Genomic DNA, 60,948 nt, shown 5'->3' with positions numbered 1-60,948 from the left:
GTTATGAGATAGTTCTTCTATTGTAGTTTTGGGCTATTGGAGAAGGGAGACATCTGCACAATGTGTTATCCCGTTTGATCCACGTATTATGCCTTACATATAACAGGCTGGTTTTTTTGGAGTTTCACAAATTGGATCTATAGAGAACTATGTCGGGTTAATAATGCACAAGCTTTGAAAATAACAGGGCCACTAATATTGCTACAAGTGTGGGCTTATGAAAGATTTGACATTGTAGCACCACATATCCAGTTATAAGCCTCAAATCATCATCCACTCATTGTCAGGTATTATTGTATTTATATATTTGTTATGTTGCCATTTTATGTAATATAATATATTTTATGAAATTACCTTTTATCTTGGGACAATAAATCAAGTAAGGAAGAAAATTTTTAATTAAAAATTAAAATAAATCTAAATCGGGAAGGAAAAATACAACAAAATAATGTGAAATTGTGGACGGGGTCCGCGAGTTTGATCTTCCATTGACCAAGTCCATAAGCTGACATGGCAACCATCTAATGTCCACGGGGTGATGAGTTGGATTAGAGAAAATCGTGTACCTGGTACACGATTTTGCCCCCACCAAAGCTACCTTATTTTTGTCAATATTTTTCTTTTTAACTTTCTTTTGAAGTTTTTTTTTCCTATGTACCCTTATTTTTGTCATTACTTTCAAAAGTTACATTATTCTTGAACTTAACCCCAAAATTTGACTTGGTTTTTTAAACCATTAATAAAAAATAGATGATAAAGAAAGAAATTTGGAGGTGGAAGTAGTGTATAGGCTTAATTTTTTTTTTAAAAAAAAAATAATAAATGGTTACCAAACGAGACCTTGGTTTTATATTTTTCGTTTTTGTAAATTAAGTTTACAAACACCTCTTCCACCTTTAAATTTATTGTTGTGTTATCTACTTGACTTAAAAAATCAAGTTAAAATTTGAAAACTAAATAAAGTAGTTTTTAGAAAACTTGTTTTTGTTTTTTAAATTCGGCTAAAAATTCAACTGTTGTACTTGAGAAAGATGCAAACCATTGTAAGAAAATAAAAGAAATAGGCTTAGTTTTCAAAAACCAAAAACAAAAAATAAAATAATTGCCAAATAAGGTCTAAGTTTCTAGGTTTTAAAATTTACAACAATTTAATTTCCATCTTACAAAAAAAATCATTGGAAATTAATTTTGTCATTTCTTTTTTATTTTAATTGATAAAAGATTTAATCTCTTTATTAGTTTAATTAAATGGTTACAAAAGTGAAACTATAAAGACTTATAGATTGTTATATATAAAGTTTAGTAACTAAAATTATTTCAAAATTGAAAATACAAAACAAAGACTAAAAATTAAATTTATTAGTGGTGTACTAAAATGTCAGTTGTGATTTATCTATGTGAAATTTGTGCGGAGGGAAGAGGGGAAAAAACTTAAGTCCCGTTTAGTAACCATTTTATTTTTTAAAATTAAGTTTATATACATTATTTTTACTTCCAAATTTCTTACTTTGTTATCTAATTTTCACCAATGGTTTAAAACAAGCCAAATTTTGAGAATTAGAAAACGTAGCTTTCAAAAGGTTGTTTTTATTTTTGAAATTTGACTAAAAATTCAATCATTATACTTAACAAAGATACAAATCATTGTAAAAAATGTGGATGAAATAAGCCTAATATTCAAAAACAAAAACCAAAATCAAATTGTCATCAAACGAGGTCTTAGTTATACCTACTGATTGGCTAATTAAAATTTTTCATGTGGCAAAAATATATATTTTTTAAAGAAAAAATTTGAATTGTTATTTTTTCATTATGTAAAGAAAGAGGCTGCATAGGGATCTAATCATTCCCTAAAAGGAAATGGTATAAACTTAAAATTTTCAGCTCATTCGAACAAATTAAAAGATTGGTAGAATATTAGCTCTTTTTGGTCCACTTTAAATGGAATCCTTATATAAAATGAATCAAGTTTTTTTTTTCAAATAAAAATTATCAAAATGAATAATTCAATAAAATAATTAATATAATTAACCTTGCGTATTAAGTTTCTACATATCAAATTACACAATAAAACCATGGAAAGCATATGGACCTAATATTCTTGGTATATTAGGTATTTAAGCAAATTGTTCAAATATATATATTTATATATATATACACACCCACACACTAACTTTAAAACTTATTTTTGTTTTTCTTAAAAAGAAAAAAAATTATTTTATCTGAGTTTCAAAAATAAAATAAATGTGAGAACAAAATTGTTATTAAAAGTTATATGTCTATTGTTTTGTTATCCTAGGATTTTAAAAATAGTGTTTCAATTTTATCAGATTATTACGAAACAGCGAAATTTTGTAATTAATTGTTAAAATTCTCCGATTTTAAGAACATTTTCAAAATAATTCCTTCGAAGTCATCTGATAAAATTGAAACGATATAGAGAAGAACATTTTCAAAATATATTACTATAATAAATAAATAATTAAAATAAAATAAATTAAAAACACTTCTAAACAAAGAAATATACTAGTTTGATTCGAGTTATTCTTATATTGCAATTTCTCTAATATTTCTTGCTTTTTTTAAAAAATAAACATTTTACAATAAAGTTTTTTCCTTTCTCAATAGTAAAGTTGTTACACATTTGGGGTTACAAATATTCATTTATGTCTCAAACCGACCAACTTTCTCAACCATGGCTTTGCTTTAACCAATACCTTGACATGCCCATGTGATAGCCATCTTCCCTCACCCAATAAACCCTCAATTTTTTTTTTTTTCTTTTTTAATGTAAAACTAAAGTTGACTCTTAAATTTTTCAAAAATATCTAATAAATTCTTCAACTTTTTATTTTGGGTGGAAAAGATCTCTAAATTTTCAATTAGTTTCTATTAGATTCTTAACGACCTATTTGAAATGTTTTAAAATCCACAAATCCAATAGATACAAAATTAAAAGTTAAAAGTTAAAATCCCGTTTGATAACTAGTTGACTTTTGGTTTTTTTTTTTAATTTTTGGAAATTAAACAACCTATAAACTCTACTTTTGTATATAAATTCCTATGTTATATTTGTAGTTCCAAAATGATCGTTATTGTGTCTTGAAAGAACTATTGCCTTGAAAACAAAAATTGATACGATCTCGTTGCTAATCGTGATTGTCAATTGCTTCCCAAATGTTTACACAACCTCCAATCTCAGACGTGCACTCGTCGGAGAAAGGAATGGAATCAAAAGAAAATATAGCTCAAAACTGTGAAAGGAAAAAAAATAGTGGGAATAACGATTTGTTTTAGATCTGGAATACCTTCTGTATAAGAGGAAGAAGAAGATAAAAGACGTTATTCATAAAACGGTAAAAATTTAAATCAAAAGTTAGTAAAAAATTAGTTATTTTTTGACACGAGCATATGGTTACCCAAGCCCACCTAACCGACCAAACAGAAGGGCAGCGCATGCGTACGGGGTAAATTCCTATTTCTACAACAACCACAATATGGAAGCTCTGTTGCATGCCTTTATATATATATATACCTATTGACAATGTTAAATCTTCCAATTTGGGACAAAACCCCCTTTCTTTCCCTCAAGTTAACTTTTTTATTTTTTGCTATGGGCCTTGCCAAAGTCATTCCCAAGAATACTATCTACTTCTACTCATGTTTTCAAAAACTACACCAAGTTTTGAAAACAATTAAATTGCAAATTTGGTTCTTACGATTTGAAGAAAGTAAGAATTTAATGTCCATAGTCTATAATTAGAATTTAGTTTCTAAGGTTTGATAAAACCCTCATAAATATTTACTTCGGTTTAGAGATCATTTATGAGAATTTTACCAAAACAGAAGGACTATTTATGATGTTTCATTAAATCATAAGGACTAAATTCTAACTTTTAAATTTATTGGGATTAATTTCTAACTTTTACCAAATTATATGGACTAAATTTATGATTTAATATTTTAAAAAACTTAAAGAACTAATTTTTGTTGAACATGTATTGCAACCTAGAGGGATGAATAGGGTTTAATTAAATTTCTTAAAAAATATGTTCAGTTTAAAACTAATAAGATGTTTTAAAAATTAAATCAATAAAAATCCTATTTGAGAGTGAAAAACTAAAATTAAATGCAAAAATAATTAGGATAGAGTTAGAAAAGAAGGTACCGTAATTTTTATAGTGATTCATTCAAACTCAACCTATATCTACTTTCCCAATTACCTCGATTATAATTAAAAATATTCTTTAACTCTTTTCATGGATTAGAGTTGAACTTCTACCTAGCTTCTTTTATGGGTTCAAGAGAAAATTCGACCCTTTCCACAAGTTAGATCCAATTGTTTCAATATTTTTGAAGCTTTAGAACACACAAGAAACTCTCCAAATAGAGTAAATGTACAAAATTGAGCTCATAATAATTAATCCTCACAATACAATAAAAATATCTTTCTGTAATAAGATAAAAAAGAATGAAATTTGAAAGTTTGGGGAGAGTGCAATAATAGTGGTCTTTTGCAATTTTTTAGGATTGTTAAATGTGAAAAAGTTGGAGAAATTTTAAGAAAAATGAAGTATAAAAAGAGAAGAAAGTAGGTGAAAACCACATTCAAATTGGATCATTAGATGTTTGTAAAATTCAAATCAATGTTGGAGGTTTAAAAGTAGTAGTAATAATAATAATAATAATAATAATTTTTCTTTTAACAAAAAGTATAGCCAATAGAAATTGAAGCATGTGAGAAATTTATTATTATTATTATTATTTATTAACCTCAATTAACTGTTAGATACAAATATAAAATAATATAATAATATATATATTTTTAAATCATTTTCTTTTAAAATCCAACAAAAAGTAAAAGCTCACATGACCATGTGTCACTCCTCTATTGCCCCACATGTCACCTTTTAATTGAGTCCATTTTGATGATTTGACCACCACATTATCACTTTGGGTATTTTTTTTGTTAAGCTTATTTCGACTATATCTTCTTCGTTTAAACTCTGATTTAGGTGATTCAAAAGGCATTGTAATCGTTATTTCGAGTTCAACGCTATGAACTTTTCAAAATATTAAAACTATTAATAAAAAAATCAAGTTTGTTATCATCAAAATATTTATTAATTAATTAACTAAAATTAATTAATATGAGATTAAGAGTCAAAAAGCCAATAATTTTTAAAAATAGGCATTAAGTTCAAAACGTGAAAACTAAAAACAAAATCGCTACAAAAAAAAAAAAGTGGAGCCTTTTAAATTTACATCTAGTAGATCAATTGACTTTTGAAAATTTTGAATATATTGCAAACTTATTAATCACAAAATTAAAATTTTAGGGACCAAAATAAACCAAGACTAAACTTATAATTTAACCATTATATTATAACGCACATATATTTCCTTGTATGATCACCATACATCCACATTTTTCTTGCATTTTGGTTTTAATTTCAACATCCTCATTCTTTTTTCATTTTTTTTTTCAAAAAGGAAGTATGAAATGTCGAAATCATTAAAGAATGACTTTTTTTTTTTTAAAAAAAAAAACTCTCTTTTAAATGACGCCACAAACTTTTTATTTATTTACATAATGGGACTTAAGTCATCAAGGGGAATAGAAGCGTAACTTATAAAAAAAAAAAACTATACTTTTAAAATAAAAACAAATATAAATCTTTGAATATATTCTATTGTTTTGTGTTCATGTAAAGATTCCTCACGTAACTATGTACATCAATAATAAAAACTCAGTGAAGAACTTGATGTAATTTTTGGAAATGATGTGTTTGATCCAATAATATATCAAAGTTATTTAAAATATTGATGTGGATGAAAATGTTGAGGTTTCACTTTTATCGAAATATCGCTAAGAAGTCAATGTTAATATTCAACTTTGTAAATAAATATTTTACACACTTTTAAAATGAGTTAAAATATTTGTTATTAATGTTATATCCACATGTATTTGTGATATTTTGTTACCTATTTTATATTCTCTATTGATTTTTATGATATATAGTGAAAATGTCGATTTATCTCTTACATCAATATTGAAATTATAAAAATATGATATATCTACTATGATTACAGTTTACACCAAGGTCCAAGCATCTTATAAAATGGGACAATATATTGAAAGGAGTTTATAAAGTAATAATTTACCGAGAATTATTGTCTTAAAAAAATTTATGTCGAATTATTGTTTATTTTACAAAACTATAAATGAAACAAATCTGCTTTCTTCTAATTTATGCCTCATTTTCCCTTCTTCCATAAAATTTTCACTTTCAAAATTATCTGGCATTTTGCAACCTTGTCATTAAAAAAAAAAAAAATTGCTCTTTCAAAAATTACATTATTATCTTTAATTTTTCATAAACATTTCAAAATTACTTTCTGATCAACAAAACTTATAAAAATATTCTTGAAAATTGAAACCTAAAATGATGCAACTATAATGACTTGAAACGGAAATTGGGTACATGAATATCACCACACTAGTTCCATGTTTTAATAAATTTATACTCTTAAGGTAGTTTTAAAACGTTTTATGATAGGTGATCAAAGGTAATATTTAAACTTTTGAAAAAACAAGGGTATTTTTTTTTCAAACAAATGACAATGTTTGTTGCTATATTTTGTAATTTAGCCAATATGATTTAGTTTAGGACATTAATGTACAAATATTATTTGTTGGCTTCAAATTATAATGATCTCATTTTAAGAGTTTTGAAGAATATTTATATATCAACTAGGGTAGTAATTTTTTTTAAGAGGCACCCATTTTTATGCATACCCCTCTCATCACTTAGTAAAAAAAGAATTAAAATATTTTGAAAAAGAAATAAGAATAATTTGCTACATGAAAAATTGTAATTTGATAATTTTGTGTAATGTACAAAGACAGTTACTGCTCTAAAGAATATACTAAAAACATAAATTTTAAGCCCGTTTGATAACCATTTGGTTTTTTGTTTTTGTTTTTTAAAATTAAGTAGGCACTACTTCTGCCTCCAAGTCTTCTCTTTTGTTATATGTTTTTTACCAATTATTTTAAAAACAAGCCAAAATTTGAAAACTAAAAAAATAGCTTTTAGTTTTTTATTTATTTTTTATTTTTAGAATTTGATTAAAAATTCAATCATTATACTCAAGAAAGATATCAATCATGGTAAGAAATTAAAAAAATAAATAATTTTTAAAAATTAAAAATAAAAAATAAAATGATTATCAAACGAGATCTATAAAATATTTATGATCCAACAATTGTTGGGGTAAAAAGAAAAAAGAAAAGTTTGAAAAGTGAGGGGATGTATAAGCACAGTGAAAAGGAGAGCCAAATCACATGTAACTCTTTCCAAAACAACAATATGAAAGAATCTTTCTTTTCTTTACTTATTATTAATAACAATATATATATAAGTGGGTTCCTAAAACAACACATTATATATTCTCTCAGTTTTAGGTTTTTGGCATCTTTCTAGGTTAAAAACCATTGTGTTTCTGTACTTTCATTAAACTAACCATTTTAATCCTACATTTTAGTTGATAACGATTTATATTTTCAAATTTATAACGATTTAGTCTTAAATTTTAAGAAATAATAATTTAGTTCTTATACTTTACAATTTATAACGATTTAGTCTATATCGTGAAAATTATTAATATGATTTAGTGAAACCTCTTGCATGCATAGGTTGATAAACTAGTTGGAAATTAAATTTATTTATAAACTATAAAAACTAAATCGCTACGTAATAAAATTAATATTGAATTTTGATGAAAAATTTCACAATAGGGACTAAATTATTACAAAAGTATAGAGACTATAATATTATAAATTTGGAAATACTTGGCTAGATCGTTGTCAATTAAAATTCACCGACTAAATTGTTACTTTAAAAATTTAGGGACTAAAACTGTATTTTAAACCATCTTTCTTTCTCAAACAATTAATGAGAAATTGTTTGCAAAACTTTATGTTTTTTCATTTTTGTTAATATGGGTTTTGTGAAGTGGTTGCCTAATTTGAAGGGAATATTGTGGAAAGTTTTCTTATTGATATAAATATGAAAGGAATCATATAAAAATCAAATCCAAAGAGATGGCTGATTTTGCTGGTTTGCCTAAATTTTTGTTTGGGTTAAAAACAGATGTATCAAATCCAACGAAGTCTATGAGAATAAAGTCTATTTAAAAGCATCTTAGCTAGGATTTCATTAAGGGAGCGCTCGGTGGGTAATAAAAGCAGAGAATTGAGTTAAGTTGGTAATTATTATCTGAAGAGTTAAATTGTTTAGGTTTGTTATGCAGAGTTGAATTAAGTTGGTAATTATTGTCTGTGTTTGGTCTGCAGACTTGAGGTATCTCTGATGCAGTTTTTGTAATTGAGATTGATTTTTTTTTTTTGCTTTGCTGTTAGGGCCCTACACGGAAGAAAAAGAAGTATAGTTCGATCATAAGGTATATCAATACGATTGAAGTAGAAATAAAATATAGTAGATCATACCTTTGATTATGTTCGGAGTGAATGAAGGTTGAGACAGTCCACAACTACGGGGCGGAAAAATAAGTTTAGAGCCTAATAGAAACATAAAAATGTTAGCAACAAATCTTACTTTGATTATAAGAAAAGAAGGAAGCATACCTTATAGGGATGAAATAAGTTGAAATTAGACGTGGAAGAAGGAAACGAAATATATTGCAACAGCCAAATAACACATGGGAATGTAAAACGGTTTAAGGAAAAGTTGAAGTAAAAAGGTTAGAGTAGGGACGTACCAACACAGTTTACTGGAAGAGGCTGTGGAGAAATCTAAAAAAATATGAAACGGGATTCAGGTATAAGTAGAGAATACAATAAGGATGGTTAGTGAGAAAAGTTAGGTACACTTAAGTGCACTTAACCTCAATAAATTCAAATAGTAAGTACAGTACAACCATAATAAAGAGAGTCAACTCATAAATTAATTAAGTAATGGTTAGGTCAATATTAATTCGGTAGTTGAGCTGAAAATGGACATAAATACAACCTAATATCTCACATATGAATGGACATAATAATAATACAGATTAGAATGTCTCAAGATTTGATATAGCTATTTCATTAGAACAAATCTAACTCCAAGCAAAGAAAATAAACAGTTTCAACATTTGTAAAATTGAAGCTAAATTTAAATCTACGAAAATTGAATTTAGTTGAATATTGAAAACAATTTCAATGGAACAAAGAAAAAAAAATTCATTCATCAGATGTAGAACACAAAACATATTGATTATATATGGAGGAAGAAATTACAAAACAGTCCACAAAACATAAGGAAAAACAAAGATACATTCCTTTTTTAATCTAAATATTGAAATGAAATAAAATCAAATAAAAAATCGTACTCAAATATGAGACTGTAGATTTTTTTGAACAAATCATCATCGACCTTCGGGGGAAAAAAAGATTAAAAAAAACATACATGTTGTTGAGAACTTGGAACAGATTGACCCCCACCAAGCTCCAATAACATGGTCAGTATCCCCTACCAAGAATTCACTTTGACCAATTTTGATAGAAAAGCATAAGAAAAAGGGGAAGGGAAGGACACATGATTTATTATTGTAGCAGCAAGAGGAGATCTGGAAGAAAAAAGTATGGAAGACAGTCAGGAAACAGAACAAATATCAACAGAGGAAGGAAGAAGTAAATACAATATAAATGGATAAAAAAATATAACTCATTCGAGCTAGTGGAAACAAAAGTGGAAACGTGTGTAAGAGACCAAGAACAATTTATAAGAGTGAACCCTAGTTAGTCATAAACATGCAAGCCAAAAAGATATCCAAAATGGAAAGGAAGCTAAAACAGAACAGTCTGGAATCAGACGAAGTATAGAGCCAACAACAATAAGAAAATCAAACATGCAAGGACGAATAAAACATGAGAAAATCAAGGCAACAACGTACAAATCTTCAGCGAGAAACCAAATATTCGAAATTTTTTTAGATCTAAACAGAAAAAAAAACTAGATCTACTATAAAATCATTCATATATACTAAAAAAAAAATAGTTAGATCTATAAAAAAAAATAGTTAGATCTATAAAAAAAAAATAGATCTACTAGAAAATTATTCGTATATCTACCCGATCTAAAAAAAATAGGCATACAAAGAAACCAAAGAAGAGAAACGTATTATTGAGTAAGAAAATTCAAATATGGAATGAAGTCCGAGAGGAATACAACCCATTCGAGTCGAAGGGAGAACGAAGAGACAAGATGAAGAAGACAAACCGAACGATGAAAGAAGAGAGAAGATGAGAAGAGAGAGAGAAATGAGTAATGAAAACGCGTGACAGAAAGAGAGAGAGAGAAAGAGAGAGTTTAATTAAAACGTCTGAAAATGGAGTGTGAAACGAGGAGAGAAAATGGTAAGTAAAGTGGGTTTAAAATCCACCATTTTCTTTTAAGCAGCCATCAAATAAGTCCACCCAATCTAACTCCATGGAAGCTATCAAACAACCCCTAAGGATATATTCCATTGTTATATAAAAATTATAAATGTCTAACTCTCCATTGTTCTTCCAAATTTCATTAATAGATTTCTTTAGGGAAAAAAATCCATATGTTTCAATTCGAGTATGTTTGATAACCAATTTGTTCATCGTTTTCTACTTTTTTAAGAGTATACCATCAACTAGTTTTTCTATATAATCTATAGTATATGTGAAAGCTATGGAGATCACCTTTAAAAAAATTATCATAATTATATGAAGAATTGAAAACATTAGCGCAAATAAAATATTGGTTAAATTATATACAATACCTATAAACTTTGTAGTTTTGATTTAATTAGTTATGTGTTAATTATATTGTAAGACTATAAACATAATCATTTTAGGAATATTATTTTCAAACATAACATTGTTTTTTTAGAGTTCTCTCGACTTTGAGATTAATTTTACTAGATCATAGGAGTTGAGATGGATTTTACTAGTTTGATCATAGATTTGGTCCAACCACAAACTTGCTACTTCATGAATTTTCATGTATGTTTGTTTGGATTAATTTTGTAAGTACTAAAACCTGTTTAAAAATAATCCTTGAGGTAACAAATAAAATCATTTTTCAAATAATTTATATTTAAAAGGTAATCACAGATATTAAAAAAAAACATTTAACAGGCAATCTAAGAATGACTCTATATATTTAAGTTATTCTCAAAGCTAGAAATGGCTACTTTCATTTTCTAATGATCATATGTGACGTTGGATAACCTAATCTATGCCCTATAGTAATCTCTTGTTTTTCTTTTTCTTTTAGGTTCAACGAATGCAAAGTGACTCCCCCATTTCATCAGTCATAATTTAGTTTGCTTTTATGAAAGACCATAGTATTATGGATAATATTCTTCTTTATCGAGACCAGGTGGGATATTATCATAGGAATGCCGGTAAGGCTTATACTCTGTTCATTGGGATTTCCTTTTCGGCACCCTTCTTGCTATTGGTACCCCTTGTAAATTTGTCAGTTGGATTCAGGCATGCATTATATCTCCCATGTATTTTGTTTCTATTAATGGGTCACTTAAAGGATATTTTTCTAGTTTGAGAAGTCTTCGACAAGGGGACCCTCTTTCGCTTTATCTCTTTGTGATTGTCATGGAAGTGTTGTCTCGTTTATTGAACTCTCATCCCCCTTCTTTTCAATTCCATCATCGATGTTATCAAATTCAGCTCACTCATTTAAGTTTTCTTTATGATTTGATGATCTTTAATGTTGGGGACTGCAATTCTTTGGCTTTTGTGCAATCTGTTTGAAAAGGTTTTAGGGGATATCTGGTCTTGCTACCAATGATGGTAAAAGTTCTATGTTTTACGATGGCATGTTTATTGGTGAGGCTGTGAGGTTTTTAGAGTTCAAGGGATTCCCGTTGGCTTCTTTCCCCATTTGTTATCTTGGATTACCTCTTATTTTTTAAGGCTTTCAATTGCAGATTGTTTTCTTCTGTTGGAGAGAGTTACTACTTGTGTTAGGAGCAGGTCTCTTTGTGATAACTTTCTAGTTGTCTTGGATTCAGAGTTCATGGGATTCAAAGTTCATATTTAGATTGTTCGCTTCTGTTGGAGAGAGTTACTACATGTGTTAGGAGTTGGTCTGCTAGGGCTCTATCTTATGTTGGTCGATTATAATTTATTTGATTTGTTTTGCAAAGCATTCAAGTCTATTAGGCCAGTATGTCTGTTTTTCCTGCTAAAGTTATTCAGGATTTTGATTGGTTGCTTTACGCCTTCCTTTTGAAAGGGAAAGTAGATAGAGTTGAGGGTGTAAAGGTTGCTTAGGCAGATGTTTTCATTTCGTCTTGCTATGGTGGTTTGGGTATTGGCTACATTCCTTCTTGGAATGATGATGCCATCGTGAAGGTATTGTGGCTTATCCTGGTTCAATTTGGATTCCTATAGGTTGCTTAGGTGGAGGCATATAGTTTGTGGGGTTGGAGTTTTTGGGCGGTTAGGGCATTTTCGTCTTCATCTTGGTGTTAAAGGACTATTCTTCAAGTTTGAGATAGTTTGAGGTTATTGGTATGATTTTCTATTGGAAATGGGTGTCGTTGTCGATTTGGTATGACCCATGGTTAGTGGGAGCACCATTCTTCAACAGTTTAGTATTGAGGTTGTCTTGGATGTTGATAGTTCTCTTCATGTTAAGGTGGGTGATTTCCTATGTTCTGACGAGACTTGGAATTGGCCTTCTATCTTTAGGGATTAGGTTGGCCTTTCCATGCAAGTGCATTTGATTAATGTGGAGGTTGGGTGAGAGAATTATATTATCTGGCTTCCATGTCGGTCTAGAGTATTTTTTATTGCTAATGCTTGAGAGTCATTATCTCCTAAGCATCCTATCGTGTCATGGGCTAACCTCCTTTAGTTTGAGAGAAATATTCCTAGGCATATTTTCATTTCTTGGCTTGCTATTCGAAATGGCTTGCAGACTCGTGTTGGTGTTAGGCGGTAGTGTTTTGATATCCCTAGTGATTGTGTTTTGTGTACTATTAGAGTGGAGTCTAGGGATCATTTATTTTTTTAATGTTCTTTTAATAAAGCTATCTGGGAGGACACGTTTCTTTTAAAAAAGCAAAGAAACAATCAAACCGATTGACTTAGGTGTGTTATCCACTCAACTTTTGTAATCTTATTAATTTTGGAAAGAAATGTAGTATTAGAAGCCCATATCAAAATACCTTTTGACATGAATAGGTAAATGAGCCCAAGAGCCCATTTTGAACCAAAAATGACCTGAGAAAACATATTTTAGCCTGGAATTTTCCACATTACACAAGTCACTCTCTTTCAATATCCGTGTTTCATCTCTTTTGTCCATTCTCAGTAATGGAGAAGGAGATGGCACAATCCATATGTAAAAACAGCTCCTTCCTCTAATCTAACCCCTTCCAGATGAAACTACTCGACTAAACCATATTATGCGACAGAGATAGAAGGTCTTAAAGGATTTCTTGTGATTATTTCTAGTATAGAATGAGTCAATCATCCACTTTGGTATCCATCCCTCGGTAAAAAAGTTTGTCATATTTTAATTATATGGCCTCCATTAAGTTGCAAAGATTCAGAGCAAAATACACTTCTAATCCCAAAGTTTAAATTCGTCACTTGACATTTCTCCACTCAAATATAGTCACTAGCCATCGTTGTCACCACAATTGGAATACTGATGATGTGGATTAAGAGTTAAGAAACTTCAATAACCTTGATTCCTCGTGTTCAATTTTTGGTGAACTCGAGAAGAGACTTGAAGATAGAGGTGCATTAAATGCACTCAACATCATATATGATTAACTTAAGCGCATCTCAAGCTTCATTTAAAGCAATTGTTTGAACTACTTTAATGGAGCTTCATTCATTTTTGAGAAGTTACAAATACCAAGAAGCTAGCAATTTTCAAAATTGGACTTGAGACTCTCGATGTAATTTTCAATTTTCTAGTCATTTCAACGTTATCTAGGTTCCTTTTGTTAGTGGGTCATTAAGACATTAAAGTGTGGAAAGTTGCACTCTTGAAGACACTTTAGTGGCCAATTTAGGTTATAGTTTGAAGGCTACAAACAGCCAACTTTGCTGTATCACAAAGGTCATCTAGTTTTTGAATGAAAGTGAGACTCAACTTCTAGCATAATTCAAGTAGCCTTGATCAAACTATCTTGTGGAGTGGTTCGAATCTTGAATATTAATTACCATAGAAAATTTTTGGTTGATACAATCAGAATTCGGGATTTTAGTGTATAATATATATAAAGGTTCAAATTCTATGATGGGTTCTTATATTACTAGCATGGGAGGTTCAAATTCTATGTTGAAGTCGAGTTCGCAGATCTGTAAAATGAAGGAGAACGAACACCTTTGTTCCAGTTCAAGGTAGATCTAGATCCTCCATCATTCCGAACAAATCTAGAACAAACAAGAACTACTGTTCTAGTTCAAGACAAATGAACATAGGAGGCACCTTCCTTCGTTGAAAATTAGCATCGATGTCTTTCAAAGAAGGCATGCGACAAGGTTTGTTGAAGTTGGGAAGAAAGGGAGAAGGAGAGAAAGGTCTGATCACTCAAAAATATAATTAAATCAATACATTTTGACAAATTAACAGTTCAATCAACACCAAATCGTCTAAATGTCAGTTAACTAATGGTCAAAGGAGCCAATGACCATTTAAACCAATTTTTCAAACTGTTGGGACCAAAAGTTATTGGAACTTCAGAGATTAAATAGACTAATTCCAAGTAGTTTTTGCCCTAATAAAAACTTTTGTTAAAATAGATGCTTTTGTATTAACACACAAGAAAAAAAAATATACATGAATCTATTCACAAAATTGAGTGAGTGAAAAGCCTTCAATCTTAAATATCCAAATCTAGCTGGGGAAAAAGAACACACAACCACAACCTAACTAACTAACATTGTAAGAAGAACCAAACCTACAAAAAAAATAACCTCATCTAACCACAACATTGCTCATAAGTCATAACTTGCCACCAATCAGAAACTCCGCCCTCTATTCAAGTGTAAAGACTAATCATACGGATGACAAAATTTGGATCATTGAGTGCTTAGAAAAGCAGTGTGTATAAATTACAAAGTTGCATATTTATCCATGTATTGCATATTTATCCATGTAGATTGTAGTCCATACTTAAGTATAGCTTGGAATACACAGGTAAGAAGAATTATGTAGTAGTTACTAATAAATTTATACAACCTGCACTTACCTCAGCCAGACTTCCACGGTGTGAACAGTTTCTCTTTAACACATAAAAAACAGAGCAGGAATGTATCTAGTTCTTCTTAAAAACTTAAACCATAGACAAGAGAGAGAGATCCAATCATCTAAAACATTACACAAATCCTTAGAAACCATCATCACAGAAATGAAACTAGCTTAAAGCCTAACAAAGAAAACTCATTTCTAGTGAAGATCATTGTTGCTCAATTCACCGCGTGTATTGATGATCAAACAAATGTATGTATTGGCCTTACGTGCAAATAGAAATAATTGATACAAAAACGAGAAGCTGGTATCTTGCTACAAAAACAAGCACAGAATTAAACCACATGGCCAGTGCTTGTGAAAGTAGATTAACAACAGCCCATCAAAGAAAATCTTCATTACAACCATAAAAAGAAGAAATTATTAGTTTGAAGCAAAGCAATAAGCATTATCGGATCTCTATGATATTGATAACCCGCATTTGGCCAATAGTTTCATCATTCACATAAATTTAACACTCAATTAAGAGACAAAACTCAACACCATGGTGTTCAAAAGTTACTAAATTGACTTGATGCCTAAGGTAGTATATCAAATTGGGCTCAAAATCCTATTGACCAACAAACTTTACAAGAACAACTCGAGTATACCTGGAACAGGAAGCCAATACCCAATAAACTCAACTCATCTTCATACTTGATTCTTTAAAGCTCATCCTCCATCCTCAAATACTCTCCAATATCAGACTGGTGAAGAACCACAATCCCATTCGGGTCCAACTTCCTACAGTCCTGCGTGGACTTCGCCGCAACCCCAAATCCCAGAGGCACATCCGACATAGAATACACAACCACCCCATCACCGGGAGAAATATTTTCAGTAATCCGCCCTAATCCGCCTTTCAAAACATGATTTCCATACAGAAAAGACATCTCAGAGGTTGGTTTAAGCCAAACCTTGTGCTTGGCATTCGGGGACAATAACCCTAGCGAGTGAACAGTGAGATGAAAACTGCCGCCATGAGTGAACTTTCCGATGCAGGTGCCGAGAGCGACGAGGTTGGAGCGGGCTACGTTGGTGGCTCGCTTGACGAGGGAGTCACTGACGTAATAGACCTTGTTCTTGTGGAGGCGGAAGCAGTAGCGGCCTGGATTTGGTTCGGGACCTTCGTGAGAGGGATTCTCGACGATGTTCTTGAGGTTGTTTCCGGTAAATTTGTGAAGCTTTTCGAACACGACGGTGGTCTCCTGCTCGTCTAAGGGCCTCATCGTCGTCGATCGGAGCTGGAGGAATGAGCCGTGGCGCCGTGGATTAAGGTTTCTAGGGTTTATGACTTTATATTCAGATGGCTTCCACTTGGAACTTCTAAAGTTTGGACTATTTAGTATTTATCATATTTTATCGAAGTATTGGTATTTATGAATTTTTTTTCTCAAACAAGAAAAAAAAATATTGTCATTTTAAAAACTATTTAGGAAAATATTGTTGTTTTCAAACAATTGTAAAAATATTGTTGATTTTTTTTTTTTAATAACTCGAGGTTGAACCCTCAACCTTGTTGATGTCATCCCCCAAAATGAAATTTTGTATTGGGAGAGAATAAGAAAGAGGAAGAGTAAGAGAGAGAGCGAGAGTACACTTCAATTTTTGGGTCATCCGTACAAATTTTCCTCTTTTTTTTCTGTTTTAATTATTACACATTCCACCTTCTTCTTTCTTTTTTCCTTTTTTTTTTTTTTAATTTTCTATTTTATAAAAACAATTTCTAAAAATATTTTATTATTTTATTTAAACTCTAAAAAGAATAAATTAAAAAAAATATCTCATAAAAAATGTAAATTAAATATCTCATTTATATAAAAAGAATTACAAAAATCAATGTGTCCCACAAGGCGAACGTTGTCGATTTCGAGCTGGTTGTCATCGTCGACTTCGAACTTGAGGTTGCTCGGGTTCTTCTTGATGTTGCTCTGGTACCTCTGCAGGCGCTTCATAATATAAATATTTATTATGCTCTCCACGACCCCGACCATGTCCATGCACGTCTAGAAGCTGGTGGAGGAACAATAGGTATATCGTACATATAATGAATTTCCTCTATATAGCTTTGGTTGTCACTACATATAGCAAGAACCTGGTTCGGATCATTCGCAACCTCACGGAGTCTACTGTTGTTCGATCTCTGTGAATTATAAAACAATTAGACAATATTTAAAATAAATTTAAATTAAAAATAATTAGATAATATTCATTCATTTACCAGATGACCCACAGCTGCTCCCGGACGAGTGACGTAACGCCTTGTGATATTATTATACCAATGGATATATTCTGGAGTGACATCTGTGTCAAACTGTTCAAGAGAAACCCCAACTGCAATAAACCTTGCACGATAGTGCCATCGCACTACCAAATGTGCAACTTTTTCGAACCAATCTCCACTCCTTAGGTCAATATCATGCAGTATGGGTTCAGTATTACAAGGCGATGAGACATCCTGCTGAAAACCGAATTGTCTCATCACCCTGTCAGGAAGATGTCACTCACTAATGTGAAAACATATGAGAGGACTCATCGTCCGTCTTATGTTTTGACCATTCGTACAAAAATTAGGCAAAGTATGCATAATAATTTTGTATGGCTCCCAAATAACCTGAAACACAAAATATTATATTAGAAAATATTAAAGACAAATGCAATAAAAAAGTGTATAAAATAATCAATTAGGTTCAGTGTAATGTACTTGTTCAGGTTGAAGTAGATCAAACATGTATCTATACTGGCTGACTATATGTGTGGCTGTCCTAGTTACACAAAATTTGTCTCTGCACCTAAATTTTTAAATTGATAATTTAGAATTTAAATTAACTAGATCAGTGATATAAAAATTAAATTGAATTCAAATAACATATCGAGAACCGTATGCTCGTCCAACTAATTGAGCGTCATTAACATGTTGTAGTTGTGGAGCCATTGTTGGAAATCGCACCCAAGCCCATAGTTGCAAAAGTATGAGAGGCCCAACTATCTCTCAAACCTCAGGTTGCAAAATATTTGGGCCTACATACGGTTCCAACAACACCCAAGCCCATAGTTGCAAAATTTGTCTATACAACCATGTCAAGCATACTCCACTCCACGAATGCTGCCCCGCATAATGGAGGTTAGCTAACAGTGGCAGGACATCAAGTGAACAAAATGACTTAATTTATCTAAAAACAAACTTCTACCCGTCATTTGTAGTATATATACTTGCGCATATCTTATGACGGTTTCCTCGTCTGCATCATCTATGAGCTAACGAAATTTTGTTCCTAACCATATTAAACTTAACCTCGATCCTTTAATCTTGTTGACAAGTGGGGTCGCACCGAGGTACAGTTGACAAACTTCTGACCAGTCATCATACATCACTCTAGTGACTGGCTCACCGTCAACAGGTAACCCCAACAACACTTCTATGTCTTGTAGAGTGATAGTGCATTCTCCAACAGACATATGAAATGTATGCATCTCGGGCCTTCATCTCTCGACCAAGGCTGTGATCAAATGCCAGTCCAACTGAATAAATCCTAATCTAAAAATCCCATAGAATCTAGATGTGCGCAGTAACGGTAGTATTCAAGGGTGAAGCGGGATAGTGCGCTGGAGAGCTGCCTCTCGACGCCTGCAAGATATTTTTCCAATTGTACGATCTTGCCATACAACAGATGATCGATGAATGGACTGGTCATACAAAACATCGGGATCAACAGGTCCTGGGTTTAAAGCCATGATATGAAAAAAAATATATATTTATTTCTCAATTAAAAAAATATTTGTTTCTCAATTAGAAGAATAATGTACAACTTAATTAAAAGAATAATGTACAACTTAATTAGAAGAATAATGTACAACTTAATTAAAAGAATAATGTACAACTTAATTAGAAGAATAATGTACAACTTAATTAAAAGAATAATGTACAACTTAATTAAAAAAATAATGTACAACTTTATAATAAAAAAAAATTGAATATACAATAAAAGGATAAGCGGGTGAAGGAAATCTTGCTAATTTTGTGATGAGGATCTCGCTCTAGAAGGAAATCTCGCTAATTTTGTGATGAGAATCTCGCTCTAGAAGGGAATCTTGCTAGAAATGTGGGTTGAATCTCTCTGGTAAGATGAGTATCGCTAGGAAGACAGTTTGTTAAAGAAATGCTTGATCTCGCTCATGAGGAGGATCTCGCTCATAATTGTCTTCACTTTATTTACTTTCCATAGAAATATATATATATATATACACATGACCAATGAGAAAAAAAGCTAATAATCATTAATGAAAAAATAACAACAATAACATAATTTTGTTACAACTAATAACTATAATGGAGTAAGTTTAATGAAAGTGCATATATTAAAATTGACTATAATCGAATAAGTCTGAAAAAATATGGTCAACCTTGATTTTATTATCAAGTAAAATAAAAAAAAAGGCGTAATAAATAAATAGAATAGTAGAAAAAGTGAGGGTAAATTCACTCACAGTGTGATGGTAAAGAATAATGTAAAACTTTATTGATTACAATAAAAAAATTGAATATACAATAAATTATTATAAAAAATTGAATATACAATAAATTATAATAAAAAAAATTGAATATACAATAAAATGAATATATAATAAAAAGTTTATTTATTTTTCAATCCCTAACTAGCTGGAGCCCGTCTTAGTAACGAAGGACACTTTCTTCGATTATGTCCTAACTGATTACAAAATCCACATCGTTGTCGAGTGGCTGGTTCTGTCTAATCCATCTCGTTGTGATAACTGAATTTTTCGGTCTACCAGGTTTTCTCAACAACGATGGATCAGGATGTAAGAGGGGCATATTAGGGTGGGTGATCCAATAATCTTCATGCGGTACAGGTTGAAATTGAGGAGAGTAATATTCAGCATACGTTGACAATTTGTAATAGTCCTCAATAAAATCTTCGTAGTTCATGTTAAAATGTGAGCAAACGGCCATAAAATGCGAGCATAGAATGCTGAATGCTTGCCACTTGTTACATGAACAGTATCGCTTGGACCTGTTTAGCCTCAATATTTGAACGTTTCCTCCTTTGGCATTGAGACTATGACGTCCGGTCTTCACATGAAACACACCTTCATACCGATCGTATGATTATACTTCATGTTTACTAGAAAATATCAACTTATAACAATAAACATAACAACAATAATTTTCATATAAATAAACTAAAATTTTCAAACTATATTACATTTTTGAAACTATACTAAACTTGTTAAACTATACTAAATATCACAATAATTTTGTATTAAACTATAAATATCAACTTCTTAAACATAATAATAAACTAAACATTTTAACACTATAAACATCAGAGTTAGTACTAAATATATCAAATATCATAATAATAAACTAAACTTTTCAAATATCAAAAGTTCAACTCACAGATTCGATGATAGTTCTCTTTTTCCTTCAAAGTGACAACGTTCACCCTTTTTTTTCTGTTATTTGTTATCTGACAACAACTACAAAAAATTAAAAAAAATAATAGAATCTATAAAAAAAAATAATAATATAAGAACAAAAAAAAAATTATAATTATTCTTAAAAAATAAAAATTTAGTAGAGTAACGAACCAGTATAGTTGTGTGAGAATAATTTGTATTAAACGAAATACAAGAAGAGAAATGGAAATGGAAATGGGAGGAGAGGAAGATGATTTCGAAGGCTTATTTTCGAAGGCAGTGAGCAAATTAAGGGGGAAGGAGTGAGCAAAATCAAGGGCAGTGAGCTATCAAGGGAGTGAGTGAGCAAAAATGAAGAGGATGGTGGTTTAAAAGGATGTAGGTCAAGTGTTGAACACTCGACCCACGGGTTTGGGGTGGTTGAAGAGGCATTAAGGCTATGGCAGAGGGGCATGAATGCGTCAATGCATGCATAGAATCAAAGTAGGGGAATCGGATCAGTCGGTCAATGCATGCAGGGAATCACGTAGGGGAATCAGAACAGGGGCAGCATGGTGATAGGACCTCACACATTATTTTAATTTACTTGATAATAAAATCAAGGTTGACCATATTTTTTCAGACTTATTCAATTATAGTCAATTTTAATATATGCACTTTCATTAAACTTACTCCATTATTGTTATTAGTTGTAACAAAATTCTATTATTGTTGTTATTTTTTCATTAATGATTATTAGCTTTTTTTCTCATTGGTCATGTGTGTGTATATATATATATATATCTTTCTATGGAAAGTAAATAAAGTGAAGACAATTATGAGCGAGATCCTGTTCATGAGCGAGATCTTCCTCATGAGTGAGATCCTCAAGCATTTCTTTAACAAACTGTCTTCCTAGTGATGCTCACCTTATCAGCGAGATTTAGCTCACATTTCTAGCGAGATTCCCTTATAGAGCGAGATCCCCATCACAAAATTAGCGAGATTTCCTTCTAGAGTGAGATGCTCATCACAAAATTAGCGAGATTTCCTTCACTCACTTATCTCTTTGTCGAGGGTTGAAGTTTCGACTTATGTATGTCGAAACTTCAACCTTCGACAACTTAAAAATTAGCTTGATTTTCTTCTAGAGCGAGATCCTCATCACAAAATTAGCGAGATTTCCTTCACCCACTTATCTTCCTTATCGAGGGTTGAAGTTTCGACTTATGTATGTCGAAACTTCAACCTTCAACAACTTAAAAATTAGCGAGATTTTCTTCTATAGCGAGATTTCCTTCACCCACTTATCTTCCTTATCGAGGGTTGAAGTTTCGACTTATGTATGTCGAAACTTCAACCTTCGACAATCCTAATATACATATTGTTTCCAAGTTTTTCTTTGTTTGTCGAGTTCTCAACGTTCGACCTTTACATTAATCGAATCCTCGACCTTCGACTTCTAGCCTCAAACTCCCAAAACAACAATATTTCTCTAATAAGTTTCAAAACAACAATATTTCTCTAATAAGTTTTGAAAAAAACCATATTAATATTCAAGGTCCGAAAAAAGGGTATTTATGAAATTGGATTTTTGTACTGATGGTCTCGTTTGGGAAGTCCAAATGAAAAATGGCTACCTGTAGAAAAAGTAATAGGAAGTGGCACGGTACTCATGTGTAATTTTACCTCTTCGCCCCTGAGATGCACCTCGCATGCTAGCCACTATGAAGGAACTTGATCCTCGATGGCTCGTTACTAGTTCTTCGTTGGCCTGTCACACAATCCTCAATGCATAATCACTTAATACTCGGATGCATGGTCAGTCGATACGTGTGCAATTGACACATGTATACTTGATCATAACCACATCATACTCGATACTCAATTAATATATACTCGATCGTTTTGAAATGCACGTGCCGTCGGAGGACCTGCTCTGTACTTTATGCTCATATACAGACATACACAAATTGGAGAATTTTATGACAATTTTCACTATTCTTTCAAATCAATTTCTTGAAATGTGAAGTAATTTTTTTATTAACTAAGAATAAATAGAATTGAAACACAAATGAGAAATCGGGCTCACCTTCCTTCCAAAAAATCCATTTCACAAACTTTTTTTTTTTTTTTTTTTTTTTTTTTTTTTTTTTTTTTTTTTTTTTTTTTTACAGAGATCAAGTCATAAAAGCATTCAGATCATTTCACTATATTGTCTCACACCTCACGTAAGTAAATATGCTAGTTTTTTCTCATTTTTTGCTCACATTTTTTACTTTTCCGAAGCTATATGAGATATACAAATGTAGCAAAAGAGAACGAGTGAGTGTGAGTTTGTGAGTGTGCACAAAGACATACAAGTAGCTCCCAGTGGAGCAAGGATGAGGGGAAGGAAAACTATGAAACAGTAAGCATCGTGTTAAGAATATCGAGTAGCGAGGATTGAGTATAACGAGTATTTAACAATACCAAATTTCCTAACTGCTCACTTTATGTATTGTTTTTTTTTTAAGGATGGAGAAGTAGATATTCTTACACTATGGTGGTACATAGGATGACACAAAAGAACACTATATTGAAGGTCATTTAAAGTGTTTGCTAGTTCCAAGTACATTGGCGTATAATAAGCTGGTAAATCTGGTATATGAGATCATGCAAGTTAGTTCGACAGAGTTCGTATCACACCTCTTTGCAGATTATCCTCTTAATCCGAGAAGATATGTGAAGACAACAGTTGCCAACCCTCTTATGACAACTATTGCCCAACATACTCCTGTATACTTATGTTCTTGGCTTCTGTTACACCTGATTAGCAGTTTATCATTATCCAAAACTTAACACATAATCCTAGCAACAGCTCAAGACATACATACTATTACTAATCAAAATATTAACTCCAATATACGAAACAATTTCAGAAAAACCAACCCTATTTACAACAACAGTTCAACATAAGTTATACCCTATTCCTCATGGCATGTACATATAAAACTAAGGTTTTAACAGGACCTAGGAAATCACCTAAAATTCAAGCCTTCTACAATTCTTAAGTAGTGAATCACTGGCAGAACCATTAGGCTTTGGGACGTCGACCACTACCTAGGGAGAAAAACATTAAAAAGAGTGAGCTCTAAATGCCCAATGAGTTGCTTCCTTAAAGAAAACATACTTCCATTAACTTATGATATAAACATGTTTATAATAAAATATTTACATTCACATTCCAGGATTCCGAAATAAGAATGTAAAAATGTGAAATCATAACATGTAAACCCTGGACTAAAACTCATTAACATGCTTGTAAAATTATTCTACTCCTTTGCCTGAACATACGGGAGAGCCCTTTTACTCGATCCCTAATAACATTAGTTGAGAGAGAGCTCTTTTGCTCGATCTCATCAACGTCAAGAACATGGATCTTACGTGCACGTAGAACTAGATATGATCTCATTTACCTTACCATACCTTCGGTAGTAAGGATCGTCATATAACGGGATACCTTACTTTACCTTTGGTACCAAATGCTCAAGAGTAGCTTTACTTAGCAAATATTCACATTAACATCATGAACATCATACCCATCATCATGCTTAAAGGAATCGGTAAATAGCTCATTTTAAATGCTAAGTCATAGTATAAAAATCAAGTGGAACGCATGGAAATTACATGTAAAAACTGCATTTAAATCATTAACATGCGTTCATGCTCGACTCCCTTTACTTAAAGCATGCGTTGAAACATCAAGATTAAACCAACTACACGTTGGAAAGATCAAGATAAATCTGACTACACGTTGAAAATTTAAGTAAAATAATTAGCAAATATTTTGAAAACTAGTCACTCACTATCTTTAGGTTACTTCCTCAAAGAATTGTAGGTCTCCCCTATATGCGTCTACCCTGAATAATAAGAGTCTTTGGTTAACGCCTTAGCTTCCTCTCGAGCTTAACTTATTATTCAAGGTAATGCATAATACGCCTCAAATCTAGTTCAATGCATCGTTTCATTTCTTTTTCTACTCGACACATCCTTAGTATAATATATTTAGTGCATAACCACACTTAACTAATTTTTTACCTTGCGACCAACTACTGTGTGTGGCAGCTCGCATAAGATACTCCTATGTGTCAAAATATGTTAGCTTATGCGGTGATGACTTGCCCACACTTAACGTCTGCTTGTCAACTACTTGCTTATGCGTGGTTGTAGCTGTCTGCTTGTTCATCCAATCAAAATTTTAGATTTCATTCTCAGCTTGCATAACTTAAATTCCAGATACAATCTCATGAAACTTCCTTCTAAGTACTTATTTCTAAATATCTTAACTACCTTACTTTAAACTTCCAGCTTTTGATTCCTTTCCCTGTGGTTGGATTTCTCCAATCTTTACAAGTCGTCCACGTAGCCTTAGATGCTTGACCACTTGAAGAAAATTTTCAATTTATAGCTCAACTCCATGGAAATTCCTCTCTGACAACATTGTCTCAACTTCTTCAAACTCAAAGCATAAGTTGGTAGAAATTCTCCTCCCTTTGCTCACGTAAAATGTCAAAACCAAACACCTTCATTCAAACTCTCCTTTTATACTAAGGCTACAAAGTTATTAAGCTTTTTAAAAAGACAGCTAGCATACTTAACTCATCTTTAGGGCCTTTAAGCATGCCACGTAGCCTACTCATTAAGTGTTTAAACTGAATGCTTAAATCTCTTACCAATGCCCAGGCCTACGTTCCTGCCGTTGTTTGCCTCGGCCAATGCATACCATAGCTAACGTCGCATCCCTTACCTCTAACACGCCTCAACACTCCTCGGCTACCATGCGTTCACTTAGGCAACCTCGATTGCCCACATACTATCCATCCTAGGACTTCACTGACCTTTAAGCCCTTGACGCATACCTCTTGTTACACTAATCAATTTTCCACCCTTAGGTTCTCAAGCCCACAAACGCCCATGCATTCCTCACTTGTCTTAGCTTTCCCAAAATTTTTCTAAGGATGGGTTGTTCTTTGTTACCCTAGAGCACTCATCTCAAGACTTAGAAATTTTTCCACATATCTGCATATGTTGGTATTAGTGTCCTAAATCTCTCGTATTCTCGTAGTTTATAAATATTGTATAAACAAATTATTATTAATAAAATAATTGTTATTTTATGAACACACAGTCAATCTAATAAACTAACATCCTAGGTTATTTTATCTAATTTAAACAAATATGTAGAGACATACAGGTGGATCTTGTTTAAATAATAACCTAAACGGTCTGTAGTAGATGGATAAAGTTGGGTACCTTATCCTGGTGACAATACAGATACGGTCCACTTTGTAGATGTTACAAGTGTTGTAAAGTGTTACAAAATATTTGATCTTGATCATTCATGTGGAGACATATGAGTGGGGGTATCCTATACAGAGAGTTTGTATAAGACCGAACCATGAAATGGTTAGTCTCATTATATAACATCGATAATAGTAGAGACTTATATTTCACTAAGATGACCATAGGTGACATGACCTGAATCCTGAGTGAGTTGTGAACTCCTGCTCATGAAGGTCGTCCTTTGATTTGTATGGGTAAGAGTGGCTAAATTACCAACTCAATAAGCCTACCATTTTGGGGATTTGTCTGATTGGGGAGCTGGAAACGCAGCTACACAAGACGGAATTCACTCATTCCTTGATGTCGGGGCACGTTGATAAATTGCTCATTTAAGGGCTGATTCTGGGGCTTGAACAATGTGGCTACACCCTCTTCTGGCTTGAGAGGGACTTGGTCATAGTTGGATTATGACTTATTATTCATTAGAGGAATCGATGATACTTAAGGAGTTAGATGTAACTACAGGGGCAAAACGGTAATTTTGGTCCAATTGTACTTACGAGCATTGTGAAGGGTCATCGACTGTTGATTGGTTATATCCAATTGACACAGAAGTATATTTGTAGTACGAAGAGTGCAACTATCGATCTTTAGTGGAGTGACCGATAGTTAATGAAAGTAGGGTAATTTAATTAAAGAGTTTAATTAATTAATCAAGTACTATAGGAGCTTCAATCTACAAGTTCATGAGGTCCCCTCTATAGCTCAACAGGGATTTAGTTGAGAATTAATTTTTGATTAATTTAAAGTGTTCAAATTAATAGAGGGAATTAATTATATATGATATAATTAATTAAATTAATTATATATGTGATATAATTAATATAATGTATTTGGTACATTATAATATAAAGTATTTTGAGAGGAATTTGAATATGATTCAAATACTAATTATATGAATAATATCCATATAATTAAATTTAATATATAATATGATTTATGTTAAATATCATAATAGTTTAGAGGAATTAAATATTTGAATGTGACTCATATATTAATTATATGGATGAGACTCATATAATTGAATTTAGTATAAATATGATTTATATTAAATGTCATGCATTGTTGAGAGAAAATAAAACTATAGGTTAAATTGTATTTGATACAATATAAAACTATAGGTTATGTGTTATATTTGATATAACACATTATGTTTGTATATATATATATATGATAAGGTTGTTATTATATATATCTATATATTATTATTATTATTAATTTAATATAATTTAATTTAACACTCCCTCCCCTAATTCTCTCAGCTAAGTACATGGAGAGGGGATGGTTGTTGGTTGAACGATTCCACCCATCTTCTTCCTCTGTATGACAGATAAGCTCTCTCTGAGAAAAATCTCCTCTCTTTCCCTCTCATTCTTTTCTTCTTCCCTCTTCCAAAAAAATTGAGCAAAGTTCACATCTCTTGCTCAGTTCTAATCCCTAGAGAATATTAGAGGGTTCTCAACTGGTGGTGCCCAATTGGGAATTTTGGTTTTGGAGATTCGTTCGAGGGAAATGTGAAGAAATTGGCTTCAAAGGTATGTAGATCTCTTCCTCGATTTCTTATAAAAAAACATGTTGTAAAATTAAATTTTTTTATGCATAATCTCTGTGTTATTTTGTAATTTTTTAGTTATGTGAAAACTAAAATTGGGATTGATCCCCGCTTCCGCTCAGAAACCGTCACTAGTTTCCCTTCAACATACTCATTATAACTTCCATAATTTTTCAACTACTACAAACATTATAATCACATACTTACAAGAACTTATACACATAATTAGGATACTTAACACATAATTAGAGGAACTTAAATGTAATTAACTAATAAAATAAGAAATTTCATCCTCGAAATTTGCTCTGAACTCATCATGTGAACAAGTGTGGATATCTATTTCTCATCTACTCCTCAGCTTCCCACGTGGCTTCCTCTACTCCATGGTTTTTCCACAAGACTTTAACCAGCAGATTAATCTTGTTTCTTAACACCTGCTCTTTCTTGTCTAAAATTTAAACTAGTTCTTCTTCATTAGATAAATTCTCCTTCAATTGTGCTAGTTGATTTTGGAGAATATGGGTAGGATCGGGAACATATTTTCTTAACATAGACACATGAAAAATGGCATGTATCTTGGATAACTCAGTAGGTAAAGCTAACCTGTAAGCTGCTGGCCCAACACGTTGAATTATCTCGTAGGGTCCTATATATCTTGGGCTCAACTTACCTTTGTGTGGACCAACCCATGTGTGAAGCAGATGTCAATGAGCATAATGTTTGTCCATCGGTATCTCTCTGCAAAATGACAATATTGATGTTAATATAGCAAACGTATTACATCCGAATGTGACAATAAAAGAGGTTAGGACATGTGTAAATGAAAATGTGATGATAGAAGAGGAAGAGACTAAGAATGAAGAATAGCCAACCCCGGTTATTTTAGAGAGTGGTCCTTTTGTTGTGAATGAAGAACAACCAACTTTGATTCTTTTGGTTATTTTGTTGGGAGTGTGCCTCACCAATATCCGTGCAATGTACCATCAGGTAGTTGTTGAAGTTAATGTCCTAAATTGAGTATATCTTGTAGTTTGTAAAGACAAATTATATATCTAATAAAATAATGGGTATTTTACTAATATTTATACTACATTGATTTGATTCAATAAACTAAGACCCAAGGTTATTTTATGAAACTTAAATATGTATGTAGAGACATATAGGTGGATCATGTTTAGGTAATAACCTAAATGGTCTGTAGTAGATGGATAAGGTACCCATGGATAAGGTTGGGTACCTTATCCTTGTGACACTACGAATACGACCTGCTTTGTAGAGGTTATAATTGTCGTAAAGTGCTACAAATGATCAGATCCTAATCATTCATGTGCAGACATGCGAGCAGGAGTATTCTATACAAAAAGTTTGTATAAGATCAGACCGAAAAATGAATAGTCTCTCTATATAACACCATTGCTAGAAGAGACTTACATGTCACTAGGATGACCATAGGTGACTTGACCTTAATCCTGAGTGAGTTGTGAACTCCTGTCTATGAGGGAAATCCTTAAAATTTGCATGGGTGAGAGTTGCCTTGTTAGCCGACTCAACAAGCCTACCATTTTGGGAACTTGTCCGAGTAAGGAGCTAGGAACACAACTACACAAGATTGCTCCCTTAATAGCTAATTATGGGTCTTGAACATTGAGGTTTCAACCTTTCACTGGCCTGAGAGGTGTTAGTTTATAGTTTGATTATAAACTATTTGTTCATTAGAGGGATCAATGGTATTTAAGGAGTTAGATGTAACTACAGGGGTAAAACGGTATTTTGACCTAGCTATAGTTATGAGCAATTTGTGAAAAGTCGACTTACTGTTGATTGGTTATATTCGTGGACACAGAAATATCTACAGTGCGAAAAGTGCAGCAATCGGTCTTTAGTGGAGTGACTGGTATTTTATGAAAATTGATTAATTTAATTAAAAAGTTTAATTAATTAATCTTATATCATTAGAGCTTCTATTCTGTAGGTCCATAAGGTCCCCTTGTTAGCTCACTAAAGATATATAAGAGGAATGGTTTGAATTGTTCAAATCAATTGCATATTAATGATATTAATATAATATGGTTAATTATAGATGTGATCTATAAGTAAGAGAGAAAAATATTTGAATAAGATTCAAATATTAAAGAGATGTATACGTATAAATATGTGATAATTATATGTTGATTAATTCTATATTAAATATGATTTAATATAGTCATTTAATTGATTAATTAATGGTTAATTAATTAATTAATTTTTTTAGAAGCAAAGATAAATAAACATGTGATATTAATTAATTAATTAATTAATTAATTAATTAATTATATATATATATATTAAACTGGAATTAATATATATGGTTATTTAATTACTGGACTAATTAATTAAATAAAATTTATTTAATTAAATTAGAACTAGAGTAGGAATAGGAAAGACTGGGAGAAGGGGGTCACCCCTCCTCTTTATAAGAGGTATTCATGGCCCATGTTTGTGATACAGTTGAATTGAGAATTCTAAATCCTAATGTCCTACTACTTTTTTCAAAATTTCTCTTCTTTTCTCTACTACTTCTTCCTCTTCTAAGTCTTGGAGACCACACATCAAATTCTTAGGATCCTAGAGAATAACAAGGTTTCATTTACAGTGGTGTCCCTTGATCATTAAAGAGACGTTTCGGAGAAGATCCGAAGGGAATCGTGAAGAATTTAGGAATCTACAAAGGTAAGTTTTAGTTCTTACCTCTTTTCTTCTCTTAAGTGCATGTTAATCTTGATTATTTATCCATTATGTTATTATTTTTATACTGTATTTTGTTTATGCAAAATTGAAAGCAAAATTGCAAGGCGATCACATGCTTCCGCTTAGGATTCAATCCCTTAAGTAGTAATGCCAAAATGGGAGACTTGATCATGTAACCACAATCATTCATAGGATTGGTGGATACCGTTGAAATAGGTCAAATTTTCTTCAGTAAAAATGATGTGAAAATGAGGTTAGTAATGTTGGCCATTAAGAACAATTTTGAGTTGCGGGTTAAAAAATTATATAGTGTTCGATGTTACACTCGACTTGTAAGTGGGTCATTTGAGCAATTAAAATGGATGGATGTGATATTTTCAAGATCATAAAATGCACGCCTAACCACACAGCTTGATTAAAGTATTGAATCATGACCATAGGCAAACCAGCGCATTCGTTTTTGGTCACTTAATCAAAGAAGAGTTCGCCGTTGGTCAGAAGGAAAAACCGCACCATATTATTGAGGATATCCGGCATCAGTACGGTGTCAATATTAGTTATGACAGAAGGATCTCTTACCGAAGAGTTCCATGAACACGTTCGGATCGCTCCGATCTCACAGTGACCGAAATACAACAATATACATTCAACATACAGTTATGCAAACAAATCTTAATTAACGGCATGCTAAGACAAAGATATAACAAGGGAGTAAGTTACATACCAGTTGAAGACCGTCTTCAAAACTCCAGAACTCACCACAGTGGAAACCTCCACGCGATCTACCAACACCCAACAGCAGCGTCAACAACAGCAGCACGCACAACGCACAAACACGAACACTACAGGGACGACACCACCACTAAAGAGCCCTGGGTATTCTCGGAGTGAAAACCCAACGGGTGGTCTTTGGTGAATTTGGTAGAGGAAGAAGGAAACACAAATCGTGTAGGCGATAAGTGGGAGGGAAAAAGACGCTATCGCATAGCAGAAATGCTTATCATTTAGGAAGAGCTACACGATCATGTAGGTTTTACTAAACGATCGTTTGGGAAAAGGTTTACGATCGTTTAACAAAAATGACACACTATACGATCGTTTAGAGAAGCTATCCGATCGTGTAGGAAATATCGTGCGATCATTTAGGCGCAAGGTAGACGATCGTTTAGGTGGAGAGTGCTATCGTATAGGCTCTCGAAAAAACTTAAGCGATCGTTTTCTATTCTCCAACACGCGCTCACAAATTCTTTTGAACGATTGAACTCCGAGCGATTCAAAATGAAAAACATTTTTCATTTTAATTCATCGGTTACAATAACCGATGGATCCCACTAACCCACATCCAAATGTGAAAATTGGCTTAATTATCATATAATTAAATAATTAATTAATTAATAAATATAATCATATTATATTTTTCACCTATAGTTTGATATCACATATCTACTACAATATTTTCTCCTCTACTTGATATAAATCATATTTATATCTAATTTCCTCCAAAATAATGTATCTCCTATATTTAGCCAATTATATCATATATAATTAACCAGTCCAATTATATCATATATAATCGAACTTCCTTTTGTCAATTTGAACATTTCAAATTAACCCAAATACTGATTCGCGACTTTATCCAAGCTACCCAGGGGACCTAATGGACTTGTGGCTCGAAGCTCCAACGGTTCGTGAATAGCTGACTAAACTCTTTAGCCACGATATCCACCATCCGTTAACTGTCAGGAATTTCACTAAAGACCGACATCTAAACTCTTCTTATCACAGATATATTTCTGTGTCCATTGGATATAACCAATCATGAGTACAATGACTCTTCACAGATGCTCGTAAATACAACTAGGTCAAATTATCGTTTTGCCCCTGTAGTTACATCTCACTCCTTAAGTACCACTGATTAATCTAATGAACAATACAACATAGTCCAACTATGTGTGAACACCTCTCGGGCCAAGAGAAGGTGTGTGGCGCCACATTGTTCAAGCCCCGGAATCAACCCTTAAAGGAGCCATCTATTTACTTACCCTGCCTCGGGGAATGAGTGAATTCCATCTTATGTAACTGAGTTCCTAGCTCCCAAATCAGACGAATCCCCAAAATGGTAGGTTTAAATCAGCGACTTGGTCACTCACACCCATACAAATCAAAGAACCGCCCTCAATGGCAAGAGTTCCCAATTCCCTTAGGATTGAGGTCATATTACCTATGGTCATCCTAGTGAAGTGAAGTCACTGACATGAACGGTGTTATATAACAAGACGTTAACACTTCGTGGTCAGATCTTATACAAATTCTTTGTATAGGATGCCCCCACTCGCATGTCCCCAACACGAATGATCAAGATCAGACCATCTGTGACAAGTCACAATACTTGTGACCATTCCACAAAGCGAGCCCCATCCATAGTGCTACTAAGATAAGGTTTCCCTCCTATATCCATATACTACAGACCATTTTGGTTATCTCTCAAGACATGATCCACTTGTATGTCACCACATATATGCTTGAGTCACATACAGATAACCAGAGATTTTATGTTAATTGGTTTGTGGTAAAGCAAATAAAACAAGTAACCGAGCAAAAAAAACAAGATGTGAAGTAAATATCATATATTAACAACACAAGCATTCGTACAAACTGTTTACAAACTACAGGACACGAGACTCTAGGGCATCAACCCAACAATGAAAAGGCATGGCGTGCGAAAAAAACTGCTTTTGCTCTTGCAAGGGGGACTCTAAAGGAATCATATGTCATCTTGCATGCATATGGTGAGGCTTTGAAGATAGAAAATCCTGGAACTGTATTTGAGATCAAGCTTGAAGAATCAAAATATTTCAAATACATGTTCATGGTACTAGGTACAAGTTTAAGAGGTTTTAAGAGTTGTTGATTCGTGATCATTGTAGATGGAACTCATCTAAAAGGTAAGCACAAAGGAACAATGCTAGTTGGTATTGCAATGGACAGTAAGAACCAATTATTCCCATTGGCATATGCAATTGTTGGTAGTAAGAATGACCAAGCCCTGAAGTGGTTAATGACAAACCTTAAAACAACAATTGGAGAATGCCCTAACCCCGTATTCATCTTTGACCGTAGACAGAGTATAACTAATGTTGTTATGCCATATTCCTCAATTCTTACCACAGACTTTATACCTTCCATTTGAAAAGGGACGTGGAGAAATACTTCAAGGACGAGTTCATTAGAAAATTGTTTCACGATGCTTGTAGAGCATATTAGAAATCAAAGTTCAAGTGCTATTGGGTCCAAATAGTGAACTAGAACAACAGTTCCCTTGCTAGATATTTGAAGGATGCTTAATAAACACGATGTTACCAGTCCAAAAACCGATATGATAACATGACCAACAATATTGTCAAATGCTTCAATGCTATTACTAAATAAGAAATAGTGTTGCCAATAACTTCGTTGCTAGAATACATAAGAGGTCTACTTCAAGGTTGGTTTCATGAGCGGCGAACAATGTAGTTTAATAGTACATCAACACATGCAAAGTATGCAGAGGAAATAATGGGTTAAAAGTGTGACAAAATTAAGCACTATTGAGTAAATCCAATCGATTGTGATAGATTTCATGTCAAGGACGGTAGATTAAATGGTATCGTCAGCCTTAACACTTGACAATGTAGTTGCATACAATTTCAGTATGCATGCTATTGCTGCAGATAAAGAGCGTAATATCAATATGTTTACTCTATGAATCATATTCTATAGTGTTGATTCTCTAGTTCTAAGATACGTGAAGTCAATAAACCTGCTTGGTCATGTATTCAAATGGAAAAAGCCACCAGGGTATAACGAGGCAAAAATATTTCCACCGAAAAGAGTGGTACAAGTTGGTAGACGAAGGGTAAACATGATACCGTCTACTGAAGAACATGTCACATTAAAGAAATATGTGAAGTATCTTATACCGAGAGTTCCATGAGCATGTTCAGATCGCTCTGATATCACCGTGACCGAAATACAAATTATATACATTCAACACATACAGTTATGCAAACAAATCTAATTATCGACATGCTACTAACAACAAATAATAAAGGAAAGAGTTCCATACCAGTTGAAGACTATCTTCAAACTTCAAAACTCCTACGCAGCGGAAACCCTCCAACGGATCTACCAACACCCGGCGAGAACGTCGACTGCAACAGCACGACTAATACGAACACGAACACTGCAGCGGGAACAACACCACCACTAATGAGCCCCGGGTATTCTCGAAGTGAAAATCCAAAGGGTGGGCTTTGGTGAATTTGGTAGCGGATGGAGGACAAACGAGTCGTGTAGGCGATAAGCAAGTGAGAGAGAAAAGAGTGCTATCGTATAGCAGAAGTGCTTATCGCATAGATGAGCTACACGATCGTATAGGATTTTCTGAATGATCGTTTAGGAAAAGGTATACGATCGTTTAGCTAAATCGGCACACTATACGATCGTTTAGAGAAGCTACCCGATCGTCTAGGTGACAGTGTGCGATCGTTTAGGCGCGAGGTATACGATCGTTTAGGCAGAAAACTCTATCGTATAGGCTCTCAAGCGATCGTTTTGAATTACCAATGCGTGCTTCACAAATTCTTTTGGGCGATTGAACTACTAATTGAATGCCCTTTACAAAATGAAAAACCTCTTTTCATTTTTAATCCGTCGGTTACCATAACCAACGCTGCCCACTACCCACGTTCGAACATGGAAAAAATTGGTTAATTATCATATAATTAATCAATTAATTAATTAATAAATATAATTATATTATATTTATAGTTTGATATCACATATCTACTATCGTATTTTCTCCTCTACTTGATATAAATCATATTTATATCTTATTTCCTCCAAAATAATATATCTCATACATTTACCAATTATATCATATATAATTAACTAGTCCAATTATATCATATATAAATGAACTTCCTCTTATCAATTTGAACATTTCAAATTAACCTAAATACTGGTTCACGAATTTATCCAAGCCACCCAAGGGACCTAATGGATCTGTGGCTCGAAGCTCCAACGGTACGTGAATAGCTAACTAAACTCTTTAGCCACGAGATCCACCATCCGTTAACTGACAGTGATTCCACTAAAAGACCAACAGCTGAACTTTCTTACCACAAATATATTTTTTTCTCCATCGGATATAACCAATCATGAGTACGATGACCCTTCATAAGATGCTCGTAAGTATAGTTGGGCCAATTTACTGTTTTGCCCTTGTAGTTACATCTCACTCCTTCAGTATCACTAATTCCTCTAATGAACAATACAACATAGTCCAACTATGTGTGCACACCTCTCGGGCCAAGAGAAGATATGTGGCGCCACATCGTTCAAGCCCAGAATCAGCCCTTAAGGGAACCACTACTTACCCCTACCGAGGAAGAAGTGAATTTCATCTTGTGTAGCTGAGTTCCCAGCTCCCAAATCAGACGAATCCCTAAAATGGTAGGTTTGAATCGGCGACCTGACCACTCGTACCCATACAAATCAAAGGACCGCCCTCAATAGCAGGAGTTTCCAACTCACTCAAGATTGAGGTCTTGTTACCTATGGTCATCCTAGTGAAGTGAAGTCTTTGTCAATGAAACGGTGTTATATAACGAGACGTTAGCACTTCGTTGTCAGTCTTATACAAAATCTTTGTAATAGGACGCCCCCGCTCGCATATCCCTAACACGAATGATCAGGATAATACCATCTGTGATAAGTCACAACACTTGTGACCATTCCACAAAGTGGGTCGCGTCCGTAGCGTTACCAAAGTAAGGTTCCCCTCTTTTATCCATTTACTAACATGACCATTTTGGTTATCACTCAAGACATGATCCACTTGTATGTCACCACATACATGCTTGAGTCACATACAGATAACCAGGGATTTTATGTTTATTGGTTTGTGGTAAAGAAAATAAAACAATTAACCGAGCAAAACACAAGATGTGAAGTAAATATCATATATTAACAACACAAGTGTTCGTATATACTGTTTACAAATTACAGGACACGAGACTTTAGGGCAACAACCCCAACAATATGAACGGTGTGGCCAACCAGGACATAATAGACAAAAGTGCAACAAACCACTCAATACGTGCAAATACAACAAACGGGTTAGGATCGAGACTTAAGGGATCCAAACACAATCAATGTCAAATAATGTATCGCATTCTGGTAAATACTTTATAATTTATTACTCTACATTATAGATTGTTCCTTCTGTAAAGTAAAGACATTATGATAAATATTGAATATTTGATTTATTTTACACATTACTCGTTGCTCAGTGCATGTTACTCGATACACAATTACTCGACAATACTCCATAAACAATACTCGATCTGTGTTACACGTTACTCGAAAATACTTGATAAACATTAACCAAAATTATAATACTCGATATACGATACTCGATGCAAATTCTCGATACTCATGCAGATTACTCGATGCTCGATGCATGTTACTCGACATACGACACCTAAAATCATGTATACTCAATACACATACAGTTGCTTAATATGGAAATATACACACAGTTTCTTGAAACCTTATACTATGGAAATATATAATTTGTTCATATAAAATTAGCATGTTCATTATTTACAAATATTGTCAAAATATACATAGAAAGACCTAATAAAAAAAACTGATCGACCGATAACTCAACACCATACTGCAACCTAAAATCGTGCATTTTATCTTGCCGTAAACTCTCCAGACTGGACCCTGTCATCAAGTATTTAAAGAACTTGAGACAAAATATCCCACAGTCCAGTGTATTTGACCCCTATAGGAGGTCTGAATTAACATGGCTCAACCTCCAAGGACTATGTGCAAGGTTGGGCTTTGCAGCATGTAAGTTGTAGTAATGTGCCAGTGAAGGGAAATGAAGCATAGGGGCCCCAGGAATGATACCAGATCCTTCTATGTGATGTACTTGGGGAGTGAGTCATAAAAAAGGATGCACCCAAGGTTTATATCTATCACCAACATAATCCAATGTTGCTTGTAGTTGAGTGGGCTATATGTCACACCCCCTCTCAGATTACCTTTTTAACCTGGAAAAGAACTTGACGACAGCAGTTACCAACCCTTTTGTGGCACTTACTGCCTAACTGACCTCTTTAACCTATTTAGGAAACCCTGGATACAATCACATATTTACTAAGTAACTAGAACTTTAAACACTTTTAACATCAACAGGGTTTCACAACAACAACACATGTACAACTCATATACAAACCCACATTCTAGTGGGCCCCAACATACTAAACTAGTCCCTATATGACCAAAACATGTGTACAGACATTATCAGAACCAACACCTATAGTTCACTTCTAGTCGGGGTCTTTGAGTGGCAAAGCAGCAGCAAGGGAGATGACTGCTACCTGGGGAGGGAAAATATTTAAAACGGGGTGAGCTACTAGCCTAGTGAGTGACTTAATAAAAACATAAATCTCATGCTTAAACCGAAAGCTAGAAAACTGAATACTAAAAACTGGAAACTTGCCAAGCAAACATGTACATAGAACTTTTTAAACCCATCGTATCTGAAAACATAACTGAATTTATTTTGAGTTAAGAGAGAACTCTTTTCCTCGATCTCTCAACGTCGGATATCCTTGTTTAAGAAAGTACTCTTTTGCTTAATCCTTCAAACATAATCCTGGGTTGGGGTGATACCCTTTTGTTCAATCACCTTACAGCCAATGTTGAGTAAGAACCCTTTTTTTTTTTAAATCCCACCTACATCACTTGTCATATGTGCACGTAGAACTAAACAGGATCCTGCCCACCTTACCATAATTTTGGTGTCAAGGATCATTACTGAAACTGGATACTACCGCTTAGATACCTTCTCTAAGTACTTCAGTATCGAGCTCAACATAACTTTTAAGTAAGTATTTCCATTGAACAAGCTTACTAAAAACATGGTATCATAAAACATAACTTCTAACATATGCTTCATGTAACTAAGTACATCATTAATTTAAATATGTTTCAGAAACTTTCTTTTAAAACTAGCATGTGTTAATCATCTTTTATAAACTTGGTTTGCTTGAAAAACTTGCTTTAGAGTAAGCTAACATGAGAATAAACTTTCAACTAAAACATGAATTTACTAAAACATTTAGAAACATTTATAGTCATTCAAAGCCTTGGTCAATACTCTGAGGGTTGATAGGCTTCTCCTATTGTTGTTAACCCCGTGGACATGAACAACATGCTTTAACTATTAGCATTGATCTCCTTGTGAGGTTTGCTTTCCTAAATGAGCTCAACATTTAGTCTAATATAGGGTGCTTTCATTTCAACACATGCATCCAACACTTAGAAATTTCCTTAAGGTTTAAGCCTTGGCTATGCATCCATCTTGCATCACCAACGCTCACCCTGTGCGCTCATCATATGCCCTATGCACCCATTCAGTTGCACATCAACGCATATACTACCCCTCATGCGTCCAAGACTTCAACACATCCCTGCACAGTGCATTGCTCAACGCATGCTGGAGGTCAACCTTGCCCTTACACGCATGTCAATATCTTGAGCTATCTGCTTGTTCATCCCATGCAGCTGTTTGCTTGTTCAAAATTTCCATATCCAATTTTAAGCTCGAATAACTTATTTTTCAGACCTTATCTCAAAAAATTCCCTTCTACAACTTGTTTAAAATTGTCTTAAATAGCTTGCCTTCAAATTCGAGCTTAGAATTCCTCATGGTTTGACTGAAAACTTCAAATCTTCAACACTGGCCCAAATTTACCCAAGAGCTCGACCTTTTTGCAACCTCTTCAGATTTCATCTCGATTTCCTAGAAGATTTCTTTCAACAGCCCTAGTAGATTAACTGGACTCAACAAGCTTTTAGATGGCTCTAGAATCACCTTAATAACACGAATGGATTGCTCAAATCTTGCTTATAAATTTGGCCTTCCCTTTTTATACCAAAGAATGCATGATCCTCTTTTAACCTTAAGCTACCATCTCACCCGCTAAGTGAGTTCAATTAATCTAATCATGACAACTTACCATCTTAAACGGTGATTAAGCTAATTTCCTTCCCTTGGTTACCAATGCATAGCCCCTTGCCATCAACACTCGTCAATGCAAGGCTCTTACCTTTACCATCACATGCTACCCCTTGGTCGCATGCCCCTCTCGGCCATCGCAGCCCTTAGGCAATGTGCCTTGCGCCCATCGCATTGCCTAAGGCCAGTGCCTTGGCCTCCCTTGCTCATAATGCTTGCTTAGCCAATGCCTCACAACCCCTCACCTAGGGCCTTGCTTTGTCGCATGCATAACCTTGCCCAACTAACCTCTCATGGGCTTGATCCACGCATTTCCTATGCTAGTGCATGGCAAGCACTTTAGCCAACACTTAGCTTCATGGTCTCACACCCATCATGGCNGCCACACACAATGCCTTATGCATCAATGCTTCCCAACACCAACGCATGTCTACTCTTGGCTTCTATACTTAGTCAAATTTTCACTTGTTAAACTAACACATTGCCTATACTAGCGCATGGCAAGCACTTTGGCCAACACTTAGCTTCATGGTCTCACGCCCATCATGGCCCCAACTAACCTCTACAAACCTTGGCTGCCGCACACCAAATGCCTCATGCTCAACATATGGCTCCTTCACTTAGACAAATTTCCACCTACTTAAAGTCAAACACTTAGTCTAAAAATCAACATCTTCCTCCATGCCTATCATGCGCTCTACTAACCTCCATAGAGCATGGTTTCCACCCACAAGGCCTTATGCACCTATGCATCAACTCACCCAACGCATGGCCCATTTTGGCTTCTATACTTAGCCAATTTTCCTTCACCAATTGCTCTTTAACATATTACTCAATAGCCCTATTTATTCTTTACATTTCTCATTCTCCAACTTTCCCCTACAATATAATATTAACTTATTCTTAATCTTGACTAACATACTAATTACTTACTTAAGTAGAGAAAATAGGATTTAAGGTTTACACAATAGATGTAAACGACATCTGCCCATCCAGGTTGATGTTCAAGTTCCAGTCTGAGCACGTAATTGACATACATGTGCTCTTTCTTCCATACTTTAGCAGCTTCTTCATGTGTTTTTTTTTATATATGGCGTGAAACAAGCTATCTGAACCCTATAGGTTTAAGTGACTCTGCAAAATAGATAACAATAAGTTAAGTGTATATCAATCGTGCAAAATTATACATCAAAATTTAAATCATCTACAATACATACCAATATGCCATGTGACAATATCGTGAACCGATGAACACATATCTCTGGCCGGCTAATAAACTTCCGTTGGAGAAACATGAATAAATCATGGAGAATCTATAATTTATAAGTCCAGTTAATGAGTGGAAATAGTAAATAATATGTATACAAATGTAAGGAGGATGTTAAATTATGTCATTCTCAACCCAATAAGCGTCACGTGTTAGCTCATGGAACAACTCCTTCATCGTGCAATTCATCTTGAAGAGGACTTTATTATTCGGCCAGTGACGACCCATATCTGCACCAGTTAACCAGACCATGAATTCATTCATCACGTCCTCTGGAATAGCATGTGTCGAGTTATAGGGGATGATGTCAATCGGACGTTGACCTAGCCAAATGTATTTCTGCTCTTCCCCCGAAACCCTTGTCGTGTCAACTGGAGGGGTATAAAAGAACCGCTTAAGGTTCAGAGTGGAATCGGGGATCAATCCCAAATCCTAATTTTACAGACATACAGAAAATTATGCATATAATTAAAATTATGTAATGCTTTTAGAATAAGAGAAAATAGATAAGGAGATAGAGAACTAACCCTTGAAAATCAAATCTTCTTCCTGTGAATCCTTTTCTCCAAAATTGTCACGAACTACAACGTACTCAAAACCCAAATTGGCCACCACCAATCAGAGCCTCCTATATTCTCTATTGGGATGAGAATCACAGGAGTTTGTGGGCTCTGTGATTTTGGAGAGGGAAAGAGATTGAGAGAAAAAGAGATAGGGTAGGTCTGTTCTTTTCTGGAGAATTCTTGCAAAGAGATCGTTCTATTTCTCTGGTCATTCGATTTTTGTGAAGAAGACACAAAATCCCATAATCACTTTCCCTCACACGTAGTGAGTCGAGAGAAATTAGGGGAGGGAAGTTATTTCCCTCCCACTAATTCAAAATTTAAAATTTAAATAAAAAATAAATTAATTTAAATTTAAATAAAATTATTATTATTATTATTATTATTATTATTATTATATATAACTATAGGTTATATGACATTAAACATATAACCTATGGTTTAATATTATATAACATACAATATAATCTATAGTTTTACTTCTCTCATCAATGGTATTTAATATAAATCTCATTTATATTAAATTTAATTATATGAATCCAATTCATATAATTAATATTTGAATCATATTCAAATATTTATTTCCTTTCAAATAAACTTTATAATATAATGTATCAAATACATTATAATAATTATATCATATATAATTTAATTAAATTAATTATATCGCATATAATCAATTCCCTCAATTAGTTTGAACAATTCAAATTAATCAAACATTGATTCTCATTTAATCCCTGATGAGCTACAGAGAAGACCTCATTGACCTATAGATTGAAGCTCCAATGGTACTTGAATAATTAATTGAGCTCCTTTAATTAAATTATTCTTAATTAATTATTCAACATACATTAACTGTTGGGTACCCCAATAAAGACCGACGCTGCACTCTTTGCACTACAGATATATTTCTGTGTCTATTGGATATAATCAATCAACAGTGCGATGATACTTCACAAATTGCTCGTAAGCACAACTGGGCCAAAATTATCGTTTTGCCCTTATAGTTACATCTAACTCCTTAAGTACCATTAATCCCTCTAATGAACAATAAGTCATAGTCGAACTATGACCAAACCCCTCTCGGACCATGAGAGGGTGTGGCGCCACATTGTTCAAGCCTCGAGACCAGCCCTTAAGGAAACAATTTATCTACTTATCCCGACCTCGGGGAAGGAGTGAATTCTGTCTTATGTTGTGTTCCCAACTCCCCAATCAAACGAATCCCTAAAATAGTAGGCTTGTTGAGTCGGCGATTTGGTCACTCTCAACCATACAAATCAAAGGACCGCCTTCATAGGCAGGAGTTCACAACTCACTCAGGATTTGGGACATGTCATCTATGGTCATCCTGATGAAATGTCATCTACGGTCATTCTGATAAGGATCAGATCATTTGTAGTACTTTACAACAATTGTAACATATACAAAGCGGGCCATAATAGTGTCACTAGGATAAAGTATACAGCCTTATCCATCTACTACAGACTATTTAGGTTATCACTTAAACATGATCCACATGTATGTCTCTATATACATGTTTAAGGTACAAATGATAACCTTGGATGTTAGATATTGGTTTGTGGGTTTAATGTTACTAAATGTTTAGTAAAACATCTCATATTTTATTAAATAAATAAAATGTTTATACAATACAATTACAAACTACAGGACCCTACACGATACACGATTGCTCAATATCGATACACGATACATGCTATATAGTGTCCCTTACTCGCGACATTACATGTGACTAGATGGTCGATTATGAGCATTCGGTTTGATTTTTCACCTTCATGACTTATCCTACTCAAACCCTAAACTCTAGACGGTCTGAAATACCAGCCAAATAAACCCTAAACTCGAAACAAAAAAATTTGAGCTCCAGCCAAATATGCAAGATATGAAAATCGAAATAAAAATCGTATCGGTCGAGTATCGAGGAACAAGCAAGTGCATGTCGAGGAACATGATGCCAAAATATAACAAACAAAGAAACGAATGAGGCCAAAATATAAACAAAGAGAATAATGTTACCTAATGCAGATAGAATCAAGAGAGTTTCGAGTGTAGAGGTGTAGTCGTCGAGGGATATAAAATCGGAAGACGGGAGAGAATAGTCTGAGAAACGAGTTGAAATGGTGAAATAATGGACTTCAAACGGGTTAAGAATTCAAAAATTTCAAAACGATCGAGTATACATTAATCGAGTATCGAGTATGATGTGGCTATGATCAAGTACACACATGTTGATTGCAGTCGTATCGAGTGACCATGCATCTGGGTATCGAGTGACCTTGCATCAAGGATCGTATGACGAGAAAATGAGGATCGAGTGACGAGTCATCGAGGATCGAGTTGACAGGCGCACAGGGTGCATCTCAGGTGCAGCAGTAAAATCATACATGAATGACATCAACAGAAAGCCATTTTCTATTACTTTTTCTACAGGTGGCTATTTTTCATTTGGGCCTCCCAAATGAAGCCATTCATACAAAAAGCTCTTGTGAAATTTTATGAACTTATAGGTACTAAATTGAGAGTAAATTCTAACTTTTTGAAAATATGGGACCAAATGTCTAATTTAACTTTTTTAGGACAATGCAGTTTATAATATATGGAGAGAAAGAATACCCCATAATCATAACTTTGGATTTTGTTTAAGAAAATTTCAATAATATCCTTTTACTTTTTAAAAAAAAAGTTAAAATACCTTCATCATTAATTTTGGATATAAATGGTTAGTATTTTGTTTTTTTTTAAAAAAAAAAAAAAAAAAAACTCTTAAGCTATCAAAATTCTGAATTACAACCTTAAACATTGTTTGTAAAAAATGTTCAAATTTATCACTGCTATTAGCGTATACAAAAATGGTTATTACCTCATTTTAAAAATACTTTAAAATTGTATTAGTACCATTGACTTTTAAAAAAAAAAAAAAATTGTCCATTGACATATATATATATTTTTTGAAATATCAACTTAGTCCTATACCTTGAAGTTTCAATTTTAGTTCATGTTCTTTTAATTGTCCAATTTTATTCCATATAATTTCAATAAATCTTAAATTTCCATCTTTATAGAAATTGCTTAAATAATAATAGGAATTTTCATGCAATGAAATACAATATATGAATATGTTTTCAAAATTTATAGTAAAAATGTTAATAGATCATGAAAACTTTTTTTAGTAAAATTAACAATAAATTAGCATTGAGAACTAAATTTAAGATTTATTACAAGGACAAAAATTGGACGATTGAAGATATAGAGACTAAACTTGAACAAATATAAGAGTATAAGGACCCAAATAGTATTTTAATTTTTTTTCATTTAGTTACTCTCATTTATTTCAACTTGTCAAACTCTTTCAGAAATTTAATCTATAATTGATGAAACTAAAAACTTCAAATTAAATAATAAAATCCTGCAAAAGTCCAAAAAATCAAAATCCCTCCTATTGAAACTCAACAAAACGATGAATCGCAAAATACAAAAGAGCCGACAAAGAATATTGTCTTGGATTATCGGAAACCTTATTAACTGAACCCAACAAAAAAACTAATTTGAATTGAAAAATGATCAACAAAGTCGTCGCGATTACATTTTTGTTATGCACGTATATCATGGCTACATTTTTTGTTATACACGTGTTTTAATTTCTTTCTCTTCTTAATGGTTGCCTTCAAAATTGACTCAAATTCAAAACAACGTATTGACACACTTAAATATAAAAATACAACCGTGTTAAAACATTTAAGTCTAAAGTCCCTCAGTAGTTCTATTATTATTTTTTTCTTGTTGTACACTATATACCTTAATTAAAGGGAATTGTTTTAAAGATTATATATCATGGAAGAAGGTAATAAAAAGAGAGAAAAATAAAAAATCAAAATGTATTAGGTCATAAATTGAAACAGAAAGAAAATAAATAATGAAAGAGAGATGTTGAGATGTAGATAAATGGTCACGATTGATTAAAATAGTTATGTATCATTTACATGATTTAGTTAAAACCTATTTATATAATTTGCCTACCCTACTTTTAGAATTGAGTTTGAAAACTACTATGTTTTTGTTCTATTTATTGAATTAATTTTTTTAAATGAAATAAAATAAAATAATCCAAGTTTGAAGAATCCTACTTGAAAAACTGAAAGAACAATAAACAAAGGCCAGGCCTAATATTAGTAAAGCCCAGAATTGAGAAAAGTTTAGGCTAATTTACCAAAATAATAATAATGATAAATAAATAAATAAAATTCTCTCTTTAAATACCCTCCATCATTTACCTTTACCATTTTATAAATGGTTCAAAAGTACTGTTAAAGTAAAAATTTACTAATGAAAATTAAGATCTAGAGATGTATGGTGGTGACTCGAAACCACCTGAAATTATTTAGGTCTTAATTTTTACTTCTGATTATCATCACAGTTTCATATCTCAATATTCGTCTAGCATTATTCTAATAGATTTTTATTTCAATGATAGTTTCAAAACATTTATGAAAGATTAATATCAATATTTCATCTAAAAAAATATATGTATGTAATTATTTTTTAAACAAATGACAAAATTTAGTACTAATTATTTTATAATTTAATCATAAATTAATATGAGTAAATATAATTTTTGTCACTTAAGTTTGTATGGATTGTTTTATATTGAACGAGCTAGCACTATATTCATTTAAACAAATTTTCTTTTCAATCAGATGTCACTCCTTGATAAACTTTTAAAAATCTTAACCTTGTCTTGTTTTGTTGCCAAAAATTTATTTAATACATGTTATAATAGGTTTTTTTAAATGCAATTTGATGGTAATTATTTTAAAAGCTATAACTAATTTTAGTTTAAGGTTTAGTTTTGAACTTAAAATATATTATCAAAGTTTATTATTTTGCTTTGAACATACGGATCAAAGTGTTGGAATGAACATTCTTTTTAATTCGATAATATATTTTAAGCGTAAGGATTTGAATTTCTAACATTTCATTTAAAAATATAATGTCTTTTAAATAAGATATACTCAATTCTCAAGTTAACATGTATTTCATAAATCAATACACTTACAAAAATTCGAATTTTTTTAATAAACAAAAGGAAGAATGAAAAAATACATCAACAAAAGTAGATTCTAAATTTACTATATATTTTTCTATATTGTGAAAAAGAAAAATATCCACTTTCCTTATCTAACAATTATCTAAATAAGCAAAGGATAACATGAGTTAAAAGTATTATTAGAGATGCCCATGGGGTAGGGCGAGGCCGGGGATGTCATTCCCCATCTCGTTCTCGCTCCCCATTTCAATCCCCACGGGATTTTTTACGGGAAATTTTTACCCGTTACCTTTTTTTAAAAAAAAAATCAATTAATCTAAATCACTAATGTGAACAAATTTTAATTAAATAATTAACTTTATCACTAAATTGTTTATTATGTTAATTTTACATGAGAATTTGAATCTAAAGATAAATTACTCAATTTTTGGCTAAAAAAAGCTAATTAATTTTTTAGTAGAAAGAAATAAATATAAATCAAATTATTCACATATATAATCTAAATTTAAATATTCAATTAAAACGTATTCATTATCTTTCCCAATAAGCAATCAAATTTGAAATTTAAATGTAATATTTATATAATAATAATAATAACATAACATTAGATAACTATACTAAATAAATATGTAGAAACTAATCTATCACGAGAAAGGGACTTGAGATCATCGGAACTTTGGATCGTGTTTGGAGAAGTACGAGAGTTTTCTTGTCGGATTCTCTAGGGGATAAATAAAAAAAAAAGTATATCGGGACAGGAACGGGGAACAGGGAACGGGGTGGGGTGGGGGCAGGGACGGGGAATGCATTCTCCGTCCCCATCCCCGTTTAGCTCATGGAGAATTTTTTCCCCCACTCCCTCCTCCGCCTAATTGGAGAATCCCTGCGCCGTTCGGGGTGGGTCCCGCGGGTCTCCATCTCCGTGGGAAAATTGGACATATCTAACTATTATATATAACACCCCTTAAATTTAGTTACATATAGAATTAAAAATACCATGCTATTATTTTTTTTTATAAAAAAACATGCTATTACATAATTGCATTTTTCTTTTAATATAATATAAATAACAAAAATTTCAGTAAAAAAATATGAAGGTTTAAATTTAAACACCTTCAGTTTCAAACAAAATAAAAATTAAATTAAATTTACCTACAAAAATAAATAGATGTAACATATAAATGTATAGTAAATTTAATTCAACGGGTATAAAGTATGCATTAATGATTAAAAGGTATGTAGTTGTAATTAAAGCTGTTTTGATTATTAGTTTTCTTTGACTGGGTTTGAATTTAGGGATCTTTCTATTCCAACTACCTGATTAACAAAAAAAATAAAATAATCTAAATACTTATTTATTTGATAGCAATTTTAGGTTTTATTTGGTAATCATTTGAGTTTTGGTTTTTATTTTTAAAAATTAAGTCTATTAAATTCTAAAAATAAAAGCAACTTTTTGAAAGCTATTTTTTTTAATTATCAAAATTTTGTTTGGCTTTTTAAATAATTAGAGAAAAATAGATAACAAAGAAAGAAATTTGGAGGTGGAAATAATATCCATATATTTAATTTTAAAAAACAAAAATAAAAAATAAAATGATTACCAAATATGAGTCAGGTTTTGTTTATTATTGAGATGGAAGTTTTCCTCCACCTAAATTGAACTAACAAAATTAGAAAATAATAAAATATAACGTATTTGAATAAATATATTAATAAAATAATATATTCTAATATATTGCATAACTAATGCACATCAATGTAAAATAAATTTAGTTTGGTGTCTTTGGATAAATATAAAAATTCTAAAAATATTTATACTTTATGTAAAAAGTTTGATTTTTTTCCCTATAAATTGTAAATATTTTCAAATATTTTTTTATACTTAAAAAAGTCCCTTTGTGTTTTCTAAATACTACACCATTTAAATTTCTTGCAAAGCAACGTAAAACACTGCAACATTACTGTGTATATATTAAAAGTTATAATTTTCTCTAATAAATTACTAATCATTTCTAAATAAAATTGATTTATAATTATATTTTATTTTACTTTCGAGATTGTACATTATAATATTGAAAGTGTGAAAAAATAAATATTGACAACCATATGAGATTAAATAGACATGATGAATTGATAACATAAATATCAATAATATCAACGCATACTAAAATAACATATTAAACTTTTATAAATAAAATATATATTTAAAATGGATGATACACGTGTAATTTTCTTCTTTTTTAACTCTTCTTCGATTTTGAATTTTCTACTCCACATAAATTTCAACTAATTCTTTTTTAAGTACAAAAATTCTAGACGAGGGATAAATTTCAAACCTCTAAAATAAAATGTCATGCTAATTACAGTTGAATTAAGCTCACCTTGGTCTAAATAATTTAGTTAAAGAAGGAAATAATATCTCAAGAAATTTTCTATTTTTTTCCATGATATTTTCAAAAATTAATTGTAAATATGTAGTTTTAAATAATTAATGACTTCCTTCAAAATAATTAAATATTTATTTAAGAAATGCACAATTTATTTCCTAAAAGAAATGCAAAATTGAGATGGTTGTGGGTGTCACCATCACGAGCATAAAAATCAGACTTAGAGTTGCGTGAAATCAACGGTCTAAATTAGTGGTTTTGAATTTGTGAAGGCTCTTTTTAATTAGTCTTCCTTCCATTCTTATACTTCCAAAAAAATATCTTCTTTTTTTTTCTCTCTTCAAACTTTTTGAAATGATTCAACTCCAATAAAAATTTATATTTGAAATGACTAAATTATATAGTTTAGTTTCTATTTTATATGTTTTCTTAAAAAAAAAAAAAAAAACTGTTACTATTTATATGATCCAACAAAACATAATTTTGCACCTTTTCTTTTTATGTATCGAGATTTGGATGTAATTAGAAGGTTTACTTCTTTAATTAGCTATAATTAGTTTGTTAGTTTTGACTTTAACTATAGCTAGTTTGTTAGTTTTGAACAAACTTGTAATCTTTCTATATAAACAAAGCCTCTTCCCTCATTTTGAGGGGAGGTTCATTATTCAAAATATTAGATTTTTTTGTTTCACACCAAAATTGGTATCAGAGCCCTCCAAGATTTGGCAACCGATGGCGGGAAGGAGAGCCCATCAACTAATCGAAGGAGATGTACACGGACAAGAACAAGAGGTGGAAGATACTCCTACCCTCTCTCCAAGAACCTCAACCTGACGCTTGCTGTCCGTTGAGAACTCATTGCAGGGAATTCATGGCACCTTAACAAACCTTCAAGAAAGCATGGAAACCCTTGCTAGAAGAGTTGAAATGCTTGCAACCGCACCTCAAAATCGAGAGAATATTCAACCAGTTGATCAATAATGAGGAGGAAGAGGAAGAGGAAGAAGAGGCAGCGGACGTGTAAGAAATGGCCAAAACCAGAAGAAATATTTCAAGAAAGATACATCCAAGAATTCAAAGACAGTACCATGAAATTCTAAGAAGACAACCAATTGGCCAAGAAAGATATCAAGAAAACCAAGATTGGGATTCATCTAGTGAATATGATCAAGAAGAAGAATTCTTTGTGCCAAGAAGAGGAAGGGGCGAGAGACGTGAGGACAATGATTTCAAGATGAAAATTGACTTGCCAAGTTACAATGGGAAGCGAGACATTGAAGCATTTCTTGATTGGATCAAGAAAACAGAAAATTTCTTCACATACATGAACACTCCCGAGCACAAGAAAGTGCATCTCGTGGCACTAAAGTTGAAAGCTAGCGCCTCGGCTTGGTGGGATCAACTTGAGATCAATCGGAGAAGAATTGGTAGAAGACCAATTTGGAGAAGATGAAAAGGTTAATGAAGGAACACTTCCTACCTCCTAATTACGAACAAACCTTGTATAATCAATATCAAAATTGTAGACAAGGAGGACGATCGGTGGCTAATTACATTGAAGAATTCCATCGACTAGGAGCAAAAACAAACCTTATGGAGGGTCAGCAACATTTGATTGCAAGGTTTATTGGAGGTCTACGCATGGATATCAAAGAAAAGGTAAAACTACAACCTTTCCACTCTTTTACTGAAGCTATCTCTTTTGCTGAAACTGTGGAGGAGATGAACGAAATTCGAGTCAAGAATTCATCAAGAAGGTCCACTTGGGAAGCCTCCACAAGCAAAAGGGTTAGTGTTGCAAGTAAAACACCAAATCCTCCAAATCCACAGCCTTAACCAAAGACAAAGATAAAGAAAATCAAGAAGAAAGTGAAGAGAAGAAGACCGAGACCACATTCAAGAAGAGAGTTCAAAATCCCTAAAATAAGCCTTCTTTGGGCAAATGCTTTCGATGTGGCCAAGTTGGTCATCTATCTAATGCATGCCCCCAACGAAAAACAGTAGCTTACATAGAAGAGGAAGAAGAAATGATGACTGAAAACAGTGAAGAAAAAGATGAGGAAGCTGAGTTCATTGAACCGGATGATGGTGATAGACTCTTTTGTGTTCTCCAAAGAATGTTAATCCCTTATAAAGAGGATTTGAACCCCTAAAGGCATTGTCTTTTCAAAACAAGGTGTACAATCAACAATAAGGTATGCAATGTCATCATAGACAGTAGAAGTAACGAGAATTTTGTCTCCAAAAAGCTAGTGGCGGCTCTAAATCTCAAAGTGGAGACTCATCCAAACTTATACAAGATAGCATGGGTAAAGAAAGGTGGTTAGGTACAAGTAAGTGAAATTTGCACCATTCCCCTTTCAATTGGTAATAGTTACAAGAACCAAATAGTATGTGATATATTGGAAATAGATGTATGTCACATATTGTTAGAGAGACCATGGCAATATGATACTCGAACCTTACACAAGGGGAGAGAGAATACATACGAGTTTAATTGGATGGGCAAGAAAGTGGTCTTACTTCCACTAAACAAGAAGAATGATAAAGGCGTAAAGGTGAAAAAGGAAGACAGCAGACACTTGTTTATAACAATTAGTGGCCAAACTTTGATGAAAGAAAGAGAAGAAGATATATTAGGAATTGTTGTTGTTGATAAGTCCGAGGAAATACAAAAGAATGGGAACCCTCCGGTGATATAAGAATTGTTCGATGAATTCCTCCTCCTTAAAGGAGAACCCGAGGGGCTGCCCCCATTGAGAAATATTCAACACCATGTTGACCTAATCCTAGGAGCTTCACTACTAAACTTGCCTCACTATAGAATAAGTCTTAAGGAATACGAGATCTTTCACCAACACATCGAGGAGTTACTCAACAAAGGGTATATTCAACCAAGTTTAAGCCTGTGTGTAGTCCTAACCCTACTAACTCCAAAGAAAGATGGAAGCTGGAGAATGTGTGTAGACAGTAAAGCCATTAATCGAATCACTGTGAAATACTGTTTTCCAGTCCCTCGTATAAGTGATCTACTTGACCAACTTAGAGGAGCATTGATCTTTTCTAAGGTGAATTTGAAGAGTGGATACCACCAAATAAGAATACGACTGGGTGATGAATGGAAGACGACTTTCAAGACCAATGAAGGATTGTTCGAATGGCTAGTCATGCCCTTTGTGCTATCAAATGCTCCAATCACTTTCATGAGACTAATGAATCAAGTACTCCATCCTTTCCTTAACAAATTTATCGTAGTTTACTTTGACGATATTTTGGTGTATAGCAAGAACATTAAGGAGCATTTGTAGCACCTTCGAAGCCTTTTCCAAGCATTAACAACCGACAAGCTCTATATCAATCATAAGAAATGTCTTTTTCTAGTAAAGGAAATTACACTTCTTGGCTTCTTAATTGGTCACAATCAAATTAAAGTTGATCCAAAGAAGATTAAAGCTATTACCCAATGGCCAACTCTATGCTCGGTAAAAGACATTCAAGCCTTCCTTGGTTTGGCTTCATTTTACAGAAAATTTATCAAGGATTTCAACTCTATCGTAGCACCTATTACTAACTGTCTAAAGAAAGGCAATTTCCATTAAGGAGAGAAACAACACAGTGGCTTTGAATGTATCAAAGGAAAGTTGAGTTCCAGCCCTGTTCTTAAGCTACCAGACTTCTCTTTACCATTTGAAGTAGTTGTGGATGCCTGTGGAGTGGGCATTAGAGGTGTATTATCACAGCATGGGCACCCTATTGAGTTCTTTAGTGAAAAACTCAGTAATTCAAGGCAGAACTGGAGTACTTATGAACAAGAATTTTATGCCCTTGTTAGAGCTTTGAAACTATGGGAGCACTATCTTCTTTCTAAAGAATTTCTCTTATTGATGGATCACTTTTCGTTGAAGTACCTACAATCTCAAAAGAATATCAGACGTATGCGCACACGGCGGATTTCCTTCATTCAAAGGTTTAACTTTGTGATCAAACACCAATCAGGCAAGGAGAATAAAGTAGCTGATGCTCTAAGTCGAAAGAATTCTCTCCTTACTATCTTAGCCACTGAAGTAACTGCTTTCTCTCATCTCCCATGCTTATATAAAGAAGATGTTGATTTTGCTGAGATATGGTATAATTGCACCCATTTTATAAAGACTAGTGATTTTCATATAGTGGATGAATTCTTATTCAAGGGAGAGCAATTGTGTATTCCACACATTTCCCTTCGAGAAGCTCTTCTAAAAGAAGCACACTCGGGAGGATTGACTAGACATTTTGGTCAAAATAAAAATTTTGAACTAGTGACTGCTCGGTTTTATTGGCCAAAAACTTGGAAGGACACAAATAACTTTGTTAAGAGATGTTCTATTTGTCAAAAAGCAAAAGGCACAAGCACTAATGCGGGTCTATATTCACCATTTCCTATTCCCACAACCATTTGGGTAGAGTTATCAGCTGACTTTGTACTTGGTCTTCCAAAAACCCAACGGGGGTATGATATAGTAATGGTGATAGTGGTCCGTTTCAGTAAAATGACTCACTTTCTTACTTGCAGAAAGACAAATGATGCAGTTTATATAGCCAATATCTTCTTTAAAGAGATTGTTCGGCTTCATGGAGTGCCCAAGTCCATTGTATCTTATAGGGATGTCAAATTCCTTAGCCATTTTTGGCGTACACTGTGGAAGAAGTTTGATACAACATTGAAATTTAGCACTACCTCACACCCTCAAACTGATGGGCAGACAGAATTTACCAACAAAACATTGGGAAATCTTATACGTTGTCTAAGTAACTCAAAACCGAAACAATGGGATTTGTCCCTTGCCCAAGCAAAGTTTGTCTTTAATAATATGAAGAATAGATCAACAGGAATATGCCCCTTTGAAGTTGTATATGCCAGAACTCCAAGACTAACTTTTGACCTTGCTAACTTGCCTTCTATAGTGGATGTTAGCATTAAGGCTGGAAGTATGGCTGAAAGAATTCAAAAGCTTCATCAAGAAGTCCATGATCATTTGGAGAAAACTACCTTGTCTTACAAAGAAGCTAGAGATAAGTCTAGAAGAGAAGTTAATTTTGAGGTAGGAGACCTAGTAATGATCCACCTATGCAAAGCTCGATTTCCTACTGGTACGTACAACAAATTGAAAGATAGGCAACTTGGACCATTTCAAATATTAGAGAAATATGGCACCAATGCATACCGCATTGAATTACCAACAGATTTGCACATTAATCCAGTATTCAACGTGGCTGACTTGAAGCCTTATTTTGCTTCGGACAGCTTCCATTTAGTATCCTAATTGCCTCTCAGACGAGTCCAATCTTTAGGGGGTGGATTTGATGTAACTAGAAGACTTACTTCTTTAATTAGCTATAGTTAGTTTGTTAGTTTTGACTTTAACCATAGTTAGTTTGTTGGTTTTGAACAAACTTGTAATCTTTCTCTATAAATAAAGCCTCTTCCCTCATTTTGAGGAGAGATTCATTGATTCAAAATATTAGATTTTTGGTTTCACATCAGATTTCTTGGAAAGATATTTATTTTGTTCTAAGAGAAAAATGCATTTTTGATCATCCAGGTTTTAAGTTGATGTCTATTTGGTACTTGAGGTTTCAAAATATACACTTTATTTCCTCAAGTTTATGTAATAATTCTAAATGGTTTTTGTACATGGATGGGATCACAAGGCTACTTTATGGAAAAATCTATTTGATTGGTGGGAAAATAAATTAAAATTTTATTTTTTTTAAACATAAAATAACTAGTGAAAACGTATCCCCACAGGGATCCATCCCTAATTCCCCTCGAAAGCCAAAATACTAAATCTTGTTTCCTCCATTCATCGGCCTTATATTCTTTCCAAAAATTAACAAAAAACTTTTTTATTTTAACTTTTCCTATGCTTTTTTTCAGCAGTAGGGACAAACAGTAACTCAAATTTTAAAAGTCCCCAATTTCTCTCTCTAAAATTATACTCTCTCTCTAAATCCACCAAAACTCCAATCTAAAAAAGAAAAGAAAATAGGTATATTGACTACTCAAGGCCCAAGGGTAACGATAGTTAGACTCAATGGCAAAACTTATGCTCGGCAATGATAGCACAAAGAAGGTAGTCGTTCCATCATGAGGGAATGTCCCAAACTCTCCCAAGTCGTAAGCGAGTGGTGGGTGGCAGTCAGTGGTCGTTGACTCATGGTGAGCAAATGATTTTTTTTTTAGATGAGGGCAAACTGTTGGGTTGTATATCCTAAAACTCACAGTTTGTAAACATTAAACATATTCTATTTGCAAAAAAAATGATATTGAGGTTTATTCAGTAAAGTTATTATTGAATACGTAAATTGCACATGTTAAAGCCTAAATCCAATAAACTAATAAACACCTGACTATAGCATGAATACTTGAACTTTATATGGAGACATAAAATTGGATCAAACTTGAATATATAGCCAAAACGGTCTATTAGTATAAGGATAGGGTTGGGTACCTTATCCTGGAGACATTATGGATGTGGTTCGCTTTGTATTTGATACAAACAATGTGATCCTGAAATCATTCATATAGAAACATGCGAGTGAGGAATCCTATGCAAAAGATGTTTGCATAAGACCATACCACGAAATAGTCACTTTTCTTTATAACATCATTTATTATGAAAACTGATTGTTTCAATTCGATGACCCAAAGTAACTCGATCTTAATCCTAAGTTAATTATGGACTCTTATTTATTCGGGATTATCCTTTAATATGCATGGGTGAGAGTGGCTCAACAGCGATAACTCAATAAGCCTCCTATTTTAGGGGTAAGACTGGGTCAATAGCTAGGGACATAGTTTTGCAAGATGGAATACACTCCTACCCAATTTCAGGGTTAGTAGATAGGTTGTTCCCTTAAGTACTGACTTCTAGTATTGAACTATTAGTGTTGACAATCAAAAAGCGAAAGCAATTTCGAACTTAAGCCCTCTAATTCCATCAATTTTAGCAATCAAGCAAGCATGTTCATTACTAAGCAATAAGGTTTCTGAGATTACTTTTGAAGAACTCTTTAATTCTTCAATTCCAGCTTGAATTCTACTCTCCAACAAGTTGTAAACCACCACTTGATCTTCCCTACTATCCTCTTGGTCCTTAGATTGTATTGTGGGATCTAAAATGAGTTTTAAGTTTAGGGAATATGACTTTACAAAACAACGAGACTCCGGGAGAATTAGGACACCAATCCCAACAATGTTGACTTCAAAATAATCAAAAGTCAAAACGTTGACTTCACTTAGTGGAAAGATCCAAGAATGATTTTTAGTAGAAAAATCCAACTTTTAATGAACTAGTGAGTAATTCATTTGGCAAAATGTTGATTCCATAAAATGCCACTTATCCCACTAAATTGAGTGCATTTTGAAGAGTCAAAATTTGATTACACAATTTTGTATGAATTGCATTTAATTGCTCTATAAATAGGATGCTTTGATAGAGATTAAAACTTCTTGGCCATTTCGTGAATTTCAAGTTAGTTGAAAAACAAATTCTTCTTGGCAACTTAGAGATTCTAAAAGAGTTTTAGAAATTAAGTCTTCAATTCTCTCTCAATTTCTATACTAAATTCATCCCTATTTTAGTCACTCACCAGATCCCACCATCTCATTCTAAGGTTGGAGAATAGTCGGTAAGACACTGGTGGTGGTTTACAGCCGATTTATGAGGAGATTGGAGCAAAATTTATAGTCAATTTGGAGCTACAAAAGTTATATTCTCTAACATTTCTTTTACATTTATTTGCATGTTTTTTCCTTATAAATTAGCATAATTACAGTATTAAAGATTTGTTTTACTTCCGCGTGTGCATGTGTACGTTCCAACAAGTGGTATCAGAGCATGCTTTTAGTACTCAATTATTGTTAATTTTGGAATTGGTGGGTTATTATTCATGTGATGAATGCATGTGTGCTAAAATGGATAGTTTCGGGTTTTGGCATTTTTTTCTCTTCCGATTTTTAATGATCATTGTAATTTCCCGGTGATTTATGGTTTCTAATGTGTGAAAAAGAGTTTATAATTTGTTGAGAATCATTAGAGTTGAAATTAGGCTGTAATTTCAAGATGTTTAGAGCAAAGTACAAGTTGAAATCTGAAACAGAGAACTAATGCTCGAGCATCGAGGACTGAATAAGCGTTGTTCAAGGAGCAAGGTCCGATTCAAGCTGCTTCCGCCTAGTTTGGGACGGTTCAAAGAGTTGTGAGTGGTTCAAATCAAGCTTTATATTATTATTTTAATAATTTAGTGTTTGTATAAGATGCCAAAACCGGTCCATTTTAGTGTGGTTTATTTAATTACGCATTGTAAATGTATGGAATAAATAATTTATATGTTGTGTGAATATTGTTTGTCATGTAGATTTAAAATCCCACCATAAGATAAACATGTAGCATACATTGAAAGTATGTTATAAGTATTATAATGTATAGTACACCTGTTTAGGGTTCTATGAGTTATAATATAAGTTGTTATATTATTGCATGGAATGGATGATTATATAATTGTTATATAAAACATATTAAATGCATGTTATAGATTTATTGTATTTTTTTATAAGTGTTATAAAAGGAGATAGACTTTAAAATCTATAACAAAGATAAAATGCATGCTCACCCAGGGTTAACAAATAACAACTTGTTTTAAATAGTTAAATAGGTCGTTATCTTGTAAAAATTTGATTACAAACTCACTAGGGATAAATACAATCTAAGGCTGGAGGTACATAAGTTGATGGTTTATGGAACACATGTTACCTGGGGATTTTAGTCGATTCTTGAGTGCTATTAACCCGGTTTTATGAGCATGCGTGAGCGATGTAAGGTAATAAATTGGTTTATCACTTAGACATCGTATGTTAAATCCAAATATAAACGTTATACCTGGATAAATACCTAGACTTAGGTTGTTTTTAGCCGGAATTTCCTAAGTAAATATTTACCCAAAACAAATAGAACACTTTAGTGGAAGATTAATAATATATACAATATATTGTTTTTAGCTCTCATGTCCCTAAGAGTTAATACCGTGAAGTCCATGCTCAGCTTCTGTCATTTGTACCACAACTGCTCCATTCGGAAAATGTTTGCATGGGACAATAACAAGGTGAATAGGGGAAATAGTTCATAGTAAGTGGGTTAAGGAAATGTGTCAACATATCCGGCGGTCTTCTCTATTAAGTTGCACTGTGAGATTCTTATGTTCTACCTGCATGTCGTTTTTAGGCGATCACTCATTCAGAGTTTGTTTCATGGGCATCGAAACACCGCAAACTTCATAAATGAATAGGATTTCTTAGTTCTGTCTTCAACATTGTCTTCCAATTTGGGAGCTTGTTAATACCATTCTATGAAATCTGAAAATGGAGGGTTATACTTACAAGAGCTACTAGATTTGTAGGTTCTTGACCAAAAACGGTAACTAAATTACTATAGGTATAAAGAGTTATTTTGGTATTAGTATTTAGTCAAAAATGTCTTGCTTCAGTGAAGGAATATTTGACTGCCTCTCAGTAGCATCTATTCTGACTCAGTAAAGTATCGTTGCAAGTAAATAGTGAAATTTGGGTACATTATTACTTTTGCTAAAATTTGGGTAATATAAATAAAATTTGTTTATATTTTCAGCATGTCAAATTCTTCTAAACAAACACTCGCTTCCGTTAAGTTTTAACGGAAAAAATTATTCAACATGGAAATCAAATATAAATGCAGTACTAGTAGATGATGATTTAACGTTTGTTTTAACAAAGGAATGTCCTCTGACTCCCAGCTCATCTGCAAACCAAATTGTTTGGAATGCTTATGAAAAATGGATTTGGGCAAACGATAAAGCTCGAATCTATATATTAGCAAGCATATCAGATATACTAGCTAAGAAATATGAGAGCATGATCTCCACTAAAGAGGTCATGGATTCATTGCAGACATCGTTTGGACAATCTGTTAGGCACGATACTCTTGATAATGTTTATAACCTTGGCATAAAGGATTGAACCTCTGTTAGCGAACATGTTTTAGATGTGTTGAAGATAATAAATAATACTGTCATAGATGAGAAAGAACGACAAACTAAATGTGATTTACTCGTTTTTTAAACATGTGTAATAGAAAATGATAAATTAACCTGGATTTTAGATTCAGGGACTGCTAATCATATTTGCACTTTCGCTTAGGAAAGCAGTTCCTGGAGGCAGCTTACAGAAGGCGAGACAATCTTTAAGGTAGAAATCGAAGAAGGTGTCTCAGCTAAACCAGTGGTTGATATGAAGTTGTTTGTTGAAGATAGATTCATTCTGCTTGAAAATGTATTTTATGTTCCTACTATGCGGAGGAATTTAATATCTATCTCACGTTTACTAGAACAAAGGTATAAAGTCTCTTTTAAAATAAAATAAAGTGTTCATTATCTCAAAAGGTATAAAATATGTTCTAAAAAATTAGATAACAACTTATATGTGTTAAAATCAACTGAAGTATAAGCTATTTTGAATATAGAGATGTTTAAAACGGTTGAAGCGAAAAATAAGAAGCAAAAAATTTCTCCTAATGCCTATCTTTGGAACTTAAAACCTGGCCATATAAATCTCAATAGGATTGGGAGATTGGTTATGAGTGGACTTCTAAATCAGTTAGAATATAACTCGTTACCTCCGTATGAATCTTGTTTTGAGGGTAAGATGACCAAAATATCTTTTACAAGAAAAGGTCTTAGAGTCAAAGAACCCTTAAAGCTTATACATTCAAACCTTTGTGGTCCGATGAATATTAAGGCTCAAGGAGGATCTAAATATTTCATCAGTTTTATTGATGACTATTCTAGATATGGCTATGCTTACCTAATGCATCATAAGTCCGAAACTCTTGAAAAGTTCAAGGAGTATAAGGCAGAGGTTGAGAATCTATTAGGTAAAAGGATTAAAACACTTCGATCAAATCAAGGTGGTGAGTATATGGACTTGAAATTCCATAACCATTTAGTAGAACACAGAATTCAGTCTCAACTTACAGCACCCGGTATAACTCAACAAAATGGTATAGCGGAGAGGAGAAATAGAACCCTGTTAGACATGGTTCGTTCAATAATGAGTTATGCTCATATTCCTAAATCATTTTGGGGATACACGATACAGAATGCAGTATATATTTTGACATGGTTCCCTCAAAAAGTGCTTCTGAAACACCGTATGAATTATGGAGAGAGAATAAAGGTAGTTTACGTCACTTCAGGATTTGGAAATGTCTAGTACACGCGTTGGTGTAGAACCCAAAGAAATTGGAACACTGTTAAAAAATATGCCTATTTGTAGGATACCCCAAAGAAATGAAAGGTGGTATATTTTATGATCCTCAAGATGATAAAGTGTTTGTATCAACAAATGCTACATTTTTAGAGGAGGACCACATAAGAAATCATCAACCTTGCAGTAAACTAGTATTGAATGAAATGTTCAAGGAAACTACAGAGAGACCAACTAGAGTAGTTGTTTAAGTCAGTCATCAACAAGAGTTATTGATGAAACTGGTACATCTGGTCAGACATATACTTCCCAAGAGTTGAGAGTGTCTCGACGTAGTGAGAAGGTTGTTCAACAGCCTGACCGTTACATGGATTTGACGGAAACTTGGGTCATCATACCTGATGATGGCTTGGAAGATCCATTGACCTTTAAACAGGCAATGAAAAATGTAGACCTAGACTAGTGGATAAAAGCCATGGATTTCGAAATGGAATCAATGTACTACAATTCATTCTGGGAAGTTGTAGATCAACCAGATGGGGTAAAACCTATTGGTTGTAAATGGATCTACGAAAGAAAAAGAGTCCAAACTGGAAAGGTACAGACCTAAAAAACTCAACTCCTGGCAAAAGGGTTTACCCAAAGAAAAGGAATGGACTATGAAGAAACCTCTCTCCGATTGCCTTAATTAAGTCAATTAAAATACTTTTGTCCATTGTTGTCTTTTATGATTATGAAATATGGAAAATGGATGTCAGGACAACCCTTCTAAATGACTATCTTAAATAGAGTATCTATGTGTCTCAACCAAATAGATTCATTGAACAGGGTCAAGAGCAAAAGGTTTGCAAGCTCAAATGACCCATTTATGGATTGAAACAAGCATCTCGATTCTGAAATATAAGACTTGACACTACGA

At 33.0% G+C, this 60,948-nt stretch overlaps 1 protein-coding gene across 1 annotated transcript; it reads right to left on the bottom strand.

Annotated features, from left to right (window-relative positions):
• Positions 1–15,637: 15,637 nt before the first annotated feature.
• On the bottom strand, positions 15,638–16,641 carry LOC120070677 (60S ribosome subunit biogenesis protein NIP7 homolog). Its single transcript, XM_039022521.1, has one exon. It carries the CDS (start codon positions 16,535–16,537, stop codon positions 15,974–15,976), a length of 564 nt encoding a protein of 187 aa, XP_038878449.1. The 5' UTR covers positions 16,538–16,641; the 3' UTR covers positions 15,638–15,973.
• Between the last annotated feature and the right edge of the window lie 44,307 nt (positions 16,642–60,948).

The sequence above is a fragment of the Benincasa hispida genome, chromosome 1, assembly GCF_009727055.1.
Source record: "Benincasa hispida cultivar B227 chromosome 1, ASM972705v1, whole genome shotgun sequence".
NCBI lineage: Eukaryota > Viridiplantae > Streptophyta > Magnoliopsida > Cucurbitales > Cucurbitaceae > Benincasa > Benincasa hispida.
Note: the sequence above shows the minus strand (reverse complement) of the source record. Positions and strands in the feature narration are given on the sequence as shown.

What these genes read in the sequence shown, in the direction of transcription:
- LOC120070677 (XM_039022521.1), bottom strand. Translation starts at nt 16,537, where the DNA reads ATGAGGCCCTTAGACGAGCAGGAGACCACCGTCGTGTTCGAAAAGCTT.